Here is a 72,089-nt window from a genome sequence, read left to right on the forward strand (position 1 = left end):
AGTTGAAATAGAGGATCAGCTGTGATCTTATTGGCTAACGGAGCAGGCTCGAGGGGCTGTATAGCCTAATCCTGCTTGCAATTCTTATTATTCTTATGTGCTTATGTACTGCAGTGATGGTGTAATGCACAGGATCACATTTTAGTTCACCAGTTTTGTATACAAAATTCATTGATAAAAATGTTGCACTTTCTTACATATTTCTTGACTTGCGTCAGTCAAATTCTGCACACATTTCGCAACCTCACACAGCAATATTCTTAGGAACTGGTTCACTAAATATGTTGGACTAAAGAAATGAGCTGTATCGTCCTTTAGAATCCTATCCGGATGAATCAGAGCAATGGCGTGCTCCCGGGAATTTTCGACACTGCTGGGGTTAAAAGTGACAAGTAGCACATCTGAATGCTGGTTAACGCTGTCTCTGTGAGCGGGACTTATCTCCTGTGACCTGCCAAAGTAAGTGTGTTACCCTTAATTCACTGACTCCAGTGACGAGGCTGAGTTATAGAAGTGAGTCCTTTGCAGATGAGAACTAGATGTAAGGGCTATTCATGAGTTCAGACGTTTTGCCCGGTTGTGTCTGGATTTAAATCTTCCTCAGTGAGATTAAAAAGTGTTCTTTGCAGTCAATACCTTGTTTTGCATCACATATAAAAAGATCAGCAAAAGATAAACTCCCACCTCCTTTGTACATGTGTTCCTCACACTGCTCCTTTTATACAAACAGTTTATCGATTAATCTCTAAGGTTCACAGCGTGGTAGTCTGCAGTTGACGTTCTACTTAAATGTTATTCTTACAGAATGTCATGTTAATACATTTCAACTTTGACAAAAATATTTACTGTTTTATTTTTAGAACGTGTGTAGGGGGTTTGTATTCCCTGTGCCAGCACGTTCATTTGTAAACATTTTATTGGTCTGGGGGATGGTGGAGAGTTTGAACTGCTCTGCGCATGGGGAGGGGGCGGTGAAGCCTACAGATATGCCCCAAATGTTGAATGTTCAGTTCAACTTACATTTCAGCAAAGTTAGAGAACGAACCTTCGACCCCCAAATCTGATGACAAGAAGCAAACAGCCTTGTTAGTTGAAGAGAACATTAGCCTCGAGATTCTACGCGGTGAGCTGCACTATTTTTACGGCAGTGGAGTGGAAAAAAGATGCGATCCCCCCGCGCCCCCGTCCCATCCCGTTAGTCCGGAGAGGTATTTACATCCAAATTTCGTGCTTCAGCTCATTTGCCTATCCATTGAAGTTGCGATTGGCGTAAAACCAGCCTGAAACAGCAGCAATGTGCTGGGACCAGTCTTCCCTGTAAATTTGTTTGGGCTGCACGGTCCCTTTAAGGGGCTACGCGGGCCATTCAAACTTCCGCGAATGCGCTGTTTTTCCATTGAGAAACCGGCAACTGGCCTGGGCGGGAGCTTCAGGCAGATGCATAGCCGTCCAGCTAAACGGGAACATTAGCTGGGATGGAGGGAGATCAGGGAGCAGCCTTTCAAAAGCCAGTTTTGACTGAAGATTGCAGCAACAGGCTGAGGGAGGATGTATAGGACAGTGCTTGGTATCTTATGAATGATTTTGGTACCTGCTCTTGTAGCCACATAAGAGCAGCTACAAGAGTGGGTCAGAGGCTGGGTATTCTGCTGAGAGTGACTCACCTCCTGACTCCCCAAAGCCTTTCCACCATCTACAAGGCACAAGTCAGGAGTGTGATGGAATACTCTCCACTTGCCTGGATGAGTGCAGCTCCAACAACACTCAAGACGCTCGGCACCATCCAGGACAAAGCAGCCCACTTGATTGGCACCCCGTCCACCACCTTCAATGTTCAATCCCTCCACCACCGGCGCACCGTGGCTGCAGTGTGTACCATCTATAAGATGCACTGCAGCAACTCGCCAAGGCTTCTTCAGTAGCACCTCCCAAACCCGCGACCTTTGCAACCGAGAAGGACAAGGGCAGCAGGCGTATTGAAACACCACCACCTCCAAGTTCCCCTCCAAGTCACACACCATCCTGACTTGGAAATATATCAGCACTGTGGGAGAACCTTCACCACATGGACTGCAGCGGTTCAAGAAGGTGGCTCACCACCACCTTCTCAAGGGCAATTAGGGATGGGCAATAAATGCTGGCCTTGCCAGCGACACCCACATCCCGGAATTAATTTAAAAAAATAAAACATTTAGAAGGCCCAACACAGGAGAACTTGGCAGAGGCAGCCAAAGGAGAGACAAAGGCCTGATACAGAAGATGCAACAAGGGCTGGACTTTCAGGCCTCCTGCCCAGCAGAAACACAATGGCAGTGACCTGAAAATGGAGTGAATGGCCACTCCATTGCTGCCAGAATAAAGGTAGGCTTAAGTCATCCATTGACATTGTAAAGTCCTGACCCTGCAGTACAGACTCACACGAGGCACATGCTGAAGTCAAGGTCACTCAGGACCTGCACCTTTATTTCACAGCTCTCGAATGCCACACTTGCCTGAGACCTGTCTTTATATACCTGTGTGGAACAGGTATGCAATGTCTCCTGCAAGTGCACCCCTGGTGGTAAGGTATGCTTGTGGTTACAGGTCATGATTAGTTACAGTCATGTATAGCATGATAAGATACAGTAATGTACAGTAATGTGAGATACATGACATCACCCTCCCCCAAGGTCTTATTGTCTTTATAGATTCAGTCTCTCAGGTGGTCTACGCTCTCGCGTGGAGCATCTTAGTTGTGGTTGAGTTGTTTGCCTTGGTGCCTATTTTTCTTTCGGTGTGATTGTTGGTATCTCGCCTGGGCTGTCTGTTTCGTTCAGTATGATTGTTGGTATCTCGCCTGGGCTGTCTGTTGAGATAGCCCTTTCCTCAGGTTGTTCCCTCTGTCTGTCCACTAGGTGTGGTGTGAGTTCCACATTGTAGTCTGCCTCTGGTTCTGCAGTGTTGTTGGTGAATCTACTTTTTACTTGGTCTACATGCCTCCAGCAGGTTTGGCCATTGTCTATTTGTACCACCAGTAGCCTGTTTCCTTCCTTGCCTGTTACTGTCCCTGCAAGCCATTTGGGACCCCTGCCATAGATTAGCACAAACACTTTGACCCCTATCTCATTCCACCTCCCCTTCGAATTTCGGTCATGGTACTCAGTTAGCTTACGGCGCTTTGCCTCAACGATTTCATGCATGTCTGGGAGGATTAAGGAGAGCCTTGCCTTTAAGGTCCGTTTCATCAATAGTTGCGCAGGGGGAACCCCAGTCAATGAATGCGGACGAGATCTGTATGCTAGCAGCAGTCACGACAGGCGGCCCTGCAACATGGGACCTTGGATTTTAAGCATGCCTTGTTTAATGATTTGCACTGCTCTCTCCGTTTGGCCTTTGGAGGCCGGCTTGAACGGTACCGTCTTAACGTGATTTATGCCGTGGTCAATTATAAAGTCTTGGAATTTTCCGCAGGTGAAGCACGGACCATTATCACTGAACAATATGTCAGGGATTCCATGCGTTGCAAACATGGTTCCGAGGCTCTCCACAGTGATGGAAGCGGTTCTCGAGTTTAAAATGGTGCATTCAATCCACTTTGAAAATGCCTCGACGACTACGAGGAACATTTTGCCCATGAATGGGCCCGCATAGTCTACATGCACCCGCGACCACGGTTTGGTGGGCCAGGGGCTTAGGGGTGCCTCCCTGGGGGCATTATGAGTTGGGCACAAATGGTGTACCGTCGGACGCAGAGATCCAAGTCCGCGTCAATGCCAGGCCACCAGACGTGGGATCTGGCTATGGCCTTCATGAGAACGATCCCCGGGTGCTCGCGATGGAGCTCCCGGAAAAATGCCTCTCTGCCTCGCAGAGGCATAACTACTCGGCTGCCCCACATCAGGCAGTCTGCCTGTAGTGATAGTTCATGCATGCGCCTATGGAAAGGTTTGATCTCCTCGGGGAAGGCATCGCGAGCCTCTGCCCAGTCACTGGTTAAGACACATCGTTTGACTAAGGATAACGTGGGGTCACTGGTCGTCCAGGCTCTGATTTGGCGAGCCGTCATGGGCGAACCTGTGGACTCAAAAGCATTGATTGCCATGACTATCTCACAGTCCTGTTCGTCAGACCCTTCCGTGGTTGCCAAGGGTAGCCTGCTAAGCGCGTCAGCAAAGTTGTCTGTGCCTGGTCTGTGCATTATGGTATAGTCGTAGGACGCCAGCATGAGTGCCCACCGTTGAATGCGCGCCGAGGCGTTGCCGTTTATTGCCTTGCTCTCAGATAGCAGGGTCGTGAGGGGCTTGTGGTCGGTTTCTAATGTGAACTTGGCCCCGAAAAGGTATTGATGCATCTTTTTGACACCGTACACGCACCCGAGCGCCTCCTTCTCCACCGTACGGTACCCGCGCTCTGCCCGCGAAAGTGACCTGGAGGCATAAGCTATGGGTTGTAATTTACCCGCACCATTGACATGCTGTAAAACGCACCTGACCCCGTACGCTGACGCATCACATGTAAAAACTAGCTTTTTACCTGGATCAAAAAAAGCCAAAACACTGTTGGAACATAGAAGGTTGCGTGCCTTATTGAAGGCGCGTTCCTGGGCGTCCCCCCAAAACCAATCGCACCCCTTTCTGAGTAGCACGTGGAGAGGCTCCAGCAGTGTAATCAAGTTCTGCATAAAGTTCCCAAAGTAATTGAGTAGCCCGAGAAAGGCGCGCAGTTCTGAGACATTCCGGGGCCTGGATGCCAGATGAATTGCTTCGGTTTTGGATTCTGTTGGGCGCATTCCATCAGCGGCAATCCTTCTGCCCAAAAATTCAACCTCGGGCGCGAGAAACAGACACTTGGATTTCTTAACTCTTAGGCCTACCCGATGCAACTGCTTTAGTACTTCCTCCAAATTGCGGAGATGGGAGTCGGTGTCCCTGCCCGTGATAAGTAAGTCGTCTTGAAACACAACCATCCACGGGATGGACTTGAGCAAACTCTCCATGTTGCGCTGGAATATAGCAGCTGCCGACCTGATGCCGAAGGGGCATCGATTGTACATGAAAAGGCCTTGATGTGTGTTGATGGTGGTGAGTATCTTAGACTTGTCGGTCAATTCTTGCGTCATATACGCAGATGTGAGGTCTAGTTTCGAGAAAAGTTTTCCTCCAGCCAATGTGGCAAATAGGTCCTCTACTCTGGGCAGCGGGTATTGGTTCTGTAGGGAGATTCTGTTTATAGTAGATTTGTAATCCCCACAGATTCGTACGGATCCATCAGGCTTCATGACTGGGACGATGGTACTTGCCCAGTCGCTAAATTCTACGGGTGAGATAATGCCTTCCCGCAGAAGCCTGTCCAGTTCATGTTCAATCTTTTCCCTCATCACATAGGGCACAGCTCTAGCCTTGTGATGGACCGGTCTAGCATCCTGTATGATGTAGATTTTTACTTTAGCTCCTTTGAAGGTGCCCACACCTGGCTGAAAGAGATGTTCAAATCGACTTAGGACTGTTGAGCAGGAGGTCCGTTCCTCTGACGACATGGCATGAACATCATCCCATTTCCAATTTATTTTCACCAGCCAGCATCTCACCAGCCATGCTGGGAGATCTCCGGGGACAACCCACAGGGGAAGTCGGTTCACTGTCCCTTTTCTGTGTGACTGAGAGCATGGCACTGCCAAGGACTGGGACGATTTCTTTGGTATAGGTCCTTAGTTTGGTGTCGACCCTTGTGAGTTTTGGTCTGTTGCTTTTGTGCGACCACAGCTGTTCAAATTGTTGAGCGCTCATGAGAGATTGACTCGCTCCCGTATCCAGTTCCATGTTGACGGATATCCTGTTGAATAGGACCCTCATCATTATTGGAGGCATCTTGTTGTAAGAACAGTGTCCATTGATCGTGTTGACCCGCTGTACCTCGGTGTCCCGGGCACTGTCCCCATCGTCTCCTGGTTTGCTTTCCGACCCTTCCGATTTGTATACCAGCCAAGCTGTTGTTTTCCTGCACATGTGGGCCAGATGCTCTGTATAGTTGCAGTTTCTGCAAACGGCATGCTGAAATCAACACCCCCTTGATGAGTGCCTTCCCCCACATCTCCAGCACAGACCGCTTCCATTGTGTCTGGCTGTTCCCTCTTGAGCTTCTCAGTTTGTAGTTGATTGCTCGCATTGTGGGTTGATGAGGTGTGAATGGCCATTCATGTGGCCCTCGATGGCTTCTGGCGTCACTGCCTGCTGTTGAGGGCCTGCTTTCCTGCCTTTGTCTGTGTGTGGGTGTAGCGGCTTGTTTCATGCTGTGAACACCTTGTTCCGATGTTTCATTAGTTGTCGTACCCGCAGTGTAGATCAACCTTGTTTCTTCCTTTCCTGCCAAGAATGTCTGTGCAACCAGTGCTGCTGCCTCTAGGGTCAAGTTCTTGGTCTCTATGAGCTTTTGGAATATGCCTGCATGGCCTATTCCTTCAATAAAAAAGTCTCTGTACTTCTCTCCTTAGTTCAACGGAGAATTCACATAACCTAGCCAGCCTCCGAAGTTCCGCCACAAAGTCAGGTATGCTCTGGCCCACACAGTGTCTGTAGTTGTAGAACCTATGCCTGGCCATGTGTAGGCTGCTCGCTGGCTTCAGGTAGTCTCTTACCAGTGTGCTCAACTCTTCAAACGACTTGCTTGCTGGTTTCTCGGGTGCCAGCAGGTTCTTCATTAAGGCGTATGTTTTCGAGCCACAGCTGGTCAAGAGATGGGCTCTTCTCTTGTCTGCCTTATCGTCGCCTAATCAGTCTTTGGTTACAAAGCTTTGCTGGAGCCTTTCTATGAAGTCCTCCCAATTATCTCAAGCATTGTATTTTTCATCTGAGCCGTTGGTCGCCATTCTGTGGATTCTGTGATCCCGTAACTTGTCGCCACTGTAAAGTCTTGACTCTGCAGTACAGACTCACACGAGGCACATGCTGAAGTCAAGGTCACTCAGGATCTGCAGCTCTCGAATGCCACACTTGCCTGAGACCTGTCTTTATACACCTGTATGGAACAGGTATGCAGTGTCTCCTGTTAGTGCAACCCTGGTGGTAAGGTATGCTTGTGGTTACAGGCATGATTAGTTACAGTCATGTATAGCATGATAAGATACAGTTATGTACAGTAATGTGAGATACATGACAGATACGACTTTTTTCTCTGAAGTGAGTCAAGCTTCAGTGGACAAATGCATTGTGACAATTTTCAGTGCATCTCACGTTGATGTGTAGGGTCTCTTGCAGGTTTTCACATGCAATCTGCACATTCAGGGACCATCATACTGAGGACGTTGAGGGTTTTCTTCTGTAGGAGCTCACAAAGCAACACGGGTGACATCCATTGTACCCATGGACCTTTGAAATACCAGCCACCCCCCTAAAGCTGGATGGGCCGATCTTGCTGTGATGCCAAAGGTGATGAATTCCCCAGCTCTCCTGCAATGATCATCGCACACCTCACAAATGCAAGGCCATACTGCACACTGGCTAATAATACAGAGATTTCCCCCAGCCCCCCCATGACAGCCAGAAATGAGCCTGTGCCATAAAAGCTCTGTGCGGTGGTCCCCTCGATAGCCAGGGAGGAAAGGGACTGATGAGCGTGCCTCCAGGTGCCCATGTAGTCGGTGGCAGAGCTTCCCTAGTGCCTCGTAGATGAAGCACATTCTTATACACATCTCTGTACTCAGCTCCCCTTATGACCTGTGTTGCCTATGCGGGGGTGGGGGTAATATCTGATAGGGCCGGCATTCCTTAAATGCAGCAGGACTCTCCATTGCACTTCATGCTCACCCTCCTCTTACTCCATAATAATGGCAGACAAGAGTGAGCCTAAAGGGCACACACTCTTACCTGCGCCTGGTCTTTGCAGGCGGGAGGCCAAAAATAATAATTTACGATTGAGAGTCAATCCCGGGTTCAGAAATCCTGACGGGGACTCTCTGCATTCCTCAGGCTCACAAACTCCTCACTTCCGCCCATCTCTGCTGAACCTGGCCTGAGCTGCATTATATCATGCAGTCGAGCTTACCCTGAGGGCATTGTGAGAGTAAAGGCAGTTGGCTCGGAGCTGCAGCTCAATCGGCCCTCATTATAATATGTGTAAATGAGTTCACTTGGGGACTTGGCCCTGGATCGCGAGAAGAGTCAGAGATTACAAGGGAATTTAAGGCGGATGGGGCTGGGGTTGAGCTTGTACATTAGAAACAAAAGCTGACCTCAATGTCTCCTCTTAATCCGTATCGAAAATAAAGTGTCAGCTGTGTCTCAGTGAGTAGCACTCTCGCCTCTGAGTCAGAGGGTTGTAGATTCAAGTCCCACTCCCGGGACTGGAGCATATAAATCTAGGCTGACACTCCCAGTGCAGTGCTGATGGAGTGCTGCACTGTTGGAGGTGCCGTCTTTCGGATCAGACTTTAAACTGAGGCCCTGTCTGCTGACCACTGCAGGATGTAAAAGATTTCATGGCACTATTTCGAAGAAGAGCAGGGGAGTTATCCCCGGTATCCTGGCCAATATTTATCCCTCAATCAACATAACAAAAAAACAGACCATCCAGTCATTATCACCTTGCTGTTTGAGGGAGCTTGCTGTGCACAAATTGGCTGCCGCGCTTTCCACATTACAACAGTGACTGCAATCCAAAAGTATTTCATTGTCTGTAAAGCGTCCGATGATCGTGAAAGGCATTTGGTGGCCTTACCGCCTGCTGCCCACCGAGTTTTGCCTCCGGTTTCCTCGCTCTCAGTTTCCACTTGGGCTGGAGCGCGCGGGAAGGGAGTACCGCCGGGAACTGCCCGCTGACGGCCAAGTAGCACCGGTGGCCTCCCGCCCGCCGAGATGCCAGATTGGTGCGGGCAGGAGTCGGCGCCAGCAGGGGGAAGGACCCTGCGTGGAGGCAGGTCTAACCCCGATAGTAGGTACAAAGAAGGGGAAAAAAAGGTTAGTGAAAATATTTAAAATATATATATTTTTTTTTTGCAGAGACTTACCTGGATGGGGTCCCCTGAAGGTGTTCCATTTTTTTTTTGGTTTCCTATGATTTTTATTTCCAGCTCTTCCACCCTCCCTGGGCCCGACTCCATCCTCGGTGGCACCTGGGCGGCAAGAGCCTTTGCCACCGAGATTGAGAGCTCCCGCCCGCTGCTGCCCAGATTGACGGCGTAAGCCATTATTTGGATGCCAGTCGGTACTGCCACCTCTTTTAGAGGAATCTTCCTGGCAAAGGAACACCCGGTCTCTCGCGGCCATTGGCGGTCCTTTGGGCGGCACTTAGCCTTCACCAATTTCGGGCCCCAAGTCTTTCTTTCTAAAGGGAAAGGGAGTGGTCGTTAGGATTCTGGAGTTCTATGATCATAAAGGACCCTGGAAATATGTGGCTTTCATGAAAGAGACCAAGATCCTTCAATGCATCACTTTATTTCTTCAACAAAGCCTACCTGAGTCTTTTGATGTGCCTGCGCTCATGGCTTTAACAATCCCCACTGTTGTGTATGTATAATATAAGTACATACCCTGTACACTCAATGTATAGGTTCATAAGATCACTGAATGTATCTTCACACTGTATACAACAGGCCTGTACCACCAGAGGGTGCAACTGGTGGAGACCTAGGGTCACCTGTACACGACCAGGTAACCAAGTATAAAAGGGAGCTCACCTTACTGTACCCTCATTCAGGAGCTGCAATAAATGGACTAAGGTCACAACAGTTCGAGTGCAATACCTTACCTCGTGGAGTCGTTACTAGAGTGCTTACAGACACAATACCCAGGATGTGGGCTCAGCGCTTAAAACAATTGGAAATGACCAAGAAGATATTGAAGAAGATTGAAGTTAGAACAGCTGTGATTTCTTGCATGCCACACTCAGCCCTATCCCGAGAAACTCCAGCCAAAGTCAATAAACTCCCTCCAGTGGGAAAATTGGAGGGTGATTCTTTTGCATTCCACAGGGTAGCGGAAGAGCAAAGATTTGGGAATAGATTGGGAAACCACCTTCTTGATGGGAGTGACGCATGGTGCCTGAGGAAGAAACAGATGGCAAGTACGCACATTGGAGAGACACAGTTTGACCTTCCCAAAAAGAGGGTCAAAAGATTTTGTTTTGTTGACAGATCAGGAGTAATAATCCTCAGAAAGAGCTGAGAGAAGCTTTCTCCGTAAACACTGCGGGAAATGCAACACCGATAAAAAGAGGCAATGCAGAAAAACTGAATAAAGATAGACAGAGAAAGGAACAAAACAGATGGCTTAAAAAATGCAAAACGTTTGGTAAAAGGAGTTTCTGCAGACACACCGGTTAGACCAAGACCAGGAGAGAGAGATGGAGACTAACAGAAATGGAGAGAAAGAGAGAGAAAGCAATGGAGACAAGTAGAAATGGAGAGAAAGAGAGTGAGAATAAGAGAGGGAGGGGTAGAAATTAAGCAACACCCGAAACAGGTCTCACCGATTGCTTCTCATGTTCTGATGTGTTTTCACTGCCGCTGTGGATGAGCTGGCCTCCTGCGCGAAATTCAGCTCTTGGTCATTTTTTTTTAAGTGGATCAGTAATGGGGGCGGAAGTGCGATGGTGAGCACTCTCGAGGTACGGAGGTGAGCACTCTCCAGGTACGGAGGTGAGCACTCTCGAGGTACGGAGGTGAGCACTCTCGAGGTACGGAGGTGAGCACTCTCGAGGTACGGAGGTGAGCACTCTCGAGGTAGGGAAGTGGAGGTGGGACGGAGTGTCCTCCGCTGTCAGTCATCAGCATAGCGCAATTGACGTCATGTCGCGTGTGCGTCACCGTGTCTCTCCCCTTCACTGAACGAGGAGAGCCGCTGCCAGCTCTGCGATTCTTTTAGTTCAGTCCACCGGGCCACCAGGGAAGTTTTTGGCCGGGCCAGCGACCTGGCACCCAAGAGCGGGTGCCAGGCTGCCTGTTGGCGGCCCGGCCGAACCCGGGGGCATAATTGTCGAGCCGATCTGGCCAACAAAAAAAAAAAAAAAATGGCGGCCGCGTCGGTGCGCCGTCCCCTTGAGTGGCCGCCGCACAGCCGTGTCGCACACACAGCGAACACAGCGCACCGCCAGAAAAAGCTGTCGGGGGCACCGCTCGGCGGCCCGAAGATTTTTATAGCTGAATTTCGGTGGAGGTGCAGGAGATCGGCGGTGCGCACTTTGATGACGCACTTAGGAGGGGTCGGCAGTAGCGGGGCGGAAATGGGGACTGCCAGAAAAGGCACCGAGGTGAATTTCGCTGGCGCCGGCCATGGGACTCCAAATCGGCGACCACTCGACTCCGCCGCTCGGCCAACGCTTTCCGGCAGCAAGCGGCCTTTTCAGGGAGGCTGAATTTCGGCCCTGGAGACGAACAAAAATGGAGACAGAGAAAAAAGAACAGGTGGAGATTAACAGACAAAACAGGAGAAACAGAAAGAGAGAAATGGAAACTAACAGAAGTGGAGACAGAGAGAAAGAGAGAAAGATTGACGAAATATTCTCTGGCATAAAGTGTTTATATGAGGGCTACAAACATGTCAGTGCTAAAGACACCCATATGGCACTGGAAAAATCTTTCAAACCATGTAAAACAATTCACTACTTGCATCGGTGTATCTAAAACATAATTCAGCAGACATTCAACGTCATGTAAACCCAACCAATATGTCTCATCTATTCAAATATTGAAAGAATTAGCAGAATATTTTACAAAACACTCATATAATTAGTAGAACGCATTCATGTGAAAAGAAAGATTTGCATTTATATAGCCCCTTTCACAACCTTAGGACATCCCAAAGAACTTTGCAGCCGATGAAGTACTTTCAAAGTGTAGTCACTGTTTTTAGGAAATGTAGCAGCCAATTTGCGCACAGCAAGCTCCCACAAACAGCAATGCGATAATGACCAGATAATCTGTTTTTTTAGTGATGCTGATTGAGGGATAAATATTGGCCAGGATATCGGGGATAACTCCTCTGCACTCCTTTGAAATTGTGCCCTGGGATCTTTTACGTCACCTGGAAGAGCAGACCAAGGGCCTTGGTTTAACTCTCATCAAAAAGACGGCACGTCCACCAGTACAGCACTCCCTCAGTGCAGCACTGGGGTGTCAGGCTAGATTTTTGTGCTCAAACCTCTGGACTCACAACCTTCTGACTCAGAGGCAAGAGTGCTATCCACTAAGCCAGGGATGTACATCAATGTGTTTGTGAGCTATTCATCCGTGCTTTATAATTATTATATGTCAATGTGTCTTTGACATGCATCAGTAATATTATAGACTTTGTCGTGAGGTTGACTCATCCATTTTTATATATATATTCTTACTTTTCTCTTTTATGAATGTTATGTTCTTCAAAGAATCACTTTCTTTTGCCCAGTGTCACCATTAAGTACTTCCAGGTTGGCTATGAGAATCTTTAAAGAAATCTCCTCTATTTTGCCCAACAACATGACTAAACCCGAATGTCAGAAGGCCATCTCTTACTGTATCAGCTTTACATTTGTATTTTCTTATACCAAACAATGGGCTAGATTTTCCCATCATTTTCAGTGGGTTCTCGGCAATTTTCTCGGTGGTACAGCTGTTTTTCTGCCTGGCGAAAGTTTCCCCTTTAGTTTTATAATGCTATCTCCCAAATCTGAACATGCCCGCCGGGACCAAATTACCGACGTGCAACGGCAAGAAAAATCGCCAGGGCGTAAGTTTAGCCTCAACCGTCGACGTCCAGATCGCCGAAAGACCCGTCCTGTAAAAGCTGCTTAAACAGGGCGGTAGGTGGCTACTCTGCAAAGAAAGGTAAGTTAAAGGTTCTTTATTTTTTTTTAATTTTAAAACGACGATTAGGTGTAAAAGTGTCTTGGGAATGTAATATCTCCAAGTTTGCAGATGACACTAAGCTAAGTGGCGGTGTGAGCTGTGAGGAGGATGCTAACAGGCTGCAGGGTGACTTGGACAGGTTAGGTGAGTGGGCAAATGCATGGCAGATGCAGTATAATGTGGATAAATGTGAGGTTATCCACTTTGGTGGCAAAAAAACAGGAAGACAGAATATTATCTGAATGGCAACAGATTAGGAAAAGGGGAGGTGCAACGAGACCTGGGTGTCATGGTACAGCAGTCATTGAAGTTTGGCATGCAGGTACAGCAGGCGGTGAAGAAGGCAAATGGCATGTTGGCCTTCATAGCTCGGGGATTTGAATATAGGAGCAGGGAGGTCTTACTGCAGTTGTACAGAGCCTTGGTGAGGCCACACCTGGAATATTGTGTTCAGTTTTGGTCTCCTAATCTGAGGAAGGACATTCTTGCTATTGAGGGAGTACAGTAAAGGTTCACCAGATTGATTCCTGGGATGGCAGGACTGACATATGAGGAGAGACTGGATCAACTGGGCTTGTATCTATTGGAGTTTAGAAGAATGAGAGGCGATCTCATAGAAACATATAAAATTCTGATGGGATTGGACAGGTTAGAGGCAGGAAGAATGTTCTCATTGCTGAGGAGTTCCAGAACCAGGGGACATAGTCTAAAAAATAAGGGATAAGCCATTTAGGACCGAGATGAGGAGAAACTTCTTCACTCAGAGAGTGGTTAACCTGTGGAATTCTCTACCGCAGAAAGTTGTTGATGCCAGTTCATTAGATATATTCAAAAGGGAGTTAGATATGGCCCTTACAGCCAAAGGGATCAAGGGGTATGGAAAGAAAGCAGGAAAGGGGTACTGAAGTTGAATGATCAGCCATGATCTTATTGAATGGCGGTGCAGGCTCGAAGGGCCGAATGGCCTGCTCCTGCACCTAATTTCTATGTTTCTATTTTTCTATGTTTCTATGAATGCTTTGTATGTTATTTTTTAAATTTAAATTTTTTTTAAGGTTTTGCCCCCTCCCTAGGCCCAACCGCAGCCTCGGACTAAATTTTAAATATTTACTGTCCATTCCGGTAAGAACCGTCCGTTTTACTTAGTTTCCCCTTAACCGCCGAGAAAACCACCGACAACGCCCATTTTCTCACCGGGCCATTAGTTTTAATTAGTTTAAACATAAAAATGGAAATTCTCGCCAGCGTTACTCACCAAATGCTAGCTTGTTTTCTGAGCGGACAATTGGGCACGGAGGGGCTCTCAGGAAAGTTTAGCCCAATACAACTACAAAGAAAGACTTGAAAAATCGGGTCTTCTTACAAAATGATATGATAGAAGTGTTTAAAATCAGGGAAGGATGGGACAGCGTAGGTAGAAGCAGGTTGTGCCCAGTAGTTGAGAGGTCTAGAATGAGGGGCTGTAGATACAAGATTTTAGAACAGAGGGGAGGAGAGACCTCTTCACACAGAGTTGTGAGACTGTGGAATTCACTTCTCGAGTTAGTGGTTGAGGCAGAAGCTATGGCAACGTTCAAGGTTCGACTGGCTCGGTGGATGAAGGGGAGGAAAGGGTATGGGAGCAGGGTGGGTAAATGTGATTAGAACTATTTGCTCCCGTGGAGAGTGAATACCGAGGCGGACTGGTTGGGCCAAATGGCCTGTTTCTATGGCATTTCCACAGCACACTATTCACCTCATCACCTCCCCCGTGCAGCGTTGCAATGTGCACTCATTTTTTTTTGTCTGAGGCCTTCCCGGCAAGGACCTGGTTTGAGATTCATTTCACTTTAGGATCCCAGAGAGAAGAGGTTTCAATTCCTGATAATCTGAACCCAGGTTCCAGAGGTGAAAGTGTGGTACGCCCAGCTTTACTCACTCTTCCCAGAAACCTTGATTATATAACGCAATGTAAACAGCCTCAAGTATTATTTGAGCAGAGCAACATTCTGAAGTTTATTGTTTGAAAAGGAAGATATGGATAGAGCTTGGCACAGGGCTCACTTACAAGTGGATTTCAGATCTCAATAGTAGCGTTAAGCTGGAACTAAAAGAAAATTCACTGTGCTGTCTGCAACATGTTAGTACCATTCATGTAAATACAGATTGTAATGGAACAAGTAGACATATTATTGCATTACTGTAAAAAATCAATATGTGCAATAATTTGTTAAAGCGTAAACATGATTTAAACAGTGTAAATATCGTACCATAAATATTATGCATGAAAATAAATATCTGTTGATTAAAAGGAAACAGAAGCTTGGCTAATTCTGTGCATGGACAGCACTGGTCAGATCACTGCTTTATTGCGGCGTACTTTTTAAAGGTCACCATGTGTGATTCACTTCTTGTTTTGTCAGAAGATATAAAGGCAATAGGTCAGTGTATCGGTGTCACGATAATAAAAAAGATGCAGAAACCCTGGGTGGTCCAAATCATCTCGCACTGTCTTCCTTCTTTGTACCTTCTTCGTCTCCCTTCCCATGATCTTCCCATTCTTGCCTTTTCCATCTTTTTGCTTCATTCCTGTGACCTGCCCCTCTTTCCCTGCACCTTCCCACTTTTACTTTGTGCTTGAGCTTGATCCCGGTGATCGGCCTGCTTTATCGGCCTGTGATATTTCCATTCTTTTTCTTCTGTACCTGTGCTCTCTCTCGGTGATCTTCCCACTCTTACTTGCTCAACCCCTCCATGCCACCCTGTTCTTACATTCTCTGCTCTCCCTTTGATGTCCTACACTAATATTCTCCACCTCCCCACTCCACCATTGGTGGCTGTGCCTTCAGCTGTTCAGGCACTAGGCTCTGGAATTTCCTCCCTAAATCTCTCCGTCTCTCTACTTCTTTCTCATCCATTAAGGCCTACATCTTTGACCGAGCTTTTGGTCACCTGTCCTAATATATCCTTATGTGACTTGGTATCAAATTTGATTATGCTCTTGTGAAGCTCCTTGGGACATATTATGTTAAAGGCGCTATATAAATGCAAGCTCTTGTTGCTCTATGCCTTTGATGTCCCACTCCGACATTCTCCACCTCCCTGCTCTGTCCCTGTGATGTCCCACACATTCGCCACCTCCCTGCTCTGTCCCTGTGATGTCCCACACATTCGCCACCTCCCTGCTCTGTCCCTGTGATGTCCCACACATTCGCCACCTCCCTGCTCTGTCCCTGTGATGTCCCACACATTCGCCACCTCCCTGCTCTGTCCCTGTGATGTCCCACACATTCGCCACCTCCCTGCTCTGTCCCTGTGATGTCCCACACATTCGTCACCTCCCTGCTCTGTCCCTGTGATATCCCACTTCTACATTCTCCACCTCCCTGCTCTGTCCCTGTGATGTCCCACACATTCTCCACCTCCCTGCTCTGTCCCTGTGATGTCCCACACATTCTCCACCTCCCTGCTCTGTCCCTGTGATGTCCCACTCCTACATTCTCCTCCCTGCTCACATCATCATCATAGGCGGTCCCTCGAAGCGAGGATGACTTGCTTCCACGCCAAAAAGGGATGAGTTCACAGGTGTTTCAATGAAGGACCTAATATTCCGGATCCCGAACTACATCCTGAAGGGTGGAAGATGCCTGTGCGTGGATTTTTTTAACGTGGGGTGGCCGTTGCACACCAGCCACCACACGGGCTTGACAGAGCTCGGTCTTGGTCCAGTGGCAAGGGTTAACCAAGACTAACTGGAGACCAGCTCTGCTGCACAGACCGAGCGCGCACACATATCGCAGTCGGGGCTGGCCCTTGCTGCCCCTGGGCCCTCACCTCTTCTGGACCCCAGATTCTCGCCTCTCCTGGGCCCCGGTCACTTCCTTCTACAAACTCTTGCCGCTTCTTCGCCCCTCCTGCTGTGCCTGCCCGCACTGCAATCAGCGACCTGGCTTCACAGCCATCGCCCTCCTGCAGCAGCACGCGCTGCTCCCTGCAGTGGTATGTCGCCACATGCTGCTCCCTCCAATGGCCCCGGTCTGCTGATGGTTTTGCAGGCCGGGATCGTGCCGATTTCCCTGCTCTATCCCTGTGATGTCCCACATTTACATTCACCATCTCCCTGCTCTACCTCTGTGAGTTGCACACCTTTACTTTCTTTGTTTTTGTTCTGGCCACATTAGGGCCACAAGATTTCAAATGTATGTTTTATCCCAGCTATAATTAACTGAAAAATCCTCAATTAACTACACAAATGAAACCTGCCAACACCTACAGGGTAATTTCAAGCCAATTCTTAAATGAATGAGAAAGCACAACAATCTATTACAAACACCATGCACCATAAACAGATGGCGAGGGTTTGCGTGTTAGTTTATCCTGGGTCTGATTCTTGACACCAAGATTACTATGCCAAATACAATAAAAGTGACCATAACAGTTTAAAAAAAACAACTTGTTCTTGGGAATGTTTTGGATGAAATTGTCCTATAAAATAAATATTCCAAATGCCCCTTTAAAATGGAAATGCCATTTGTATCAAAAAGGTGGGGGGCGGGGCTTGGGGGGGGGGGTGCGCGGGGGAGAGTGTCAGGTTGAAACTGAATCGGAAACTGAATGTGAAATTACTGGATCCTTGAGCCGCCCTCTGCCCCAGCGACTGATCCTGTGACACAGCTTCTCACATTCACCAAATACAGGAGTGCTGGCATCACCGCTGTCGAGACATCTTCTGCGGCCAAGTCGCTGGGTGAATCTCCACACAGGTTGTCCCGATCATCCACGGTAACTTTGGCGGAAGAGCTGCGGAGATCCCGCAAAACTGGCGTTCCCGCCGTTTTCTGTCAGGATTTCCACGGCGCTGTTGCCCAAGCGATCGACCGGGAGAGCCCACGTGGTGATTCACCCCCTTCATTAGATTCTGTATCTTTCTCACATAAGATTGAAGGGGGTTCATTGCAATGTGCCCAATACAATCTTAAATGTATTTAACGGGTGAGTGAGGCAAATAGAAATCTAAAGGATAATGTGAACATCAAAAGGGAGTTGAATACATTTTACAATGTTGAATGTTAAATCTCTAGGGCACCTGTAAGTGTTAGAAGTGTCTCTGCCTGATGCCCCAGTGGTTCTCCAACTGTGGGCCAGTAGCAGGCATTAAGTCTGTGTTGGTGTGTTGAAGGACCATAATCAGCCTTTATTTTTAACTGGGAGGATCTCACAGCCTAGCTGCAGTGGTTCTTTCCAAATGGCTGGGGTTCATGTCAACCGCACCCACATGCTTGGCTTTCTATTCCAGCAACGCAGTGGATTTATTTTTTATTTTTTCTTGGGCTGTGGGCAACACACTGGGATGTCACCCCACCCCTGAGCTGCCCTGAGGTTATTTAGAGTCAACCACATAAAGTGGGGCCTTGAGTCATATGCAGCCGAGATCTGTAGAGGTGGCAGGTTCCCTTCCCTGAGGATCATTAGTTTTGACAACAAAACTGACAAAGAAATAAACGCTTATATTTATATAGCGCCTTTCACGACCACCGGACGTCTCAAAGCGCTTTACAGCCAAAGTACTTTTTTGTAAGTGTAGTCGCTGTTGTAATGTGGGAAAGGCGGCAGCAATTTGCGCACAGCAAGCTCCCACAAACAGCAATGTGATAATGACCAGATAATCTGTTTTTGTTATGTTGATTGAGGGATAACTATTGGCCAGGACACCAGGGATAACTCTCCTGTCCTTCTTTGAAAAAGTGCCATGGGATCTTCTATGTCCACCTGAGAGCGCAGACGGGACCTCGGTTTAACGTCTCACCCAAAAGACAGCATCTCCGACCGTGCAGCGCTCCCTCCGCATTGCGCTGGAGTGTCAGCCTAGATTTGTGTGTTCAAGTTCTTGGAGCGGGACTTGAACCCACAAAACCTTCTGACTCAGAGGTGAGGGTGCGACCCACTGAGCCATAGCTGACACTACAAAACTTCACTGCTGTTTTTCAGGTGCCAACCCACAAGTTGCCAGAGTGATTGAATTCAATTGCACAACTTGCCAGAGTGGGATTTGAACTCATGACCTCGGGATTGGTAGCCAAGTATCATAACTATAAGGCTACTGTGTCCTTTTTCTGCTGGCCTACTCCCTGTGCTCCTTCAGTGTCCCATATTCTTGAGCTCAATTTGTAGCAGCCTTCTACTCTTTAGCCTTAGAAACATAGAAAATAGGTGCAGGAGCAGGCCATTCAGCCCTTCTAGCCTGCACCGCCATTCAATGAGTTCATGGCTGAACATGAAACTTCAGTACTCCCTTCCTGCTTTCTCGCCATACCCCTTGATCCCCCGAGTAGTAAAGGACTTCATCTAACTCCCTTTTGAATATATTTAGTGAATTGGCCTCAACAACTTTCTGTGGTAGAGAATTCCACAGGTTCACCACTCTCTGGGTGAAGAAGTTTCTCCTCATCTCGGTCCTAAATGGCTTACCCCTTATCCTTAGACTGTGACCCCTGGTTCTGGACTTCCCCAACATTGGGAACATTCTTCCTGCATCTAACCTGTCTAAACCCGTCAGAATTTTAAACGTTTCTATGAGGTCCCCTCTCATTCTTTTGAACTCCAGTGAATACAAGCCCAGTTGATCCAGTCTTTCTTGATAGGTCAGTCCCACCATCCCGGGAATCAGTCTGGTGAATCTTCGCTGCACTCCCTCAATAGCAAGAATGTCCTTCCTCAAGTTAGGAGACCAAAACTGTACACAATACTCCAGGTGTGGCCTCACCAAGGCCCTGTACAACTGTAGCAACACCTCACTGCCCCTGTACTCAAATTCCCTCGCTATGAAGGCCAACATGCCATTTGCTTTCTTAACCGCCTGCTGTACCTGCATGCCAACCTTCAATGACTGATGTACCAAGACACCCAGGTCTCGTTGCACCTTCCCTTTTCCTAATCTGTCACCATTCAGATAATAGTCTGTCTCTCTGTTTTTACCACCAAAGTGGTAACCTCACATTTATCCACATTATACTTCATCTGCCATTCATTTGCCCACTCACCTAACCTATCCAAGGCAGCTCTCAGCCTTTATCAATCCCACCTCACCATCCCAGTGTCCCCCACACTGCCACCACGTGGTAGTATCAATGCTGCAGCAATTAGGGTGAATAAAGCATTCCAGAAACAAGGAGGGGTTAAAAATGTAGAGTGAAAAAGGCAAATGAAAAAGAGAAAAGAGATAACGGAGCAGTGAGGTAGGCACATGTGAGGAGAGAGAACGGGTGCGGGGGCCGGGTGGGGGGAGGAGTGGAGGGCGGAAGAAGACAGAAGTGAAGTGGGAGAGAGGTGAACAGAAGCAAAGGAGAGAACAGTAAGGAAGGAGGAAGAAAGTAGAAATGAAGGAGGAAAGAGAGAAACAGAAAAACAAATGCACCAATGTTTTTCACATTCAATTAATTAAAGTTATGTAAATAAAGTAGGAACCATGGGCCCAAGTTTGCACATGATTTGTGCCTGATTTTTAGGAGCAACTGGTGGAGAACGGACTATCTTAGAAATCGCAATTCTCCACATTTTTTTTTCTGCAGTTCTCGTCAGGTAGAACAGTTCTACTTTGGAACAGAATTTTTTCTTCAAAAGGGGGCGTGTCCGGCCACTGACGCCTGATTTTTAAGTTTCCACAGTGAAAACGTACTCCAAACTAAGTTAGAATGGAGCAAGTGAAGATTTTTGTAGAACTGAAAAAACCTGTTCTACACATTAAAAAATCAGGCGCAGGTTACAAATTAGGCGTCCAGAACGAGGTGGGGGGGGGGATGGGGGGGAAGGGAAGTCATTAAATTCTACAATAAATCCTTATTTATACTTCTACAAATATTATACAAATAAATCCAACCTGAATAAACATAAGCAAAGAAAAGATTAAATAAACCATCTTCCTACCTGTGTGAAAGTGCTTCAGGCACGGAGAATGCTGTAGTCAGCCTGAGGCGCCCGTTCTTCCCGCGGGGGGGGGGGGGGGGGGAGGAGGCGCCTGTTCTTCCCGCGGTGGGGGCGGGGGGGGGGAGGAGGCGCCCGTTCTTCCCGCGGGGGCAGAGGGGGGGAGGAGGCGCCCGTTCTTCCTGCGGGGGGGGGTGGGTGGAAGGAGACAGTGAGAAGGCTGCAAGTGCTGATGTGCTGATGGCAATGTGCTTTTATTAAAAAAAATTTCAAAAATTAAACAGCTACAAAGAACTACAAAAATGGCCGAGTGCCAATGTTTTTTTCACACTGCGCGTGCGCGAACGCTCCAACGCGCACGCGCAGCGTTGCCGGCAGGAAAAAAACTAATTTAAATAGTACCCGCCCCCTCCCACTTACAAAATTGGCGCGAGTGTAGTCTCCGCCCCCCTGGGCGCCGCGCCAGGCAGACAAGTAGCTGCAGAGCGCTCCAGAATCGCGAGTTTTTTTTAGGCGCCGTTTTAGGCGCGAAAAACGGGCGCCCAGCTCGGACGGGCGCCCGTTTTTTATCGTGTGGAAACTTGGGCCCCATATTGCACACAACAAGATCTCAGAAACAGCAATCAGATGAATGGCCAACGAGTCTGTTTCTGGTGGTGACAATGGAGGTAGGAATCTGTCGAGAACATCCTGTTTTTCTTGAACTAGTGCCATGAGATCGTCAACATCCACCTACCACCGCAGACAGGGTCTTGGTTCAACATTTCGTCCGAAAGCCTCCTACTACACTGTAAACACTCAGAGCTACATTCAAATGTTAGCTGATTACATCCTTGAGCAAGACTCCATGTTCTGACCCAAATGGGAAAGTGGTACCAGTCCAACACTCCAGAGGCTGAAGCACATTCCTGAGGCTGACACTTCAGCGCAGTAACTTAAACGATAAGGGGATAAGGGGTTATGGAGAGCAGGCAGGGAAGTGGAGCTGAGTCCATGATCAGATCAGCCATGATCTTATTGAATGGCTCGAGAGGCTGTATGGCCTACTCCTGTTCCTATTTCTTATGTTCTTATGTAATGTTGGAGGCGTCATCCTCCAGATGAGACACGTCACCTTTCATCAGAGAAAGCAGCAATGGGGTACTGAAGTTGCATGTTCAGCCATGAACTCATTGAATGGCGGTGCAGGCTAGAAGGGCCGAATGGCCTACTCCTGCACCTATTTTTCTATGTTTCTATGTTTCTATCACCATCATAGGCAGTCCCTTGTAATCGAGGAAGACTTGCTTCCACTCTTAAAATGAGTCCTTAGGTGGCTGAACAGTCCAATATGAGAACCACAGCCCCTGTCACAGGTGGGACAGATAGTCGTTGAGGGAAGGGGTGGGTGGGACAGATTTGCCACACGCTCCTTCCACTGCCTGCACTTGATTTCTGCATGCTCTCAGCGATGAGACTCAGCGCCCTCCTGGATGCACTTCCTCCACTTAGGACGGTCTTTGGTCAGGGACTCCCAGGTGTCAGTGGGGATGTTGCACTTTATCAAGGAGGCTTTGACGGTGTCCTTGTAATGTTTCCTCTGCCCACCTTTGGCTCATTTGCTGTGAAGGAGTTCCGAGTAGAGCGCTTGCTTTGGGAGTGTCGTGTCAGGCATATGGACAATGTGGCCTGCCCAATGGAGATGATCAAGTGTGGTCAGTGCTTCAATGCTGGGGATGTTGACCTGGTTGAGGATGCTAATGTTGCCTTTGGCTCAGTGGACACACACTGCAGTCTAATCAAAAATTAAGGGAAAAGTACAGGGAGGGGTGTTAACTGAGGGAGTGAAGGAAGATAGAGAGAAAAATGGAAGTGAGGATGGGAAACAGCAGTGAAAGGAGAGGGACACACAAACTGAAGAGGGGAGAACCCAACACAGAAGCAAACGGAATAAAGAGACAAAAATAAAAGTGAAAGGGAAAAGAAAGGAAAGTGAAAGGACGACAGGGAAAGCAGGATGAAGGGGGATGGGAAGAGAGAGAAACAAAAGTGAAAGAGGAGAGAGACATATTTTTATTTGTAGACTTACTAGCACTAATAGTTTTAGTTTATAGGGACATGGGGGGGGGGGGGAGGGGCAATGAAAACTGTTTTGTACCAACACACTGTAACAACAATTTGCATTTATATAGCACCTTTAACGCAGTAAAACATCCCAAAGGACCGTTATCAAACAGAATTTGACACCAAGACACGTAAAGCGATTTTAGGACAGATAACCAAATGCTTGGTCAAAGCGATAGATTGTAAGAAGCGTCTTAAAGAAGGAATGAGAGAGGTAGTGAGGCGGAGAGGTTTAGGGAGGAAGTTCCAGAGCTTGGGGCCTTGGCGGCTGAAGGCACGGCCACCGATGGTGGGGCGATTAAAATCGGGGATGCTGAAGAGGCCAGAATTGGAGCAGTGCAGCGATCTCGGAGGGTTGTGGGGCTGGAGCAGATTACAGAGATAGGGAGGGTGCGAGGCCATGGAGGGATTTGAAAACAAGGATGAGAATTTTGAAATCGAAAAAGTTTGAAACGACGGGGCCCATTTGAGAACCATTGTTCCAGATGAATAGCTCAATCCCACTATGAATGCCTTCCTGCCATCATACAAAGAGGACCATCAGAACATAACAACATAAGAAATAGGAACAGGAGTCGGCCGTTTGGCCCCTCAAGCCTGCTCTGCCATTCAATAAGATCATGGCTGATCTGATCATGGACTCAGCTCCACTTCCCTGCCCATTCCCCATAACCTCTTATCCCCTTATCGTTTAAGAAAGTGTCTATTTCTGTCTTAAATTTATTCAATGTCCCAGCTTCCAAACTCTGAGGCAGCGAATTCCAGATTTACAACCCTCAGAGAAGAAATTTCTCCTCATCTCTGTTTTAAATGGGCGGCCCCTTATTCTAAGATCGTGCCCTCTAGTTCTAGTCTCCTCCATCAGTGGAAACATCCTCTCTGCATCCACCTTGTCAAGCCCCTCATAATCTTATACATATCGATAAGATCATCTCTCATTCTTCTGAATTCCAATGAGTAGAGGCCCAACCTACTCAACCTTTCCTCATAAGTCAACCCCCTCATCTCCGGAATCAACCTAGTGAACCTTCTCTGAACGGCCTCCAAAGCAAGTATATCCTTCCGTAAATATGGAAACCTGAGATATATTCACAGAGCACAGCACACAACACAGCTTTCTAACATGGCAGGCAGCTCTCGGAAGTCTCCGGAACCACCTGCTTCTGTTTAATTATTAACTCTGTAGTTGCAGTACACAACATCCACAGTGTGGAGCTACAAACATTACAAGCTTTCAGACATTACAAAACCAAAACTGCACGCAGTATTCCAGGTGTGGCCTCACCAATACCTTATATAGCTGTAGTAAGACTTCACTGCTTTTATACTCCATCTCCTTTGCAATAAAGGCCAAGATACCATTGGCCTTCCTGATCACTTGCTGTACCTGCATACTATCCTTTTGTGTTTCATGCACAAGTCCCCGCTGTACTGCGGCACTTTGCAATCTTTTTCTAGGGTTTAGATGCCTCTTTGCCTACGTAATGGTGGCTTTTTGACATGAAAAAGATAGGCACACATGACGCACCCAATCCTATATACATTTATTTTGCATGGACAGGGAAATCAAGCAGAGGGAATTCCGACCACTGCTTATTCTGGTGTTGGTGCTGCGATTGGGGATGGTTGCACGGAGGTTAAGAATCAGCATGAACTGAAAGGTTTGCTGGATTGCTGACGGCATTCGAATCACCAGGATGTTGGGGAAAAGAGGAGGGCGGGGGTTAGTCAATGAATCAGTCTATGTCTACAAAGTTCACATTGCTCATTGCATCCTGCTCACTGGTCTAGCCCTTCAGGCTTCCACCCTGTCATGGTGTCATATGGCGAGGGGAGGATGTGGTCGCAGATCCATCTCTTCACATCAGGATGCACAGCTGAGTTTGATGTGGAACATTGTGTACTGTGAGGTACTGAGATATGAATGTAACCTGGCGTCCATAGGAATCTGCAATACTGGTGACAATTCATACCACAACCCTCAAATAAGGCCTTAGTGGTTAACCATCTCACCCTATATTTTCTGGTCTAACAAAAACGCAATAATCTGCAACCTTCTTGAAGCCACTTAATGGACACTGATTTATTGTAACTGCAACTGTCTTCAGCCACATACAATGGAGTTCAGGGTAGTGTTGAATTGTTTGTAAGAACATAAGAACGTACGAAATAGGAGCAGGAGTAGGCCATATGGCCCCTCGAGCCTGTTCCGCCATTCAATAAGATCATCGACCTCAACTCCACTTTCCCGCCTGATCTCCATATCCCTTGATTCCCGAGTCTCCAAAAATCTATCACTCGCAACCTTGAACATATTCAGAGACATAGCATCCACAGCACTCAGGAGCAAAGAATTCCAAAGATTCACAACCCTCTGAGTGAAGAAATTCCTCCTCATCTCAGTCTTAAATGGGCGACCACTTATCCTGAGACTGTGTCCTCTAGTTCTAGACACTCCAACCAGGGGAAACACCCTCTCAGCATCTATCCTTGTCAATCCCCTTCAGAATCTCGCATGTGCTGCATAATGTACATAGGACATCAAGGGATTCTTCCCCCAGCAGCAGTGGGTTAGTGACAACCCTTACGTGGTCAGCAGAGGGATCATGTGATAAGTAGGTGGGCTCTCCGCAAACCCAGAACAAGCCCCCCCTTGCAGAAGAAGGAAATTCTTGCGGCACTGCAGTGGGAGCCTTAGTTTGCAGCAGAATAGGGGCAGACGCACTCAAAGATTGGAATAGATGTCCTACTGAAAACCTTGGCCATAACCAGGGCCTTCAGCGGGTAAGATCTAAGAATAGAGGGACAGGAGGTTACTGCAAGGTTCTCTTCTCCATGGCCGTTACCATAGTTGCCACCGCTTTCCAGGGGCCGACTGTTACCTTCTCAACGGCAGCTCCAGGTACTTATCCAATTCCCTCTTGAAGGCCACAATTGAGTTTGCCTCCACCACCCTTTTAGGCTGTGCATTCCAGATCCTAACCACTCGCTGCGTAAAAAGGTTTTTCCTCATGTCGTCTTTGGTTCGTCTGCCAATCACCTTAAATCTGTGTTCTCTGGTTCTCGACCCTTTCGTCAATGGGAACAGTTTCTCTCTATCTATTCTGTCTAGACCCTCTATCAAATCTCCTCTCAACCTTCTCTGCTCTAAGGAAAACAACCCCAGCTTCTCCAGTCTATCCATGTTACTGAAGTCCCTCATCCCTGGAACCATTCTTGTAAATCTTTTCTGCACCCCCTCTAAGGCCTTCACATCCTTCCTAAAGTGCTGTGCCCAGAATTGGACACAGTACTCCAGTTGAGGCAGAACCCGTGTTTCATCACAACTTCCACACTTTTGTATTCTATGCCTCTATTTATGAAGCCCGTATGCTTTTTTAACTGCTTTCTCAAGCTGCCCTGCCACCTTCAACGATTTGTGCACATGTACCCCCAGGTCTCTCTGTTCGGAGCTGGTCAGCATTTGGGCATCTTTACAATACCTTCCGCATGACCTGCAACAATCGAGTGGGCACCTATCTGAGCGCCCAGTCGGTTGGGCACAATTGTTGTGCCATTACAGCGCGGGCGGTGACCCCAACATCTAAACGACCACCAACTCTGGGATTTGGTACGGGGTCATGGTGGGTTCAGATTATGAAAGTTTTTATGCTGGCACATTCTGACTGTTGTCTGCGTCATCAGTGTAATGACTGTTACTTTTTGGAATCCAATTCTTTCAACATAAATCACCCGTTGGCAATCAGACAGTAAGGTGTGTGCTTTTAAGTGGTTCCTCACCACATCTTAAATGTGGGTTGGCGTGCTTGGAAACATCCAGTTGCCTTCGGGAAATTAATTGTCTGTTTTTTTTCATGCTTTGACTTCTGTGACGATTGCAAGCGTATCTGAGACTACTATACTATCTGCCTTTGCCAAAAACCATTCAAGAACCGGTTTCTTTCTACTGGGGTGAGGTCTCTCGGTTGGGTGCTATTCAATTATGGTCAGTGCTTGCAGAATAAAATTAAAATTGAGCCTGAAATTCCGTGGAGGTTACAACGGCAGCAGAAGAGCTGGACCCCAATCTGCCCGCATGATTGGCCGCTGATTCCGTCCCGAATGGTGGAGGTGTGGTCATTGACACAGTCTGGATGGGCTTCTGGTGTCTGCAAGGCTGCTGCTGCAGCACCCACCCTGATCTGGCCTTGTAAGGCAGAGCCACCCTGTAGCGATCTCCGAGTGAATCGCACGCCACCCCTCCCCCCACCCCAGCGCAATCTGTGCCGAAGGAACAAAGCAGATGCTCCAGTCTTCAGCTCTGTAAGGAGCCATTTTGTATCAAGACGTACATCAGTCCCCTCCGGGACTGACTACTTCTGGCGAAGGCTTGGGGCCTGTCTAAAGGCTTTAAAAGCTACATGCCAGCTCCCAGTTCTCCAAAGGAGAGAGTCCCATTGCGGCTCCTTCAGGGTGTAAAGGATAGAATTGTGCAGAAGCTTTGGCACTCCCTGCACCCCTGGCTCCCCACCTCACATGACCCCTTGGCATACGGGGATGATGGAAAATCAGCCCCGATTGGAAAATGTCATCTTGGAAAAAATGGGGCGGAATCGCTGCAAAAACTGGATTTGACCCCCTTTTCCAGCCCACTGATCCCGCATTTCTTTAGAATTTGGCCTTCGTCCAGGCCAGAATTTTGGGTTCAATGACGTTAGTGCTTTAACAGTTACATTTTCCACTCCCATCTGTTAAACCATTGTACATGGAAGGTTTTGACACAATTACATCAGCGCATCATGCAAACAACACAAGGGGGCTAGAATTCCTTTGCTCTGAAGTGTAGCCACGTCATCAATGTGTTTGATTTCCACTGTGTTGATAGCGTGTTTACAATATCACTAGCAGCAGTGAGCAACTGGAGGAAATCCTTCCCCCATTGCGGCTAGTTGTTAACCATGAAGACAACAAAGCAGAGCCCAACGACAAATTCCGCACTGCTTAGTTATATCCGACTTACTGCAGGCCTTTGTTATGTTGAATAATACAGCAGAGCGAGAATACAAGTGAAAGGATTACTTTGCTCTGTGTGTAAATCGGTGTTATCCTTGCCTCCGAGTCAGAAGGCCGTTGGTTCAAGTCCCACTCCAGGGACCTGAGCATATCAAGCTAGGCTGACAGTGCAGTACGGTGCTGAGGGAGTGCTGCACTGTCGGAGGTGCCGTCTTTCAAATGAGACGTTAAACCGAGGCCCTGTCTGCTCGCTCAGGCAGACGTAAAAGATCCCATGGCACTATTTCGAAGAAGAGCAGTGGATTTATCCCCAGTGTCCTTGTCAATATTTATCCCTCAATCAACATAACAAAAACAGATTATCTGGTCATTATCACATTGCTGTTTGTGGGAGCTTGCTGTGCACAGATTGGCTGCCATGTTTCATAGCAACATAGAAACATAGAAAATAGGTGCAGGAATAGGCCATTCGGCCCTTCGAGCCTGCACCGCCATTCAATGAGTTCATGGCTGAACATGCAACCTCAGTACCTCATTCCTGCTTTCTCGCCATACCCGTTGATCCCCCTAGTAGTAAGGACTACATCTCACTCCTTTTTGAATATATTTAGTGAATTGGCCTCAACAATTTTCTGTGGTAGAGAATTCCACAGGTTCACCACTCTCTGGGTGAAGAAGTTTCTCCTCATCTCGGTCCTAAATGGCTTACCCCTTATCCTTAGACTGTGACCCCTGGTTCTGGACTTCCCCAACATTGGGAACACTCTTCCTGCATCTAACCTGTCTAAACCCGTCAGAATTTTAAACATTTCTATGAGATCCCCTCTCATTCTTCTGAACTCCAGTAAATACAAGCCCAGTTGATCCAGTCTTTCTTGATATGTCAGTCCTGCCATCCCTGGAATCAGTCTGGAGAACCTTCGCTGCACTCCCTCAATAGCAAGAATGTCCTTCCTCAAGTTAGGAGCCAAAAATGTACACAATATTCCAGGTGTGGCCTCACCAAGGCACTGTACAACTGTAGCAACACCTCCCTGCCCCTGTACTCAAATCCCCTCGCTATGAAGGCCAACATGCCATTTGCTTTCTTAACCGCCTGCTGTACCTGCATGCCAACCTTCAATGACTGATGTACCATGAAACCCAGGTCTCGTTGCACCTCCCCTTTTTCTAATCTGTCATCATTCAGATAATAGTCTGTCTCTCTGTTTTTACCACCAAAGTGGATAACCTCACATTTATCCACATTATACTTCATCTGCCATGCATTTGCCCACTCACCTAACCTATCCAAGTCACTCTGCAACCTCATAGCATCCTCCTCGCAGCTCACACTGCCACCCAACTTAGTGTCATCCGCAAATTTGGAGATACTACATTTAATCCCCTCGTCCAAATCATTAATGTACAATGTAAACAGCTGGGGCCCCAGCACAGAACCTTGCGGTACCCCACTAGTCACTGCCTGCCATTCTGAAAAGTACCCATTTACTCCTACTCTTTGCTTCCTGTCTGACAACCAGTTCTCAATCCATGTCAGCACACTACCCCCAATCCCATGTGTTTTAACTTTGCACATTAATCTCTTGTGTGGGACCTTGTCGAAAGCCTTCTGAAAGTCCAAATATACCACATCAACTGGTTCTCCCTTGTCCACTCTACTGGAAACATCCTCAAAAAATTCCAGAAGATTTGTCAAGCATGATTTCCCTTTCACAAATCCATGCTTACTTGGACCAATCATGTCACCTCTTTCCAAATGCGTTGCTATGACATCCTTAATAATTGATTCCATCATTTTACCCACTACTGATGTCAGGCTGACAGGTCCATAATTCCCTGTTTTCTCTCTCCCTCCTTTTTTAAAAAGTGGGGTTACATTGGCTACCCTCCACTTGTTAGGAACTGATCCAGAGTCTATGGAATGTTGGAAAATGACTGTCAATACATCCGCTATTTCCAAGGCCACCTCCTTAAGTACTCTGGGGTGCAGTCCATCAGGCCCTGGGGATTTATCGGCCTTCAATCCCATCAATTTCCCCAACACAATTTCCCGACTAATAAGGATTTCCCTCAGTTCCTCCTTCTTACTAGACCCTCTGACCCCTTTTATATCCGGAAGGTTGTTTTTGTCCTCCTTAGTGAATACCGAACCAAAGTACTTGTTCAATTGGTCTGCCATTTCTTTGTCCCCCATTATGACTTCCCCTGATTCTGACTGCAGGGGACCTACGTTTGTCTTTACTAACCTTTTTCTCTTTACATATTTATAGAAACTTTTGCAGTCCGTCTTAATGTTCCCTGCAAGCTTCCTCTCGTACTCTATTTTCCCTGCCTTAATCAAACCCTTTGTCCTCCTCTGCTGAGTTCTAAATTTCTCCCAGTCTCCAGGTTCACTGCTAATTCTGGCCAATTTGTATGCCACTTCCTTGGCTTTAATACTATCCCTGATTTCCCTTGATAGCCACGGTTGAGCCACCTTCCCTTTTTTATTTTTACGCCAGACAGGGATGTACAATTGTTGTAGTTCATCCATGCGGTCTCTAAATGTCTGCCATTGCCCATCCACAGTCAACCCCTTAAGTATCATTCGCCAATCTATCCTAGCCAATTCACGCCTCATACCTTCAAAGTTACCCTTCTTTAAGTTCTGGACCATGGTCTCTGAATTAACCGTTTCATTCTCCATCCTAATGTAGAATTCCACCATATTATGGTCACTCTTCCCCAAGGGGCCTCGCACAACATGATTGCTAATTAATCCTCTCTCATTACACAACACCCAGCCTAAGATGGCCTCCCCCCTAGTTGGTTCCTCGACAAATTGGTCTAGAAAACCATCCCTTATGCGCTCCAGGAAATCCTCCTCCACCGAATTGCTTCCAGTTTGGTTAGCCCAATCTATATGTATATTAAAGTCACCCATGATAACTGCTGCACCTTTATTGCATGCACCCCTAATTTCCTGTTTGATGCCCTCCCCAACATCACTACTACTGTTTGGAGGTCTATACACAACTCCCACTAATGTTTTTTGCCCTTTGGTATTCTGCAGCTCTACCCATATAGATTCCACATCATCCAAGCTAATGTCCTTCCTAACTATTGCATTCATCTCATCTTTAACCAGCAATGCTACCCCACCTCCTTTTCCTTTTATTCTATCCTTCCTGAATGTTGAATACCCATGGATGTTGAGTTCCCAGCCCTGATCATCCTGGAGCCACGTCTCCGTAATCCCAATCACATCATATCCGTTAACATTCATTTGCACAGTTAATTCATCCACCTTATTACGGATACTCCTTGCATTAAGACACAAGGCCTTCAGGCTTGTTTTTTTTTTTTAACACCCTTTGTCCTTTTAGAATTAGGATGTAGTGTGGCCCTTTTTGTTTCTTGCCTTTGTTTACTCGGCCTTCCACTATTGCTTTTTCCTGCATTACAACAGTGACTACACTTCAAAAGTACCTCATTGGCTATAAAGCACTTTGGGATGTCTGTTGGTTGTGATAAGTGCTATATAAATGCAAGTCATTCCTTTTTATTTTGGAACCGATGATAATCCATAATGACAATGGGAAAATCTAGGCCTTCCTTTTTTACCAAGCCAGGCAGATTCGTAGCTCAAAGTGATTTGGCCTAGCACATCTGGATATTCCTGGGCAGAGGTCAGGGAGGGAAGGGTCTGGAGATTGGGATGGAACCTAGCTCCACCGAGTTTCTGTCACTCAGGGGGATTGGGTGGTGGTGGTGTGTGTGTGGGTGGATGGATGGTGTGGGTGGATGGATGGTGTGGGTGGATGGATGGTGTGGGTGGATGGATGGTGTGGGTGGATGGATGGTGTGGGTGGATGGATGGTGTGGGTGGATGGATGGTGTGGGTGGATGGATGGTGTGGGTGGATGGATGGTGTGGGTGGATGGATGGTGTGGGTGGATGGATGGATGGTGTGGGTGGATGGATGGATGGTGTGGGTGGATGGATGGATGGTGTGGGTGGATGGATGGATGGTGTGGGTGGATGGATGGATGGTGTGGGTGGATGGATGGATGGTGTGGGTGGATGGATGGATGGTGTGGGTGGATGGATGGATGGTGTGGGTGGATGGATGGATGGTGTGGGTGGATGGATGGATGGTGTGGGTGGATGGATGGATGGTGTGGGTGGATGGATGGATGGTGTGGGTGGATGGATGGATGGTGTGGGTGGATGGATGGATGGTGTGGGTGGATGGATGGATGGTGTGGGTGGATGGATGGATGGTGTGGGTGGATGGATGGATGGTGTGGGTGGATGGATGGATGGTGTGGGTGGATGGATGGATGGTGTGGGTGGATGGATGGATGGTGTGGGTGGATGGATGGATGGTGTGGGTGGATGGATGGATGGTGTGGGTGGATGGATGGATGGTGTGGGTGGATGGATGGATGGTGTGGGTGGATGGATGGATGGTGTGGGTGGATGGATGGATGGTGTGGGTGGATGGATGGATGGTGTGGGTGGATGGATGGATGGTGTGGGTGGATGGATGGATGGTGTGGGTGGATGGATGGATGGTGTGGGTGGATGGATGGATGGTGTGGGTGGATGGATGGATGGTGTGGGTGGATGGATGGATGGTGTGGGTGGATGGATGGATGGTGTGGGTGGATGGATGGATGGTGTGGGTGGATGGATGGATGGTGTGGGTGGATGGATGGATGGTGTGGGTGGATGGATGGATGGTGTGGGTGGATGGATGGTGTGGGTGGATGGATGGTGTGGGTGGATGGATGGTGTGGGTGGATGGATGGTGTGGGTGGATGGATGGTGTGGGTGGATGGATGGTGTGGGTGGATGGATGGTGTGGGTGGATGGATGGTGTGGGTGGATGGATGGTGTGGGTGGATGGATGGTGTGGGTGGATGGATGGTGTGGGTGGATGGATGGTGTGGGTGGATGGATGGTGTGGGTGGATGGATGGTGTGGGTGGATGGATGGTGTGGGTGGATGGATGGTGTGGGTGGATGGATGGTGTGGGTGGATGGATGGTGTGGGTGGATGGATGGTGTGGGTGGATGGATGGTGTGGGTGGATGGATGGTGTGGGTGGATGGATGGTGTGGGTGGATGGATGGTGTGGGTGGATGGATGGTGTGGGTGGATGGATGGTGTGGGTGGATGGATGGTGTGGGTGGATGGATGGTGTGGGTGGATGGATGGTGTGGGTGGATGGATGGTGTGGGTGGATGGATGGTGTGGGTGGATGGATGGTGTGGGTGGATGGATGGTGTGGGTGGATGGATGGTGTGGGTGGATGGATGGTGTGGGTGGATGGATGGTGTGGGTGGATGGATGGTGTGGGTGGATGGATGGTGTGGGTGGGTGGATGGTGTGGGTGGGTGGATGGTGTGGGTGGGTGGATGGTGTGGGTGGGTGGATGGTGGGGGTGGGTGGATGGTGGGGGTGGGTGGATGGTGGGGGTGGGTGGATGGTGGGGGTGGGTGGATGGTGGGGGTGGGTGGATGGTGGGGGTGGATGGTGGGGGTGGATGGTGGGGGTGGATGGTGGGGGTGGATGGTGGGGGTGGATGGTGGGTGTGGATGGTGGGTGTGGATGGTGGGTGTGGATGGTGGGTGTGGATGGTGGGTGTGGATGGTGGGTGTGGATGGTGGGTGTGGATGGTGGGTGTGGATGGTGTGTAGGGTGGGTGTGGGTAGATGGGTGTGGGTGGGGTTGGTGTGTGTGGGTGGATGGGTGTGTGTGTGTGGGTGTGTGTGTGTGTGTAGGGTGGGTGTGGGTAGATGGGTGTGGGTGGGGTTGGTGTGTGTGGGTGGATGGGTGTGTGTGTGGGTATGGGTGTGTGTGTGCTCCTTCCATCCATCTCATCATCAGTTTAGAGATGTGCACTATATAAGATAGCCATTAATTAATTCCAATGAGGAATTCAGGAGAAACTCAGATAGTGATGAGATGAGGAAGAATTTCTTCTCTGAGGGTTGTGGATCCATCTGTGGAATTCGCTGCTCCAGAGAACTGTGGAAGCTGGGACATTGAATAAATTTAAGACAGAGATAGACAGTTTCTTAAATGATAAGGGGTTATGGGGAGCGGGCAGGGAAGTGGACCTGAGCCCATGATCAGATCAGCCATTATCATATTAAATGGCGGAGGAGGGGCCGTATGGCCTACTCCTGCTATTTCTTATGTTCTTAATTTGGAACATTCTATCCTGTGGAGTGACTGAGGCAATTATTAAAGATGCATTTAAGGGGAAACCTAGATAAGTACATGGGTGAGAAAGGAATAGAAGGATATGTTGATAGGGCGAGATGAAGTAAGGTGGGAGGAGGCTTATGTGGAGCATAAACACTGGCATAGACCAGTTGGGTTTCTGTGCTGTAATTTTTATGTAATTCTAGGCACCGTGAGGCCCATATCGTTATTCTGGGCTCTAAGTGTACCCCGTGGCACCAGATTCGATCTTGGATTTCTCACGATCAATTAGGGCCTTGACCATTCAGGGAGCTGCCTGATGCACTCCTATTACAGTTCGACCGGTCTTTGACCTTCTTGACCACAGCAGTAAACGACTACTCTGAATACATGGCAGCTCCACTGGGTGAGTGTCCCTGTAAAAAACAGGGAAAGACTTGCATTTATATAGCGCCTTTCATGACCACCTCAAAGTGCTTTACTGCCAATGAAGTACTTTTGAGTGTAGTCACTGTTGTAATGTGGGAAACACAGCAGCCAATTTACACACAGCAAGCTCCCACAAACAGCAATGTGATAATGACCAGATAATCTTTTTCTGTTATGTTGAGTGAGGGACAAATATTGGCCGGGACACCGGGGATAACTCCCCTGCTCTTCTTCAAAATAGCGCCATGGGATCTTTTACTTCCACCGGAGAGAACGGGGTCTCGGTTTAACGTCTCATCTGAAAGACAGCACCTCTGACAATGCAGCGCTCCCTCAGCACTGCACTGGAGTGTCAGCCTAGGTTTCTTGTGGTCAAGTCCGTGGAGCCGGACTTGAACCCACATCCTTCTGACCTAGAGGCGAGTGTGCTACCCACTGAGCCACAGCTGGCACACTGCAGCAACATTGGTGCATACACGCATCACTAAAGGGGTACTGACCCTCCCCACACCCCTGGCATTTGAGATGGGATTATGGCAACAGCAAGGTGAAAGATGCTCCCTTCTGCCAGAATTGTCACCATCCCCGCCCTTCCTGTTAGACCTAAGGGTGGATCTTGTCTTATAGGTCAGAAAATTGCAGGTGTGATGCAAAGCCCGCTCGAAGGATATGTCACGACATGGATTCAGAAAATCTATTCTAGAGAGCAAAGGATTAGTAATAGATACAACCAAAGCCCTCAAAAAAACAGACCCTCTGGGCTAAGATGAACACAAAAATACTTATAGTTGGCACTCACGCAAACTCATTCCCAAGGTTGCTTAAAGGGGGAGAGTATTGAATTGCCACATAATCCTAAATATTAGAGAGGCCTTAGAGAGGTTGCAGAAGAGATTAACTACAATGGTAACAGGGATGGGGAACTTCAGTTTTGTGGGGAAACTAGAGAAGCTGGGGTTGTTCTCCTTAGAGCAGAGAAGGTTAAAAGGTTTAATAGAGGTGTTCACAATCATGAATGGTTTGGATAGAGCAAATATGGAGAAACCATCCAGTGGCAGATGGGTCAGTAACCAAAGACAGATTTAAGGTGATTGGCAAAAGAACCAGGGTTGACATCAGCTCACGTTTCTTTTTACCCAGCGAGTTGTTGGAATCTGGAATGCACTGCCTGAAAGGGTAGAAAGCAGCTTCAACAGTAACTTTCAAAAGGCAGAGAAATATTTGAAGGGACAAAATGTGCAGGGTTCTGGGGAAAGAGCAGGAGAATGGGACTAATGGAATAGCTCTACCAAAGAGCCAGCACAGGCACGATGGGCCAAATGGCCTCCTTCTGTGTTGTATCATTCAATGAATATAACGGGAAACATTTCCCTGCCTGTCCTATCCATTGTTCTGATGCTGGTCTACTGTACGATCACCTCCCCCTCCAATCAACTAGCGACAGAGCCTGCAAGCTGTCTTGCCCCACACTCTGGAACAACCTTCCAAAAGCCCGTCATTGTGCGACACCACTCCCCACCTTCAAAATCTTCCTTTCAGCCCATCTGTTTGACAGTTCCCTCAGCCACCTCCCAGTTTAGAAAGCTGGTCAGAACCAGCCAGGGAGCAGACCTCTTGTGCACAGTCTCTTTCTCAACAATACTGTGAATTACCTCTTGAAGGATATCATGAATGAAGATGGCGGCTTGCTCCTCATATATCATAGGCAGTCCCTCGGAATCGAAGAAGATTTGCTTCCGCTCTAAAATGGAGTCCTTAGATGGCTGAGCAGTTCAATACGAGAACCACAGTCCCTGTCACAGGTGGGACAGACAGTGGTTGAGGGAAAGGGTGGGTGGGACTGATTGCCGCACGCTCTTTCCGCTGCCTGTGCTTGATTTCTGCACGCTCTTTGCGTTGAGATTCGAAGAGCTCAACGCCCTCCCGGATGCACTTTCTCCACCTCGGGCGGTCTTTGGCCAGGGTTTCCCAGGTGTCAGTGGTGATGTCGCACTTTACCAGGGAGGGTTTGAGGGTGTCCTTATAACGTTTCCGCTGTCCTCCTTTGGCTCGTTTACCACGAAGGAGCTCCGCATAAAGCATTTGCTTCGGGAGTCTCACATCTGGCATGCGAACTATGTGGCCTGCCCAGCGAAGCTGATCGAGTGTGGTCAGTGCTTCAATGCTGGGGATGTTAGCCTGGTTGAGGACACTGATGTTGGTGCGTCTGTCCTCCCAGGGGATTTGCAGGATCTTGCGGAGACATCATTGGTGATATATCTCCAGCGACTTGAGGTGCCTTCTATACATCGCCCATGCCTCAGATCCATACAGGAGGGCGGGTATTACTACAGCCCTATAGACCATGAGCTTGGTGGTAGAGTTGAGGGCCTGGTCTTCAAACACTCTTTTCCTCAGATGGCCGAAGGCTGCACTGGCGCACTGGAGGCGATGTTGAAACTCCGCATCAATGTCTTCCTTTGTTGATAGGAGGCTCCCGAGATATGGGAAATGGTCCACGTTGGTGAATCTTGATGACTGGAGGGCAGTGCTGTGCGGTGAGGACAGGCTGGTGGAGGACCTTTGTCTTATGGATGTTAAGCGTAAGGCCTATGCTTTCATATGCCTTCATTATCTCACTTTACCGCACTTGGGTAATCCTTTCCAACCGTATATCCCAGACCACATTTTCTATCCAGGCCAATTTTTATCCCTCAACCAACATCACTAAAACAGATTACCTGGTCGTCATCACACTTCTTTGTATGGGACCTTGCTGTGTACAAATTGGCTGCCACATTTCCTACACTGCAAGAGGGATTATATTTGAAAGGTACTTTGTTGGCTGTGAAGCAATTTGGGATGTCCTAACGTTGTGAAAGGCGCTATGTAAATACCAGTTCTTTCTTTGACTGTGCCTTATTCTGCTTCTTATGTTCCTTCCCATCCTGCTCAATGCCTGTCGTGATGAGCTGTAACTGGTTGTTGTTTTCGCTTTTGACTGCAAAGCACGGTGGCAAAAGAAAACGACAACAACCAACAACGTGCATTTATATAGCGCCTTTAACATCCCAAGCCACTTCGCAGGGATATTATGAGCTAGAAAATTTGGCACCGAGCCACATAAGGAGAAATTAGGGCAGGTGACCAAAAGCTTGGTCAAAGAGGTAGGTTTCAAGGAGCGTCTTGAAGGGGGAAAGAGAGGTAGAGAGGCGGAGAGGTTTAGGGAGGGAGTTCCAGAGCTTAGGGCCCAGGCAACAGAAGGCATGGCCACCAATGGTTGAGCGATTATAATCCAGGATGCTCAAGAGGGCAGAATTAGAAGAGTGCAGACATCTCGGGAGGGTTGTGGGGCTGGAGGAGATTACAGAGATAGGGAGGGGCGAGGCCATGGAGGGATTTGTAAACAAGGATGAGAATTTTGAAATCGAGGCGTTGCAAAAGTAGGACTGTCTGCAAGATGGAGGTTGTAAGCAGAGGCTGAACTGCTGAACAAGAAGTTGCTTACAACCAGGATAAATGTCGTTTCTAAATGTAGTTGCTATTCATTTATGATCTCAAACAGAATTACTTGCAAACCTAACCACAATAGTTGGGTAATTACGGTCGCCGATGTTATCTGACGAACATATAATGTGCTCTTAGCAAACACTCTCTTCACAGGTTTAATGAAGCAGTAATGTATACACTTTAAAAGAGGTTAACACTGCCAGTTCAATAGTGGAGAGAGCAAGTTCATCTAAACATGTGAAATGTGCCGATGATATCATCAACAGTAACTTCTAGTTTAATATAGCTTAAGGGCAACTCAACTGCAGCTATAAAATAATGGTGATCTCTCTATCCTGTGATGACAATGTTTGTGTTGGTATCAGGGAGACAAAGACAAATCCACCTATTTTAAGTGTGTCTCAGCACCTCGTAAAGCAGTAGTGAGTCCTTGTTATTGTACAGTCTTGTTTTTCGTTAGCTACAGCGCTGTATCATAAGCAAGGAGGCTTTTGGCTTCAGGGGAGCCATGACACACCTGTAACATAAACAATAACATTCAGGAGTGTGAACGTTCAGATAAATGACTTCCACTTTAAGTGATTCCCGCACTGAAATCTGTAGTCGGCTACGATCGTGGCAGCTGTGTTAGTTCCAGGATAAGTCTACTTGTATCAACTATTGGGCCTATCTTCTCAGATAAGCTTAACATCAGGACAGCTTCACCAGATGGCTCTTCAAAGCCCAAAATGTCCCAGAACTGTCCACCTTCCCAAGTACAGTAACATTGCAGTCAATAAATGATGCCATGCTTTTGTAGTTAGATGATCACATCTGCAGCAAAGTCATTTCAATATAATGTCACTGATTCACTGGGTATGGGCCTGGCAGGATAACAGTGGGTGTTAGTGTAGATTGTTACCCAATACATGGCTTTGTTCAGGTTGAACCTCCCTTATCCAGAACTCCCTTATCCGGAACCACCCCTCATCCAGAACCATTCCCGGCCACCGGGTGGCGCATGCGCAGAACTCTGACATGAACAAATTGAAGTCCTTTCTTGCTGCCGACTCCCGCAATCGCTGGCCTGACCCCGCGATCCACCGCCCCCCCGCCCTATCCCCCCGCCCCCCATGATCTTTCTGACGCAATCCTAGCCCCAAGCCAGCCAGTCCCGATATCCCCTTGCTCAGTACCTGTACCATCCAATTTAACGCGACCACCGCTCGTCCGGCAAAATCCCTTATCCAGAACAGGCCAGGACCCGAGGGTTCCGTATAAGGGAGGTTTAATCTGTACACTTAAGGACTGTGAATCCACTGAAGAGGCCGACGCCACTATACTTCGCAACGTTAGCTCGTACAATATGTTATTTGAATATCTCAATTTTTTTCAGATGAGTAATCGTTGCCCGCACTCTTAATGTGCAAGGAAAAACAAGTACCCATTTATTGTAGTCTTGCTTACATAAGATTACAATGTTTATATTCTAATAAGAGCTATAAAGTTGTTAGATTTTTTTGACCAGCCTGTTTAGTCTCTTGGTTCTTGTTTGGTGGGATTTCCTGCCTCCCTGTGGATGGTTTTGGTTACTGCAGGATTAGTGCAGGTGAAGGCATTAGGTGGACCCACAGACAGCCCTTACAGCTACTCCAGTGCAGATGACATTTAATTTGGCCGCCACTTCTGAAAACAATATGCCTGCAAATATATTTCATGATCCAAATAGCGAGCCTGGTGTTATACCTGCAACAAAGTGAACAGAAGATGCTGAACTGCGATGAAAATAAAGGCTTACACAAGCCCTGCCGACTGAAATCAGTAGTTTTATGTAGGCAAGTTACAGAGGCTTCATCTTAAGTGGTGCCGATAACTGAGCAAATAGCTGAAGTACTGCTGGAGTTCAACCATGTACTTCACAGAAACGTGATGTTCGAAAAAGAGAAATAGAGAAAGAGAGAAAGAAAGAGAGATAGAGAGATAGAGAGATAGAGAGATAGAGAGATAGAGAGATAGAGAGATAGAAAGATTGATTTAAATAGCGTTTTTCGTGACCTCAGGATGTCTGTACTTTTGAAGTGTTGTCACTGTTGTAATGTAGGGAATTAAAAATTAAATTTTAGGTATCCACCTAATGTTTAACTTATCAGATTCCTGAGAAGGAACTCTGATGCAGTGCTGTATTCAAAGTGGCAGATATTAGAAGGCGAAGTACCAAATAAGAAAACCACTTAAAATAACTATTACTGGGTCCACACGTTTGCTTGTGTGATGGATCTACTTGCGTGGAAGATTTGGGCCCCGATTCCTCAAATGGTCCTCCAGCCCCATAAATGCATCGCTCACACCAACCCACCTCCAACCTGAGGAGGAACTCCCCCTAAACTAATGAAGACTGATTTACACAGAGCCTCGTGAATCCTGTCGATAATAAGGAGATTTAAGAAGAAAGGAAGGTTATGCAGATGGCGCAGATGGGCTGTAGCAAATCGGTCGCTGGTTACCTATCCCGCCCGATCTCCTTTCCTGTTGAATGTCAATGGAAAGGAAAATCGGAAGTTTAACGGGCAGTCGAGCCACAGCCGTCTGTTTTGTGTCTCCACCAAAGTTGAATTCCATTCCCCGCGCCCCCCCCCCAAAAAAAGGAATTTGCATTTATATAGCGCCTTTCACAACCTCAGGACATCCCAAAGCGCTTCACAGCCAAAGAATTACTCTAGCAGTGCAGTCACTGTTGTAATGTAGCCAACCACAATGCCAGTTTGCACACAACAAGGTCCCACAAAGAGCGATAAGATAAGCAGCCATGTTGAGCTGTATTGGTGATGTTGGTTGAGGGCTAAAAGTTGGCAGGAGACTGGGAGAACTCTGCTGCCGCTCTTCAAAATAGTGCAGCGGAATCTTCTACATTCGGGTGACCATACGTCCCCGTTTTCCGCGGACACTCCCCGGATGAGGGACTCTGTCCCCTGGCCAGCAATGTCCTCGGAAGGGTCCCCGGTTCATGAAACTTGTCGCCAAATAGACCAGAGCCGTAGTCATTGGAATATATGCGTGTCATACCCGTTCGACATGATCACAGTTTCAGGTCAATGGACTGAACAGTGTTGTTGTGTTATTTATAAATGGTGTCTGAATGCACTTCAATAGTGTGACGTCACATCCGCGGTAATTATACGCACAATTGTTTTGTATTGGTAGTGTATCTGTGCAACTGTTAAATTATAGCTAAAAATGTTTGCCTGGCTACGCTGCGTAACCAACATCTTTCTGTCCTGGATAGTTAGCTGTGCTCCCACCCAGTGTGTCCCCGGCTTAGAAAATACAGTCACCCTGTTTTACATCCACCCGAGAGGGAAGATGGGACCTTGGTTTAACGTTCCATCCGAAAAGTGACTGGTGTCCACCTTGAGGATGCAACTCCAGTCTGGAGTGGGGTCTGAACCCACAACCTTCTGATTTAGAAGTGAGAGTGTTGCCGCTGTGCCAAAGCTGACATGTAATGTCCTTTTTAAAAAAAAACCCAGTCTGTTTTTAAATATACTGTATGCCATTTTCTTTCAGTGTCATTTGTTATGTTTAAGCAAATATTCTTGAGACAAAAAAAACAAAATGGCAGAGGTGCGCACCCAATCAAAATCAATGGTCAGATTCTAGAATAAGGGGATGCCCATTTAATATGGACATGAGGAGGAATTTCTTCTCTCAGAGGGTCGTGAATCTTTGGAATTCTCTGCCCCAGAGGGCTGTGGAGGCTGGGTCATTGAATATATTTAAGGTGGAGATAGACAGATTTTTGAACGATAAGGGAGTCAAGGGTTATGGGGAGCAGGCAGGGAAGTGGAACTGAGGCCAAGAACAGATCAGCCATGGTCTTATTGAATGGCGGAGCAGGCTCGAGGGGCCAAATGGCCTACTCCTGCTCCTATTTCTTATGTCCTTATGTAAAGAACCCTTTACATTAATGTCACTGTTAGCCACATGGCCTTTAGTTGAGATAGAAGTAGGCACAAAAAATATAAATAGAGAGAAGCATTTCCATCAACTCCACAGCTACATTGTGATATTCTCCTGCTCACAGCCCGATATGGAAACACCTCACCTGTCGTGTCTCATTTTTGTTCCTGTTTCATACAAGCTGACATCATAAGCCCGTAATCCTCGGCAGTTTACATAGCGCTCCTCCAGAAGTTCCTCAGATCTGAGAATCATCGGGCCCGAATTTGGTGGACTTACTGCCGGGCTGCCGCTGAGTTTTCTCGGCGGTCTCCCTGGTTTCTGGGCGCTCTCCCCTCCGAGCAAGTTTGGTCAAGTCCTCACGCCGACGGGGAGAGAAGACCGCCGGGGAGCGCCTGCTAGCGTGCGACACCCACATAGGTCCTCCCGCCCACTCACTCACTCACTCCCCAGATTGGTCCGGGCGGTCCTCCGCTCCAGCAGCAGAAGAGACCACCGTGGGGAGGCAGGTCTTACCTGAACGGTAAGTATGAAGACCTGCAAGAAAAGGTCAGTGGACAGGTTTGCTTTATTTCTTTTGCAGCGATGTTGCTTGATAGGGTCCTCTGAAGGATCTGTAATGGTTTGGTTTTCATTTGTTAAAGATTTTTTTCCCCATTCCCCCCTCCCTGGGCCCGACTCTATCCTCATTGTTACTTTGCCGAGGATCGCATTTGCCGCCCAGAATCTGACCTACCGCCCACTGCCGCCCAAAATCAGCGCGTAACGCCCATTTTTTTCCCCCGGGCGTTTTTTTCCCCCATTTCTTCCACCAAACAATCCGCCCAAAGTCCATCATCATCATAGGCAGTCCCTCCAAATTGAGGAAGACTTGCTTCCACTCTAAAAGTGAGTTCTCAGGTGACTGTACAGTCCAATACGGGAATTACAGTTTCTGTCACAGGTGGGACAGACAGTGGTCGAAGGAAAGGGTGGGTGGGACAGGTTTGCCGCACTCTCCTTCCGCTGCCTGCACTTGTTTTCTGCATGCTCTCGACGACGAGACTCGAGGTGCTCAGTACCATCAGGATCTTAGCGGTCCTTTCAATGGTAAATGGGCAGAACTTAGGTTTGAGCAAACTCGGGCCCATAGAGTGGTTACAGCACGGAAGGAGGCCATTCGGCCTGTCGAGCCCGTCTCAGCGAGTCCCACTCCCCCGCCCATTTCTCGTAGCCCTGCAAGTTTTTTTCCTTCAGGTACTTATCCAACTCCCTTTTGAAAGATAAGATTGAATCTGCCCACACCACCCTTTCAGGCAGTGCATTCCAGATCACTGCGTAAAAAAATGTTTTCTTACGTGCCTTTGGTCCTTCTGTCAAACACCTTAAATCTGTGTCCTCTGGTTCTTGACCCTTCTGCCAATGGGAAGAGTTTCTCTCTATCTCCTCCGTCCAGACCCCTCATGGTTTTGAACACCTCTATCAAATCTCCTCTCGATCTTCGGGTTAACGGTTTTGTTCTGTCGTACAAATAAAGCTTCCACAATACGAGCTGCAAAATTGTTTGCAAACTTTTATCACCTGTCACAGGTGCGATAACATGAAATGAGAGTGCAGTGGTAGTAATATAAGAACATGGGCTAGACTCAGAGTGCCCGGTGCTGGTAAGAGAGATGGCGGGCTTAGAGGAATAAGCTCAATGTCTCAATTTATGTTTTTCGAAAAAGTCTCATGTATCAGTTAAACAGATCAAGTGTGTGCATTCATGGCAGCATGTACTGTTGTTGTTAGTTGACGTGGTTCCCAACCACTTAAACCAAATGCCGAACATGTTCAGACTAAACCGCAAGAGTCGGACGCAGGTTCAAACATGGTAAGAGGCAAAAGGTAGGAAAGGTGGCAAGAAGCTCCTTCTTGTACAAAGTGTACCAGGGTGAACTCTGGATAGGACAGAGCAGGCAAGATGCCAGGAATCATTCAAGAAATAGCTGGATGAGGCACTGCGCGGGAGGGGAAAGGGCAGGATCATTGTTCAAGGACGGGCAAAATGGTCTCCCTCACCTGATCTTGGAAAACAAAAGATATTTTACCTCTGGTCATGTGCTTCAAATCACCCCCATGATTCCTTAGCTTGGCACACAATTTTACAAACAACGTGTACAGTTGAGGTCCCATTGTGCCGCATATTTTGGCAGTAAGTCAGAAATGCAGTGTTTTGTAAGGACAGGGATTCTGTATAGATTGTAAAAAATAACAGCCCCGATTTTATCCCCAGTTGTTGTAGTGGGGGAGCGAAGCGGGCGGAAAAAACATGCTGACCTCAGCTGTGTGAGGCCTGTGAGGTTCTTAACTCACCGGCTGGTTGTCTGGCAGGAGGGGGATATCGGGGGGGCAGGAGTGGGGGATACCGGGGGGGCAGGAGGGGGGGATACCGGGGGGGCAGGAGGGGGGGATACCGGGGAGGCAGGAGGGGGGGATACCGGGGAGGCTGGAGGGGGGGATACCGGGGGGCAGGAGGGGGGGATACCGGGGGGGCAGGAGGGGGGGATACCGGGGAGGCAGGAGGGGGGGATACCGGGGGGGGCAGGAGGGGGGGATACCGGGGAGGCAGGAGGGGGGGATACCGGGGGGGCAGGAGGGGGGGATACCGGGGGGGCAGGAGGGGGGATACCGGGGGGGCAGGAGGGGGGATACCGGGGGGGCAGGAGGGGGGATACCGGGGGGGCAGGAGGGGGATACCGGGGGGGCAGGAGGGGGATATCGGGGGGGCAGGAGGGGGGATACCGGGGGGGCAGGAGGGGGGGATACCGGGGAGGCAGGAGGGGGGGATACCGGGGAGGCTGGAGGGGGGGATACCGGGGGGCAGGAGGGGGGGATACCGGGGGGGCAGGAGGGGGGATACCGGGGGGGGCAGGAGGGGGGATACCGGGGGGGGCAGGAGGGGGGGATACCGGGGGGGGGGCAGGAGGGGGGGATACCGGGGGGGGCAGGAGGGGGGATACCGGGGGGGCAGGAGGGGGGATACCGGGGGGGCAGGAGGGGGGATACCGGGGGGGCAGGAGGGGGGATACCGGGGGGGCAGGAGGGGGGATACCGGGGGGGCAGGAGGGGGGATACCGGGGGGGCAGGAGGGGGGGATACCGGGGAGGCAGGAGGGGGGGATACCGGGGAGGCAGGAGGGGGGGATACCGGGGGGGCAGGAGGGGGGGATACCGGGGGGGCAGGAGGGGGGGATACCGGGGGGGCAGGAGGGGGGGATACCGGGGGGGCAGGAGGGGGGATACCGGGGGGGCAGGAGGGGGGATACCGGGGGGGCAGGAGGGGGGGATACCGGGGGGGCAGGAGGGGGGGATACCGGGGGGGCAGGAGGGGGGGATACCGGGGGGGCAGGAGGGGGGATACCGGGGGGGCAGGAGGGGGGGATACCGGTGGGGCAGGAGGGGGGGATACCGGGGAGGCAGGAGGGGGGGATACCGGGGGGGCAGGAGGGGGGGATACTGGGGGGGCAGGAGGGGGGGATACTGGGGGGGCAGGAGGGGGGGGGATACCGGGGGGGCAGGAGGGGGGGGATACCGGGGGGGCAGGAGGGGGGGGATACCGGGGGGGCAGGAGGGGGGGGATACCGGGGGGGGCAGGAGGGGGGGGATACCGGGGGGGGCAGGAGGGGGGGGATACCGGGGGGGGATACCGGGGGGGCAGGAGGGGGGATACCGGGGGGCAGGAGGGGGGAATCGGGGGGGGGGGGCAGGAGAGGGATATCGGGCAGGCTGGAGCCAGGGATCCCTATGAAATGTCCCTTTGACTCGGGTGAATGGGAAGTTCGGGATGGGGGTGGGAAGCCTGGGGCAGGGGAGCCCAGGACTTACCTGCTCCTCCTGACCCTGCACGGAAAGTATAATAATTAAGAAAAGCCCTCCTGCACGTGTGCCTATGGGTGAGAACAGCTTTACAATGTTGCCCCCAGAATCGAACTGTCTGCCTCTATATGGCCTCAGGCAAAGTAGGACCACCCCTGGAGAGAGGGACTAATGCTTGAAGCATGACACTCAGTATACCTGCCTTCAAAAGAGAAGGGAAGACATCTGTGGGAGAAAACAGCCACGATAATGAACTGCAGCTCAATATTCTCTGCATTAATTCTGTGACTTTATATCGCATGCTTTAATTTATTTAGGATTTACTTATAAGTGCTCAGGTTGAAAGGGGTAGAACATTTCTGTACTTGTATCAAAAAATTATCGAGTCTTCTTATCAATCACCAGATTAATTTGCAGTCAGGCCCAATAAAGTACATTCTCCTGCCGTACTGTGACATTTCCATTTCCCATCATCTCTGCTTATCCCTGTTGACTCCGAGATAGACTATTGAATCAACTCCAATTAGTGACATGTTTCGGGGCAGTTTTACACTGTAGATTTATGTTCGCTGATAACGAGATGCATTCTGCCCAAAAGAATTTCACTTAGGATTCTTAACAGCAAAAGGAGAGCAAGCACCCTGTCTTCTTATATTGGTTCGATTTGAACTAACATCCCAGAGGCATAAGGACAGAGTGCACTGCATCAATCAGGTCGGTTGGTGAGTAAGTGCCAAAAACTCAGTGGCGAGCAGTGACCGACTGGCTAAGGACACGCACACGGAGTATCTGCTCACATGCTTTCTGAGCTTCCATAATCACCTGACACGAGCTGTGTTTAAAAACAAATTCCATTCATACATTCAATGGGATTGTAACATTATAACAAATAAATGTTAGAAATGGTTTGAGTGAAAAGCTGGCCAAACTTTAAAATAAAATCATCATCATAGGCGGTCCCTCAAAACAAGGATGGCGTACTACGTCAGGGAGCAGCGGGAGCTGGTGCAGGAGGACGGCGGCAGCGAAGAGTGACGTCATCAAGGTCCAGGTCGGTGATTGGAGCGTGGGCAGGTACAGCAGGAGCGACGAGATCGGGACGAAGGAGCGGCGAGAGACCATGGAGGGACGTGATTGGGACCCAGAAGAGGCGTGAGTTCGGGGCCAGGGGCCCAGGGGCAGCACGGGCCAGCCCACACTGCGATATGTGCACGCGCTAGGTACGTGCAGGTCTCCAGTCGCCTTGGGTAATCCTTGCCAAGAACAAAGTTTGAAAAACAGTGGGTCCAGGCTTGCAGAGTCGTTAACTGGCGGCTACTTAAAGGGATGAGGAAGCGCTTCCCTCGGAGGTCACAGTCAGTGCAGCGTTTACACACAGCACGGTGCGCGAGCCTCCGAGTGTGCAGCCGGCAGACAGACACAACAGTGCAGGTTGGAAACAAGTGATTTTGAAAACTTTAATGACTGCATCACTATTAAGACTCGACTTTTCCCAGGATCTGAATCGGAGTTTGGCAAGTGCGCAATCACTCGGTTAAATTTAGCTTCGGCACTTTTGTTAGCGTCCCGCAGCTCTGGTGTGCAACGGCTGATTTAGCGCCCCTGTCAGTTTGTCAACCAATTCAGATGAATTTCTGGCCGGGAGGTGTGAATGTTTTCAAGGCGCTAAAAGCACCGCACCGCCTCGATTAATGCCACAACAGAGGCGCAGTCGAATTTCTCCCCCCAGGAGTGCAATATTGCATGTGGATAATGAGCAGCAATGGATTCCCTGCCCTTGATCTTGGAAGAAGATCTGGCACCAGCCAAAGCAGGTTGCTTGCCCTTGCCAGTCCATAGGTTTGACATATCCACTGGTGGGCATGCGTCAGTAACCAGAGGGTGCAGATTTAAGATAATTGGCAAAAGAACCTGAGGAGAGAGGAGAAGAATTTTTATTTATGCAGCGAGTTGTTATGACCTGGAATGCACTGCCTGGGAGGGTGGTGGAAGCAGATTGAATAGTAACTTTCAAATGGGAATTAAATAAATATTGAAAAGTTTTTTAAAAATGGGGAAGAGCAGGGGGAGTGGGACTAATTGGATAGCTCTTTCAAAGAGCCAGCACAGGCACTAAGGGCCTACTGGCCTCCTTTGATATATTTTTGAATATTAAGGGAATCAAGGGATATGGGGATAGTGCAGGAAAGTGTTGAGGTAGAAGATCAGCCATCATCTTATTGAATGGCGGAGCGGGCTTGAGGGTCTGAATGGCCTACTCCTGCTCCTATTTCTTAATAAGGGGCCGCCCATTTAAAACAGAGACGAGGAGAAATTTCTTCTCTCAGAGGGTTGTAAATCTGTGGAATTCGCTGCCTCAGAGAGCAGTGGAAGCTGGGACATTGAATAAATTTAAGACAGCGACAGTTTCTTAAACGATAAGGTGATAAGGGGTTATGGGGAGTGGGCGGGGAAGTAGAGCTGAGTCCATGATCAGATCAGCCATGATCTTATTCAATGGTGGAGCAGGCTCGAGAGGCTGTAAGGCCTACTTCTGCTCCTATTTCTTATGTTCTTATGTTCTGGGCTGTAAGATTCTAAATGCGGTTGATATTAAGCTGTGACCATGCAACTCCAACTTCTGTTGATCCCATCACCAGGGATCTATGTAGGCCATGTCATTTTTTTTTTTGACTTGTACTCAGGGCACAGCTAGACATGTGTCAAGGACAAGGCGCCAGGCTGTAAGCAAGGGGAGTTTCGTAGGCAACAGATTAGACCAAGGCAAGCAGCCAAAAGCAATTCCATGCGCAGTAACAGAGGAAATTAACGAGGAGAGGATCGATCGCACACCTGTACTAGAATTCGTCCAATTTCTCGTGCAGCTAAATTAACGGGCAGTAAATCGGGCAAATTCTGCTATTGCTGTGTGATCCTTCCCGCCCGATAGGCACTCCGTTCAGGAGATCCTTTAGGTCAAAGGAATATCTAACGAAAGACTTGTATTTCACAAACTCAGAATGTTCCAAAGCACTTTACAGCCAGTGACGTACTTTTGAAATGTAGTCACTTGTATAATGTGGGAAACTTGGCAGCTGATTTGAGCACAACAAGCTCCCACAAACAGCAATGTAATAATGATCAGATAATCTGTTTTAGTTATGCTGATTGAGGGATAAATATTGACCAGGACACCGGGAAGAACTCCCCTGCTCTTCGTGGGATCGTTTACATCCACCTGAGGGGGCAGAAGGGGCCTCGGTTTAACATCTCATCAGAAAGACAGCACCTCCAACAGTGCAGCACTCCCTCAGCAACTCACTGGGGTGTGTCAGCTTAGCTTTATGTGCTCTAGTTCCTGGAGTGGGATTTGAACCCACAATCTTCTGACTCAGAGACAAGTGTGCTACCCACTGAGATAAGTTGACACTGAGTCACATCCTCAGTGAAAGTACTGTAAGATAAACTTCAAAACTGCAAGATTTCTTTCCAATGCAATAACAGTGCTGCAGCTTAAAGGTTAGTTTAATCCCCTGGGAGGACAGGCGCACGAACATCAGTGTTCTCGATCAGGCTACATCCCCAGCATCGAAGCACTGACCACACTCGACCAGCTCCATTGGGCGGGCCACATCGTCCACATGCCTGACACGAGACTCCCAAAGCAAGTGCTCGACTTGGAACTCTTACACGGCAAGCGTGCCCCAGGTGTGCAGAGGAAATGTTTCAAGGACACCCTCAAAGCCTCCTTGATAAAGTGCAACATCCCCACTGACACCTGGGAGTGCCTGGCCAAAGACCGCCCTAAATGGAGAAAGTGCATCTGGGAGGGCGCTGAGCACCTCGAGTCTCATCACCGGAAGCATGCAAAAAACCAGTGCAGGCAGCGGAAGGAGCGTACGGCAAACCAGACTCCCCAACTACCCTTTCCTTCAACATCTGTCCCACCTGTGACAGAGACTGTAATTCTGGTATTGGACTGTACATTCCCTGAGAATTCACTTGTGGAGTGGAAGCAAGTCTTCCTCGATTTCAAGGGACTGCCTATGATGGTGAAAGGTTAGTTTGGTCGTTAGAATGGGTTTGTGTTTCTGTTAGTTTCTTACTCCTTCTGATAAAGTGCTCACAGTGGGCTCCAAAGCAAAGATATGCACAAAATCCAGATTAATACCAAATAATTTTAGAAACAGGGAGTGAGATAAGCTTGTCCTTAACCCCACAGCTCAACCTAGGATATCCATCTTCTCATCAAATCCACCAACATTAAATGATAAATATCAATAATCCACAATTAGTGCTTTAATATGACCCTTATTCGCAGATCTGCAAAGTACAATGTCCCATAATGGGCATCTGTGTAATCTTTGCAGAATTAAAGAAACATAACTCTGGAAAAATATGTGGAAAGCGGTGATATTGTGGATCATTTCTAGCTTTGCAATGAGAGACTTCAGCCTACAGGGAACATGCAATTTCTGCTCGACCCGGTCACTTGCAAGGTCTTGGTACCCGTCGGAAACACCCTTCACTCAGCAGGATTCACTTGTACCTCAGTGCTGCAGATATCGCAACGAGGGCTGGAGCAGAGAAAGCACCCTCTGCTGCCGGCGAACACCAGAACAGTCGGGTCACAGCAGACCGCGGCATGCACCAGATCACAGCCGGGGGGGGTGGTGGGGGGGGGGGATAGATGACATTGTGCAATAGTGCAAACACAGAAATAAAAAACGGTGAGAGATGTAAAACGGACTGCCGAATCACTATCATCCGTTTTAAAATCAAAGGGCATGAAATTGCCCCGGGTACCGGGATATTTATCACCCGGCCCAGAAGTTCCGCCCCCCGGCGCGGAATTCGGCCCTTCCGCCCCTCAATGGAGGCGAAGAGCGTCCGTAGAGGGGCACGCCCGGGATGGTAGAGCGACGCTGAGTCCAGACTGACAGAACGCCCCTTGCCTTTAATTAAAGGGGAGGACCGCTGCTCACTCTGCAGTCCTTTTGGCAGCTGCCACAGGGCCACCAGGGACGCCCACGAACGGGCCAACAAGCCTGGCACCCATAACGGAGTGTCAGGCTGCAGGATGGTGGCCCAGATGAGGCAAAGAGCCACCATTGTCGGGCCGACAGAAGAGCTGTCCAACAGAAAAATATGGCGGCGCACAGTGCAAGTGTCATTACTGTGCGTGAGCCAGCCCAGGGCGCAAATCGTGGGGTGCGGCGCTACCGGCAGAACAACCCCTCCCAAACCTCTAGGGCAATTTCCCCGGAGACACTATCGACCCCTTCCCCCAGGTGATAACCCCATTGCACCCCATTAGCGCCCCCTGGAGGCGCGAGCAGGTCTATAAAAAAGGGCAATTTCGCCTCCAAATTGACCCTCAGTGATTCCTCGGGCGTAATTCTGACTTTAGACCGTACAGTAAAACAGGCAGTATCAGCCACCCATTAAACACCTCTCCCCATTGACTTCAATGGAAATAAAAATGGGGAGAGGTGTTCACGAGCGGTTGAGTCGATATCGTCCATTTTACACGACCGTCTAAAGTCACTATGAACCGGATAAAATACCAGCTCAGTCCCACTCCGTGAACTCCTTCAGTAAACCCCTCTGCCTCTTTGATTCTCTCTCCACTTCTCAAAGCTCACTTAAAGCCCAGCTTAGCGACCATGCATTCAATGACCTCCCTGATCTCTCCACCCATGGGGCAGAGGCCTTTCCTTTGTATTTCTTCCACCTTGTGAAGGGCCTTGAGAATATTTCAACACTATATGAAGGCAAGTTGTAAGCAAGCATGGAGGCAGCAGAGGAGATTGAAGGTTAGTCAAATGTCCCAGAGCAGTTCTGTGAAATGACACATAAGAGTAATGAATGTCCAGAGGGTTGAAAAATTGAATCATTGTTAAATCCCAGAGCCGAGAATTTCCTTGGAGCTGCTCCCGCTCCAGTGATGTAACTTTGCCGGAGGTGCCTCGGAATTCCCAGTTACTTGCATTAATGGTTTTCACGAATGGCTTAGTTAGGGGGAGACGGAGAGGGAACAGCTGTATTCAAATTGCTGGCTGTATTCCCTGGCCATATCAAACAGCCTCCTTATTGTCTGCCTGCATAGGCCACCTATGTTTCCGGACTCTGTCAGGGTTGGCACTGGAGGACACCTGCAGGCATGATCCCAGCATGTGTGCCAGGGTTGTGGCCCACCAAATCTCGGCCCCAATATCTCAGTCAGTATGTTCTCAGAACACATCTTGTTGGATGTTTTCTTTTGCGGGTTTACGTGCTTTTATGATATTTTAAAGTCAATTAGGTCACAAAGACCCATTGGCTGTATTTTCCTTTGGCCACTGATGAAAGTGTAAGTGTAGAGGTCAATTGTGCATCCGGTCTGTGTGATGGGCAAAATGGGAGATGCTCACTTTCTACCTGAAAATTGGACGTCATCGATTGGAAAAGTTATGCTCAGCTATCCTGGGAAGGGACTGTGTGGGTTTTAATCATTCTCAAAGCCCTTGTGGCAGGAGAGTGGCCTGGAGATAACTCTGAGACTGATCATCCTTGCCTCCTTGCATGAGATTAATGCATTAATATTCTCCTTGCAGGAGTTCATTAATAAACTTGCAAATTGCATAATTGGCAAATGAAATTCAACACAGATAAATGTGAGCTATTACATTTTGGTGGGAAGAATAGAGAGGTCACTTACTACTTGGAGGGTGCAAGTCTGGGTCGGGTACAGGAACAAAGGGATCTCGGAGTACAAACACACAAGTCACTAAAAGTTGCGACACAGGTTAGCAAGGCCATTTAAAAAAGCAAACCGAGCACTAGGGTTTATTTCTAGAGGTTTTGGGCCCAAGTTTCCACATGATAAAAAACGGGCGCCCCTCCGAGCTGGGTGCCCGTTTTTCGCGCCTAAAACGGCGCCTAAAACAAAACGCGCTATTCCGGAGCGCCCTGCAGCTCCTTGTCTGCCTGGCGCGGCGCCCAGGGGGGCAGAGCCTACACTCGCGCCGATTTTGTAAGTGGGAGGGGGCGGGTACCATTTAAATTAGTTTTTTTCCTGCCGGCAACGCTGCGCGTGCGTGTTGGAGCGTTCGCGCACGCGCAGTGTGAAGGGAACATTGGCACTCGGCCATTTTTGTAGTTCTTTGTAGCTGTTTAATTTTTGAACATTTTTTAATAAAAGCACATTGCCATCAGCACTGAGGCTTCTTGCAGCAGTGAGAAGGTGCAGGAAGCCTCAGAAAGTTGAGGCAGCCGTTTCCCTCCCCCCCTCCCCCCCCGCGGGAACGAACGCCTGCAGCATTCTCCGTGCCTGAAGCACTTTCACACAGGTAGGAAGATGGTTTATTTAATCTTTTCTTTGCTTACAAATGTTTATTCAGATTGGATTTATTTGTGTAATATTTGCAGAAGTATAAATAAGGATTTATTGTAGAATTTAATGACTTCCCTTCCCCCCCCCCCTCCCTCCCCCCACCTCGTTCTGGACGCCTAATTTGTAACCTGCGCCTGATTTTTTAATGTGTAGAACAGGTTTTTTCAGTTCTACAAAAATCTTCACTTGCTCCATTCTAAGTTAGTTTGGAGCACGTTTTCACTGTGGAAACTTTGAAATCAGGCGTCAGTGGCCGGACACGCCCACTTTTGAAGAAAAATTTCTGTTCCAAAGTGGAACTGTTCTACCTGACTAGAACTGCAGAAAAAAAAATGTGGAGAATTGCGATTTCTAAGATAGTCCGTTCTCCACCAGTTGCTCCTAAAAATCAGGCGCAAATCATGTGGAAACTTGGGCCCATAGACTTGAAAAGTAGGGAAGTTATGCTAAACCTGTATCGAACCTTGGCTAGACCACATTTGGAGTACTGCGTACAGTTCTGGTCGCCATATTATAAAAAGGATAGAGGCACTGGAGAGGGTGCAGAGAAGATTTACAAGGATGATACCAGAAATGCGAGGGTAACATATCAGGAAAGAATTAACAGGCTGGGTCTCTTTCTCCTGAAAAAAGAAGGCTGAGGGGTGATCTAATAGGGGTCTTTAAAATTATGAAAGGTTTTGATAGAGTGACTTGTGGGTAAGAGCATAACAAGAGACCATCAACATAAGATTGTCACCAGGAAACCCAATAGGGAATTCAGAAGAAAATTCTTTATCCAGAGAGTGGTGAGAATGTGGAACTCGCTACAACAGGGAGTGGTTGAAGTGAATAGTAACGATGCATTTAAGGCGAGGCTAGACAAGCTTATGAGGGAGAAGGGAATAGAGGGTTATGCTGATAGATTTAGATGTGGAAAGACAGGAGGAGGCTCAAGTGGAGAATAAATGCCAGCATGGACTGGTTGGGCCGAATGGCCTGTTTCTGTGTCGTATATCCGATGTAATCTGATGAAAGCAGTTGTCCTCTGCCATCCATTTCCACAGTGCCTCAGCTGAGATCAGGAACTGGGAGTGTGACAACGAGGGATGCAATCCCACTTTCCAACAATCTTTCACACTGCACATTGGCTCTTGAACAACAGACAGTAGGACTTTTACTTGTATTAAAAAAATGTTCTCTGCCTAAAATACTTAACACTCCAATGGGATTGGACACATTAGATGCAGGAAGAACGTTCCCGATGCTGGGGAAGTCCAGAACCAGGGGTCACAGTCTAAGGATAAGGAGTAAGCCATTTAGGACTGAGATGGGGAGAAACTTCTTCACTCAGAGAATTGTGCACTTGTGGAATTCTCTACCACTGAAAGTTTTTGAGGCCAGTTTGTTAGATATATTCAAAAGGGAGTTAGATGTGGCCCTTATGGCTAAAGGAATCAAGGGGTATGGAGAGAAAGCAGGAATGATGTTATTGAAGTTGCATGATCAGCATGCAGGCTCGAAGGGCCCACCTATTTTCTATGTTTCTATGTTTCTAACCCTTTGTTACAATCAAATGCAGTTTGCTCTCACTTGGATATTACTACATTTCTTACACCTTGATTACAACACACAGCTAGAAAGAGGGACTGTGCCACAAAATGGTGGTGTTCAGGGCCGCTTTAAGAAGAAAACAACAGAGGCATTTTTAGTCGCAATGCAGACTGAATAAAGCCCTGCTTCCTCTAGGTTTGCTGCATCTCACACTGTCCATTTGTCTTGACAGCCAACAGCTTAAATAATTTAAAAGAAAGCTTTTAATTCAATTGGTCAGATGCAGATGCAGTTTAGCAATGCGACTGCAAACCATCCAAACAAAAAAAGTTATAAAATATACGGGAGGCACAATATCTCTGAGAACTGGGCCAACGATTAGCTTACATAGAGTTACATAGAATGTACTGCATAGAAACAGACCATTTGGCCCAACTGGTCTATGCTGGTGTTAATGCTCCACACAAGCCTCCCCCCACCCTACTTTATCTTACCCTATCAACATATCCTTCTATTTCTTTCACCCTTTATTTATCTCGCTTCCCATTTAAATGCATCCGTGTTATTCACCTCAGCTACTCCCTGCTCTAGCGATTTCCAAATTCTAACCATTCTCTGGGTGAAGAAGTTTCTCCTGAATTCCTTATTGGATTTATTGCTTACCATCTTTTTTAGTTTTGGAATCCAGCACACGTGTAAACAATGGCTCTACCTCTAGCTTCTGAGAAAATGTTAAGTCCCATTTTACACTCCCATGCACTTCAAAACAGCAGCCGTTAACTTGCTGGGGAGAAAGATTTCCTATGGTTGTTATGTGATGGATGTTATGACTTGGCACTCCTGGTACAGAGTGTGGTGTGGCATGGGAGGTGGGGTTGGGGGATTTTAGACACAGCGCTCCTGGCCCACACTACTTCCCTTCCATTACTGTTCCCGGCACGGAGCTGCGTATTGGGAGCAATGAGTTGCACAAATGAGCCTCCGACTGTGAGCGATGTGGAAACAGAGTGGGAAGGTTTCCTGTTGTTGCTAATTGTGGTAAACCCATCGACAGATTCCTTTTGAATGTTCCTCTGATTGCGCTGGAAACAGCCAGCAAAGCAAATCTTCCTGCTATCTTTACAATGTCGCAAACACACAGTGGCCGGAGGAAATCTTTCTTTACGCCTCCTGACCCCGACCCTACGCCTTGCCAGGCCCTCCACACGTGACAAGTTGCTCGCTTTTGCGCATAAGTTGATGTGACAACAGGGGACGCAGATGGAGAGACTGGAAGCAGGGGGCGAAGGGAAGGGTAGAAATGATGCACAGCCCCGAAAATGCACAGAACTGCCTGTGACTGCCGCTCCTAATCCTGCTGGAGTCTCTGGGGTCAGGAAGAGGTCAGCTAATTTAAACATGAATGGCGAGGTGGGGGTGTCGACCCCGTATTCTGAGACTGTGACCCCTGGTTCTAGACTCCCCAGCCAGGGGAAACATCCTCCCTGGTGTAAAACTGTAGGAAAGGAGAAGGTGAAAAAAAGGCTTTCAGATAGCCCTGCATCCTAGCCTAGACCAGCAGTTTGTGAAGGGGGCTGATTGGGGTACAACTCCCAGTGTTGGAGAGGGCAAGGCCTGCAGGGGAGAATTCTCAAGCCCGGAATGTCCTCTGTCCTGATCCTCTACCACTAAGACCCACGTGCGGCCTTCAGGCATGCTCAGCCATGATCTGGGTGCATCGTGGGCAGTGGATAAAATGACGCTGATCAGCCTGTCAACATCACCAGCTCATTCAATGCTCCGATTGAACCTCCCCCCACCCCCGTAATAAGGTGGCCGAGGAGATTATTCCTACTGAGATTTTAATGGGGTTCCAGGTCAGGACTCAGCCCTTGACTCTCAGATGGGCTCTACTTACGCCATTGAGCATAAAGAACATAAGAATTAGGAGCAGGAGTAGGCCATACAGCCCCTCGGGCCTGCTCTGCCATTCAATAAGACCAGGGAGGATGTTTCTCCTGGCTGGGGAGTCTAGAACCAGGGGTCACAGTTTCAGAATAAGGGGTCGGCCCTTTAAGACTGAGATGAGGAGAAATGTCTTCACTCAGAGGGTGGTGTATCTGTAGAATTCTCTACACCAGAGGGCTGTGGAGGCTCAGTCCTTGAGTAGTTCAAGGCAGAGATCGATGGATTTTTGGATATTATGAGAATCAAAAGATATGGGGATAGTGCGGGAAGGTGGTGTTGAGGTCGAAGATCAGCCTCGAGAGGCCGAATGGCCTACTCATGCTCCTAATTCTTATGCTCATGTACCAGTCTGGCATATGGATCTTCAAGATTATAATACTGACTGCACAAGAGTAAGGACAATAATAATTACGCCAAAACAAGCTGAACTCTCAAAACAATCAGCAAACACTACGGCTGATGGCTACTTGTTGCCATGGTACCAGGCACTGAAGTCTGAGGAATATGTAAAATAGAATCTTGGGATATGGGCATTGCTATGCAGAGTAGCATCTTGGGATTTAGGCATCGCAGGCAAGGCCAACATTTATCGCCCATCCCTAACTGCCCCTTGAGAAGGTGGTGGTGAGCCGCCTTCTTGAGCCGCTGCAGTCCGTGTGGTGAGGTACTCCCACAGCACTATCTGGTAGAGAGTTCCAGGATTTTGACCCAGCAACATTGAAGGAATGCCGATATATGTCCAAGTGGGGATGGCGTGTCTCTTGGAGGGGAACTTGGAGGTGATGGTATTTCCAAGTGCCCTTTATCCTTCTAGGTGGTAGAGGTTCCAGGTTTGGGAGATGCTGCCGAAGAAATCATGGCGGGTTGTTGCAGTGCATCCTGTAGATAGTGCACACTGCGGCCACATGTTTGAGGATGGCGGACTGCTTTATCCTGAATGGTGTTGATCTTTTTAAAAAATTTAGTCACGGGATGTGAGCAAGGCCGGCTTTTATTGTCCATCCCTAATTGGCCTTGAGAAGTTGGTGGTGAGCTGCCTTTTGAAACAACTAGGCCACTTAAGAGTCAACCACATATCTGTGGGTCTGGAGTCACATATAAGCCAGACCGGGTCAGGACGGCAGATTTCCTTCGCTAAAGGCTATTAATGAACCAGATGGGTTTTTATGACAATCCTGACATTTATTCCAGTTTTATTTCATGAACTGAATTTAAATTCCACAGTTGCCGTGGTGAAGTTGGAACTCATGCCTCCGGGTCATTAGTCCAGTCCTGCGGATTACTAGTTCAGTAACATAACCACCTAACTATAACTGTACCTCTTGAGTGTTATTGTATGATTTCAACAGAAGAATTTGGTGATAATCCGCTGAAATAAAGTTGATATGGGTCACAACAAGATGCAGGTTGTTGACTGCTTAACATGGCCTGTATATTTTGGCCAACGGAGCTGGTCAAGTGTGGTCAGTGCTTCGATGCTGGGGATTTTGGCCCGATTGAGAACACTAACGTTGGTGCGTCTATGCTCCATGGGGATTTGCAGGATCTTGCGGAGACATCGTTGGTGGTATTTCTCCAGCGATTTGAGGTGTCGTTGTTGGCAGGCCACATTGTCCGCATGCCCGACTCGAGACTCCTAAAGCAAGCGCTGTACTCGGAACTCCTACACGGCAAGCGAGCCCCAGATGGGCAAAGGAAACATTTCAAGGACACCCTCAAAGCCTCCTTGATAAAGTGCGACATCCCCACCGACACCCGGGAGTCTCTGGCTAAAGACCGCCCTAAGTGGAGGAAGTGCATCCGGGAGGGCGCTGAGCATCTCGAGTCTCGTCACTGAGAGCACGCAGAAATCAAGCGCTGGCAGCGGAAGGAACGTACGGCAAACCAGACTCCTCACCCACCCTTTCCTTCAATGACTGTCTGTCCCACCTGTGACAAGGACTGTGGTTCTCATATTGAACTGTACAGTCACCTGAGAACTCACTTTTAGAGTGGAACCAAGTCTTCCTCGATGTCGAGGGACTGCCTATGATGATGATGTTTTGGCCAAGCAAGGTTCAAAGTACTTTCTTGAAAAGCCAACAGTGATTCTGAGCCCACGCTTGGGCGTTACTGAGTGATAATAGACAGTAAACATTCAAACACTGTAAACACCATTCAATCCACTGCAGGAACATTTGGTTTACAAAGTGAAACAAAAGAGTGGACTTTTGAAGAGGTAATGGGAGCTCACTAACGGAAATGCAGAAGCTGAATAGAGACGTTATCATTATTTCTTATCTTCATTTTTAACTATTTCTTAGGGAGATTAGGAAGTAGGATTTCTGTAGCCAAGAGGCCAATTTGTTGTGATTTTCTGTTAAACGAATCTGATCTCCTTTATGTCTTCAGCATATTTATTCCCTCTCTTTTCTGCAATCCCAAGTAGGTCCTCTATCTTATTACAGGTTGAACCTCTCTTATCCGGGTCTCCCTTATCAGGCACCACCCCTCGTCCGGCACCATTCCCGGCCACCAGGTGGCGCAGGCACTGACACTTCTTGGGTCCCGCCGACCCCCTGCCCACCCCTCCGAACAGACCTCGGGCAACCTCCGACCCCGCCCCCCCCCCCCCCCCCCCCCAGACCTCGGGCGACCTGCGCGCCCTCCCCCACCCCCTCCGCCCCCCCCAACCTTGGGCAACCTCCTCCCTCCCCTCACCCCTCTGCTTAAAACCTGTGCAAGTACTTGGTCATCTCTCTTAATGTTCTTTCGCTCACTGTCAATTTTTGTCTGACTATGCTCCTTTAATGCGCCTTAGTACATTTTACTGTGTTAAAAGTGCTTTATAAATGCAAGCTCCCCTTCTACCCGAAGGAAAGGACGGTACTGTAGTGGCTCAGAAACCAGGTGAGGCCTATCTCCACCTCCGTAACATCACCCGTCTCCACCCCTGCCTCAGCTCATCCGCTGCTGAAGCCCTCATCCATGCCTTGGTTGCCTCTAGACTTGACTATTCCAACACACTTCTATCTGGCCTCCCACATTCTACCCTACATAAACTAGAGGTGTTCCAAAACGCGGCTTCCCATGTCCTAACTCACACCAAGTCCCGCTCACCCATCAGCCTCGTGCTCGCTGACCTACATTGGCTTCTGGTTAAGCAATGCCTCAATTTCAAAATTATCATCCTTATTTTCAAATCCCTCCATGGCCAGCCCCACAACCCCAGAGATGTCTGTGTTCCTCTAATTCTGCCCTCTTGAGCATCCCTGATTGTAATCGCTCAACCATTGGTGGCCGTGCCTTCTGTTGCCTGGGTCCCAAGCTCTGGAACTCCCTGTCTAAAGCTCTCCAGCTTTCCACCTCTCTATCTCTCTATCTCTCTTTCCTCCTGAAGACATTCGTTAAGACCTACCTCTTTGACCAAGCTTTTGGTCACCTGCACTAATTTCTCCTTCTGTGGCTCGGTGTCAAATTTGTTGTCTCGTAATACTCCCGTGAAGCGCCTTGGGATGTTTTACTACGTTAAAGGCCCTATATAAATACAAGTTCTTATTGTTATTGTTAAAGTGTTCCTATGAGTCACCTTCACTTTAAAACACCAATAATGCCAATGCCAATGCACAATAGAAAGATGGCATGTCAGATGGCCAGGAGAATAGTGTGATAGCCTAGGTAACAAGGAGATGACCTGAGCTTTGCCTTCATCATCAACAACCTCCCAAAAATGTGGAGCAGAATTGGGTGAGAGATTGTACTCCAGTTTACAATGAGCTTTTTAACATCAGCTTGATGCACAGTACCAGATACAATACTTTGGTTTCCTCTGACTAGCCTTACAAATATTACACCCGTTCAAGTTCCTAAAGCCCCTGATCTTAACCTGGGGCGGGAGTGAGGTGTGCGAGGGCGGGAGTGAGGGGGCGGGAGTGAGGCGTGAGGGGGCGGGAGTGAGGCGTGAGGGGGCGGGAGTGAGGCGTGAGGGGGCGGGAGTGAGGCGTGAGGGGGCGGGAGTGAGCGGGAGTGAGGCGTGAGGGGGCGGGAGTGAGGCGTGAGGGGGCGGGAGTGAGGGGTGAGGGGGCAGGAGTGAGGGGTGAGGGGGCGGGAGTGAGGGGTGAGGGGGCGGGAGTGAGGGGTGAGGGGGCGGGAGTGAGGGGTGAGGGGGCGGGAGTGAGGGGTGAGGGGGCGGGAGTGAGGAATGAGGGAGAGAGGGGGCGGGAGGGAGAAGTGAGGGGATGGGAGTGAGGGGGTGGGAGTGAGACGTGAGGGAGTGAGGGTGCGGCAGGGATACGTGAGGGGGTGGGAGTGAGGGGTGAGGGGGTGGGAGTGAGACGTGAGGGAGTGAGCGGGCGGGAGGGAGACGTGAGGGAGTGAGGGGGCGGGAGGGAGACGTGAGGGAGTGAGGGGGCGGGAGGGAGACGTGAGGGAGTGAGGGGGCGGGAGGGAGACGTGAGGGAGTGAGGGGGCAGGAGTGAGGCGTGAGGGGGTGTGAGTGAGAGAGAAACGCCCATTGCTGACGCCATCATGAGGCCTAGGCAATTTTAACTCTTGGGCCTTATTTCAATTTGGCAACGCTGAGACGCCCTCCCAGGGTCGGCAGGAATGACGTGGGGGCGAGCAGGAGTGGCATCTTGGCTGACAGAAGACCTTAGCCGGGAACCTGAGGGAATGGTCACTGACAGTCAGATAATCAATTGGGGGCGGAAGCTAGGAGGGCTTCAGCGTCGCGGAAGAAGACTGGGGCAGGGGAGACCCGAGGTTTCCTTGTGGGACCCGGAGGAGCTTACCAGGGCTTCTTCTGGGCCCAATCCTGCCTCCCGCCAAGTTTCGCCAGCAGCGTGTGCTGTAATCCACTTGCTTCATGGGTTCTTTGCTTAAGAATTCATAGCATCAAATTGGCATTTAGAATTAGTTGGTTTATTAGCAAATGTTCAACAATCACACGATATTTTACCAGTTCGTCCACCAGGCTCACAACCACCTGTCCACCTGTCTCATCGTGGAACCCGTGAACCCAACTGGCTGGGGTTTTATTGAGTCTTGTGAATATCACATGACTGGCTAAGCCACTCCCAACTCACCAGCTCTACAACTCGTTTGTTGCAAACACAAAGAAACAATTAATCCAAGTGCCCTCTTATTAAAGTGGGTGGCGGGGGGGGGGAACACTCCAAACATTTTTTAAGTGCCCTTTTTTTTGTGTTTTTTTTTAGGACACCGAGAGGCAAACCATACAAGCGCCCCCTGACTCGGGGGACACTAAAAACCCGGCAATAAAATAAATAGAACTTTAAAACTTATAAAATCAAATTAAAATTTGGTTGCCGGGGGTGATGATGCACTCCAGTCCCTTTGGCACTCACCTCTCGCGGAAGGCCGCGAGCCTACCGGTGGATCACCAGCTTTGCAAACCCATGCGCATACTCACAGGTGCATACATTACATGCGTGACTCTTTAAAAATTGTGTCAAGTTCGAATGATGTCATCAGACCTCGACTTTTGAACATTTATTAGGCCCTCACCTGCCTGTGTGGATGACCTCACACCCCTCTAGAAACCCGAGAGTTAAAATCGGGGCCGGAGGGAGTGTGGAGCAAACGGGGAAGTAAGTACTGTGCCCCCATTTCAATTCCTTGTCCCGTTCTCACCCGATGCACGGAGTTAAAATCGGGCCTTATTTCTTGCAGTGACATCTGACAATAAATAGAACACATATTAATCCTACCGCAGTTTAAATGACATTTCATGTATATTTTTTAAAAAGAACAATACCACTATCAGGAAAGAGTTTACAGGCTGGGAATCTTTTCTCTAGAAAAAAGACTCAGGGGGTAAACCGAAAGAGGTCTTTAAGACCATGTAAGGGTTTGATAGGGCAAGATAGTCACTAATAAATCTGTTGGCGATTTCAGGAGAAACTTCTTTACCCAGAGATTGTGGAACAACATCGAGAACAACAACAACAACTTATATTTATATAGCACCTTTAACATAGTGAAACATTCCAACGCTTCAGAGGAGTATTATGAGATTAAAAAATTTGACACCGAGCCACATAAGGAGAAATTAGGGCAGGAGGTAGGTTTTAAGGAGCGTCTTGAAGCAGGAAAGAGAGGTAGAGAGGCGGAGAGGTTTAGGCAGGGAGTTCCAGAGCTTGGGGCCCAGGCAACAGAAGGCACGGCTATCAATTATTAAGCGATTATAATCAGAGATGCTCAAGAGGGCAGAATTAGAGGAGTGCAGACATCTCGGGGGTTGCGGAGCTGGAGGAGATTACAGAGATAGGGAGGCCATGGAGGGATTTGAAAACAAGGATGAGAAATTTGAAACTTTCTCCAGCCAGAAAAAGCTAGATAAACACATAGAAACATAGACATTCACAGCGCAGGAGGCCATTTCGGCCCATCGTGTCCGCGTGGGCTGACAAAGACCCACACGGCCCTCGGTCAGTAGCCCTGAAGGTTACAAATAAACCTATGAACAATGAACAATGGCGGACAGATAAAGAGCATCCGGTCTAACCAGTCCGCCCCACACAACTGCGATACCCCATGTATCGCAACATTCTACACTTCAGCCATGTGATCTCCTGGGAGAGGCAAAAAACCCAAGCTAATTGGGGAAAAAAATCTGGGAAAATTCCTCTCCTACCCATCCAGGCAATTGAAGCTCGTCCAGGAGACCATTCTGGCCATAGTAAATTACCTGCAGTACTTACCATCGTATTTGTGCCAGCCAACAAGAGGTTATCCAGTCTAATCCCACTTACGAGCTCTAGGTCCGTAACCCTGCAGGTTACGGCACTTCAAGTGCCCATCCAACCACCTCTTAAATGTGCTGAGGGCTTCTGCTTCTACTACCCTTCCAGGCAGTGAGTTCCAGACCCCCACAACCCTCTGCAGGAAGAAGCTTCCCCTCAAATCCCCTCCAAACCTTCCACCAACCACCTTAAACCTATGCCACCTCGTAATTGACCCCTCCAACAAGGGAAATAAGCCCTTGCTATCCACTATATCCAGGCCCCTCAAAATTGTATACACCTCAATGAGGTCTCCCCTCAGCCTCCTCTGTTCCAAGGAGAACAAACCCAGCCGATCCAATCTGTCCTCATAGCTAAGATTCTCCATTCCAGGCAGCATCCTCGTAAATCTCCTCTGCACCCGCTCCAGTGCAATCATGTCCTTCCTATAATATGGCGACTAGAACTGCACGCAGTATTCCAGCTGTGGCCTAACCAGTGTATTATACAATTTAAGCATAACCTCCCCTCCTCTTGTGTTCTATGCCTCGGCCAATAAAGGCAAGCATTCCGCGTGCCTTCTTAACCACCTTATCCACCTGGCCTGTTACTTTCAGAGATCTGTGGACAAGCACTCCACATGCAGGAGAATGGAATAGAGGGATATGTGGACAGGATTAGATGAAGAAGGGCGGGAGGAGGCTCGTGTGGAGTATAAACACTAGCAGTTGGGGCCGAATGGCCTGTTTCTGTGCTGTAAATACTTTATAACTCAATGTAATATCACCATATTGACTCAAACGTCATCTTCACCTGACGGGAGCATATCCTTAGATTGTTTTAACCTCTCCACGAAACTGGAAGTTATAGTAATGGGGATGCCACCCTATTGAGCAAGCATGCGTATATCTAGAAACAAGGCGAAAAATGCAGAGGAACTAACTTCAGGGATCATTGGTAATGTAGTTTCAAATTAGATTGTTACTTTTGTTCCTTAAAGATCTCCCTATATCATCATCATAGACAGTCCTTCGGAATCGAGGAGGAGTTGCTTCCACTCCTGAAGTGAGTTCTTTGGTGGCTGAACAGTCCAATACTAGAGCCACAGACTCTGTCATAGGTGGGACAAATAGTCGTTGAGGGAAAGGGTGGGTGGGACTGGTTTGCCGCACGCTCCTTCCGCTGCCTGCGCTTGATTTCTGCATGCTCTCGGCGATGAGACTTGAGGTGCTCAGCGCCCTCCCGGATGCACTTCCTTCACTTAGGGCGGTCTTTGGCCAGGGACTCCCAGGTGTCAGTGGGAATGTTGCACTTTATCAGGGAGGCTTTCAGGATGTCCTTGTAGCTTTTCCGCTGCCCACCTTTGGCTTGTTTGCCATGAAGGAGCTCCGAGTAGAGCACTTGCTTTGGGAGTCGTGTGTCTGGCATGCGGACAATGTGGCCTGCCCAGCGGAGTTGATCGAGTGTGATGGAGCTGATCGAGTGTGGTGGAGCTGATCGAGTGTGGTGGAGCTGATCGAGTGTGATGTTAGCCTGGGTGAGGACGCTGATGTTGGTGCACCTATCCTCACAGGGGATTTGTGGTGGGATAGATGCCATTAATGGAATACCACCAACTTTACATCGAAGGTGGGTATCCCTGAAATAGACAGCTTGGTAATGAAAGTGTTTCCGTGACTATTTGTGTGGTGAGTTAATAAATTAAGTGAAATGCCTTTAAGAGGAAGCTGGATGAAGGAGAAAGGAACAGAAGGCTATGCAAACAGGTGAGATGGAGTAGGGTGGGAGAAAGCTCGTGTGGAGCATAAATACCGGCACGGATTCGTTGGGCTAATTGGCCTGTCTCTGTGTTGTAAATTCAATTTAAAATTCTGTCTCTGATGCCACTCTATTAGAATGGATCTGTTATGGCAGACTGCAGATCTCAGTCTGGTGCTGTAACCCTTAAGATTAATTAATTGAATATATAATGATGGGTGGTTGGGAATTACATACAAGCCTATAACTCAATGGAGAGCCATTCATATGATATCATCATTTGCAAGAACAAAGTGCCATTTTTTTGGGATTATGTTCCCAGGAGTGAAATGAACGTCATTTTTCCAATAATTATTGCTCGTGTTTTTTTGCTTGGTTGTGACTTTTGCTAACTGAGTCTGCTCCCTGTTCGTGAGGTAATGTGTCAGGCAGGTGTGGTCCCCGTGATACAGGCAGAGGGATGTATCTGCAGCCTAACAATCGCAGCAGCCTTATGCAAATGTGTCGCTGATTCTTAAGAAATTCCACATTATCTAATTATAAATCAAAGTGTTCGACTCAGGGCAATGCATCGTCTGCAAGGATGACAGGATACAGAGTTAAAGCCCGACTTCTGCCACTCTCCGGAAGTCATCCCAACCTCCCGGTTTTACACTGGCTGAACACCCCGCCCAATTTTAATCTCTATTGAAGGCCCCGGGGAGTAATATTGGGCGGAGTGTAAAACCGGGGTTCCACCCGATCCTGTCGCTGTCCCGCCCGGTCTCTTAGGTTAAAATTACCCAACCAGCCCGCCCAGCCCCACCAGGAGTCCAGATGGGGAAATATTGCCCTTTTAACGTGAGATGGAGTCTCAGACCCACAGCCTCTCTGCTCAATAAGCCTAAAGCTGTACTTGCCTAAACTGACCAGTGTGTGTCGTCCAAACAAAGCCCCAGGTTTCTTCGACAACTCTCAGGCAAATCTTAGATTTTTATTAAAGAAAGATGGAAAGACTTGCATTTCAATAGCGCCTCTCCTGACCACCGGACGTCCCAAAGCGCTTTACAGCGTAGTCACCGTTGTAATGTAGGACACGCGGCAGCTAATTTGCGCACAGCAAGCTCCCACAAACAGCAATGTGATAATGACCAGATAATCTGATTCTGTTATGTTGATTGAGAGATAAATATTTTCCAGGACACCGGGGATAACTCCTCTGCTCTTCTTCAAAATAGTGCCATGGGATCTTTTACATCCACCTGAGAGAGCAGACGGGAGCCTCGGTTTAACTTCTCATTTGACAGACTAAACTTCACAGTTCAACCTTAATGCTGTAAAAGGTATATATATTTTTTTAAATCACCTGGGGGTAGGAATAGCAGCAGTCCCACGCAGTCCTGCGACCTCTAGGCCGATCGGTTAAACAGGCACATGCTTAAAATGGCCATGACATCATCGGGTCGTGATTTCACCGTTTAATTAGGCCCCCACCCTGCCAGCAGGCAGGTAGGGGGCTCATTGAGATGCCAAAACAGTCGGGGTCTGACGTGTGATATATTCTTTACCACATCACTACGCACACCACACACAGGATGGCTCGATAGAAAACTATCAACATGACCCTTTTATAATTGACATCATTCATTGCATTACCACAGTAGTCCACTAGGTGGAGCAGTAGTCCACTAGAGGGCGCTCGATGTTACAGATGATGTCATTCAGACCCTGACGCTATGTTTACCCCGGACTCGCGCACTTTGCCGATCACTCCCGGCGAAGTGGCCCAGGCAAGATTTCTTCTTTGTGGGCCAGGAGGAGCACGGTATACTTGGGCCTCCCCTGCCCTGTGCTCCCTTTCCCTCATCCCGCAACTGCAATTGCCACAGACCCTGCCCACCCGATAAGTTGGGTACACTGGGAATGGAACCTGCTACCGCATGACCTCCCGTCCGATGGCCTCCACGTCATTCCCGCCGGGCTTGGGCGGGAGTCGGGCCCAGACCATGGTTACAAGGCTGGAGAGTTAAAATTCCGCTCACTCAGCCAGCCCTCACGCTGACCTCTCGCCCAGACTTCCAAATAAGAGCTTAAATGTCTGTATTATCGGTTGGAACAAACGTGCAGAACTTGCTTCCCCTCGAATTGCCGTTCTCTCCCACGTGGTGGCTGACCTCCTGGAGGGGGATGTTGCACTTTATCAAGGAGGCTTTGAGGGTGTCCTTGAAATGTTTCCTCTGCCCACCTTTGGCTCGCTTGCTATGTAAGAGCTTTGAGTGGAGCGCTTGCTTTGAGAGTGCTTGATAAAGTGCAACATCCCCACCGGCATCTGTGAGTCCCTGGCCAAAGACTGCCCTAAGTGGAGGAAGTGCATCCGTGAGGGCGCTGGGCACCTCGAGTCTCATCGCCGAGAGCATGCAGAAAGCAAGCGCAGGCAGTGGAAGGAGCGTGCGGCAAACCAGACTCCCCGCCCACCCACCCTTCAATCTCTGTCCGTCCCACCTGTGACAGAGACTATAATTCCCATATTGGACTGTTCAGTCACCTGAGAACTCACTTTTAGAGTGGAGGCAAGTCTTCCTCGATTCCGAGGGACTGCCTATGATGATGATGGTGGGAGGGGGAGATCGGGTGTGCTGCCAGTGATCTGCTCAGAGCTCGGCGAGCCCCGGAACTGCTCAGCAGTACTGCCGTCAGTAAACCGCTTTGTCCCAAGGGCAGCCGGGTCCATCTCTCCACGGGCGGGACTCGCAAACGCCGCAAGACCTTTCACCTCACAGCCTGCTCGAGAACTTGTCAATTCAAGTGTCGGGCGATTTGTGGATTGACCTGCGACCTTGGATTGCTGGAACGAGTAGTCATCCCATTGAGCTGCAGGACTAGAACTTGCCAGTTTCCTCGCGCCAGAACTTCAGCAGCGCTCCCGCGCTCCCACCCCAAGACTTCGGGTTAGCATCCTAAGAGGGGTGTGGAACACTTCCCTTTGTGCTCCACTCCCCTCTTGGGGTGCTAAAAGTGAATATCGCGGTTGGAGGCGGTAAACATCGTCCGGCGCTAAAGATAGTGACCAGGAGGTATCACCGCCTCAAACCCTATACCGAATCTTTAGCCCTTAGAATATGAAACATTTCTTGTCTCTTCTGCTGTGCACTGCCAGCCGCTATATGTTGGCAAGGCTTCACAGTGATCTCCTATCCCTCCCCTGGGGTGGACACCACAGCGGTTCTTGATCTAATTGTATAAATTAGCCAGGCTCCAGCCAGTGGGATGGGGTCAACGAGCACGGGCAAGGAGCAGGTGGAAGTCCCACCCATAGAAGTTCCTGGCCCATTGTGGCCAAGAGCTAACTTGGCCACATGTGTCTATGGGCCCAATTGTGATGCAGAACTGGTTGTCGGTGTATGAACCACCTCAGCACCAGGGGCACTGAGCCTCACAGAGTTGCCCCCCCCCCCCCATGCACCTGCAATGTTGCATGATGGTAAAACTGTACCGAGCCTCGAATACTGCTGATTGGTCCACGGCAGCCATGTGATGCCACAGACCAGACAGATGGCTGGGGGGAAAAAAAACTTCAGCCCATTTTCAGCCAGCATGATAATTCCCCGCTTCCTCACCCACCCCCCCTTCTCTTAGTCTAAGCCCTGGGCCACTTACCCAGGCTTCCATTCGGTGGAGGTCCTGCGGCAACTCAATAGGAAAAGCGAGGCTGTGACTTTGGATCAGCCTGCAAGCCTCTCTGGCTTTTGTGGAGCATGGGGACCCATGTTACAGATCTGTGTCCCCAGTCAGTAGCCTCGTTCAACAGGGTAAGGCTGCTCTTGTGCAGGTTTCAGGGCTGGTTTGAAGTTGTACCCCCTCAACTTTTACTATGGAACCGCTCTGGGATAGAAGGGGAAATCCCCTATTAGTGGTATCAGCCCAGCACGGAAGTTGACACTGTGTCTCATGTGGGGAGGAAAATTGAGGTTTGAAAAAAAAATTTACATCGCGAAAGGGGAGAAAGATAGAACGTGCATTTAGATGTCATGTTTCAGGAAGTCCCAAAAGGTTTTACAGCCAATGGAGTATTTTCGAAATCCAGTCACTGGCGTTATGTAGGGAAACGCAACATCCAATTTGCACACCACAAGGTCTCACAAACGGCAATGAGATAAATGACTAGAAAGGATATACTTGCCATAGAGGCAGTGCAGCGAATGTTCACCAGACTGATTCCTGGGATGGCAGGTCTGTCGTATGAGGACAGATTGGGTCGACTAGGCCTGCATTCACTCGAGTTTAGAAGAATGAGTGGGGATCTCATTGAAACGTACACAATTCTAACTGGGTTGGATAGACTGGATGCGGGGAGGATGTTTCCCCTGGATGGGAAGTCCAGAACAAGGGGTCACAGTCTCAGGATACAGGGTAGGGAATTTAGGACCGAGGTGAGGAGAATTTTTTTTTCACTCCGAGGGTGGTGAAACTGTGGAATTCTCTACCACAGAAGGTTGTGGAGGCCAAGTCACTGAATATATTTAAAAGGGAGATAGATAGATTTCTAGAAACAAAAGGCATCAAGGGGGAAAAAGCGGGAATATGGTGTTGAGATAGAGGATCAGCCATGATCATATTGAATGGCGGTGCAGACTCGAAGGGCCGAATGGCCTACTACTGCTCCAATTTTGTATGTTTTCTATGGTCTGTCAGTGATGTTGGTTGAGGAATAAATATTGGAGAGGATATCTCTCCTGCTCATCTTTGAAAAGTGCCATGGGATCTTTTACATTCACTGGAGCAGGCAGACAGAGCCTCAGTTATCACATTCATCTAAAAGATAGCACCTCCAACATTCCCTTTGCAAGGCACTGAAGTGTCAGCCTGGATTAAATACTCAGATTCCTGGAGTGGGGTTTGAACTGACAACCTACTGACTGAGCCAATGGTGCTGCTGCGGAACCAAGGCTGATACAATAAGGAAAGCATTCTTATAAAAGTAGCTCCCTTCAGACTTTCCGTCTCCTTTAAGGTAACTGCACAATCGTTTTGTGAATATTAGTTTTATCCATTTTAACATTTCACAAAAAGCCGGTGAAACATGCACGATCTGTTTTACTTCATGCTCAGTCCCTGAATCTCTCGAACATTCCAGCTGAATTCTTGGCAATATCTCAACGAACAAAGTAATTCAGCTAACGACCTTCACCCCACATGGAAAGCAGGTCACATCTCATTCACCTGCTGATCTGCAGTCACAGTGTTACACTTCAGTGCACTTGAACAATGATGCTACTGACTGAAGCTTCAACAGGCCTGGAGTGCATCATCACCCCCGGCAACCAAATTCTCATTTGATTAAAGGTTTTCGTTAAAGTTTTAAATTGTTGATTTGTGGGTGTGAGTGCCCTTGTCAAAAGGGGGCATTTGATTTAAGTATCAACAAAATAGTTGAAGCTTCAACAGGCACCTTCTTAAAGGGACGTTTCTCAAATGGTTTGATGTCAGTTCACAGGCTCGTGGTGGGGGGGGGGTGGAAGCAATGAGCCGTTCTGCTCTCTTTCTCTCTCAAAAGATCTGCTATGCAGCTGAATTCTGCTGATCAGCGATGTAAGTTTTGCACTCCGCTTGGACTTTTTGTGTGAATCAAATTACAGCCCGTTTGCACAGCCAGATACTGAACACAGCTTTAACTCCCACTGCCGAGCAGCTGCATCAGGATATATGAGATTATAGATATAAAGCATGAAGGTTATGAGAGAGTTTTTGATCGGGGAGATGGAGAGGAGGAGGAAAAATTGCCCCCTTTTATAGCCTGGTTAGCACCTCTGGGGGGCGCTAACGAGCCGCAAAGGTGTTTTCACCCGGGTTGAGCGGGGAGGGGGCAACCGCCTCCCGCAATTAGTGTCCCAGGCCGGCGCGCAACTGGCGATGACAACATTATCGTGCATGCCGACACCTCACCGCCAATGCCGTTCCCTTTCCGCCCCACGGGGGGAGTTGCCCCGCGGGTCGTGAAGCTGGTGTGCATCCGCCGCCGTAGCGCCCCTTAAAGGTGTCCCGGTCTGCAAACCTTTATTTGTTGGCCGACTCTTGCGTCGGCCCGACAATGGCGGCCCTCACTTTGAACGGGCCGCCATCGTGCAGCCCGGCACTCCGTTTTGGGTGCCAGGCTGCTGGCCCGGTGGCGTCCATCAAAGGGGCCTGCATGGTGCACAGCGGCCCTCCCCTTTAATGGAAGGGGAGCGGCGTTGTAGCACGTCAGCGCTACGTGAAGCATCCACATGGTGCTCGCCTGCTCCGTGCGGCACTCGACTCAACGCCTGGCTACCGCTCTGGGAGCGACCCTCAAAGGAAGCGGAGCGCCGGAAACACGCTGGCCCCAGTACTCGGCTTCCTTTGAGAGGGGCTATGGGGGGCGCAGAATGTCCCGGCCCTGGAAGGTTACCCCCCCCAATCGGGGCGAAGGGCAATTTCTGGCCCAGGGTCTTTCCACTCACGGGGGAATCAAAAACTAGAGGCCATTATTAGAAGTCGGTCACTAATAAATCCAATAGGGAATTCAGGAAAAACGTTGTTACTCAAAGAATGGTTAGAATGAGAAACTCGCTACCACAGGGAGTAGTTGAGGTGAATAGTATAGATGCATTTTAAGGGAAGCTAGATAAACACAAGAGGGAGAACAGAAGAAAAGGATATGTTGCGACAGTGGAAAGATGAGGTGCTGTTCCTCGAGCTTTTGTTGAGCTTCATTGGAACAGTGTAGGAGACCGAGAACAGAGAGGTCACAGTGGGAGTGGAGCGGGGAATTGAAGTGACAGGCGACCGGAAGCTCAGGGTCACACTTGCTGAACAGAGGTGTTGCGCAAAGCGGTCACCCAATCTACGCTTGGGCTCCTCAATGTAGAGGAGACCACATCGTGAGCAGCGAATACAGTATACTAAATTGAAAGAGGTACAAGTAAATCGCTGTTTCACCTGGAAGGAGTGTTTCGGGCCCTGGACAGTGGGAAGGGAGGGGGTAAAAGGGCAGGTGTTGTATCTCCTGCGCTTGCACGGGAAGGTGCCGTGGGAAGGGGAGGAGGTGCTGGGGGTGATTGAAGAGTGGACCAGGGTATCACACAGGGAACCGAATGCTGA

Source organism: Pristiophorus japonicus, chromosome 2 (assembly GCF_044704955.1).
Source record: "Pristiophorus japonicus isolate sPriJap1 chromosome 2, sPriJap1.hap1, whole genome shotgun sequence".
Lineage (NCBI taxonomy): Eukaryota > Metazoa > Chordata > Chondrichthyes > Pristiophoridae > Pristiophorus > Pristiophorus japonicus.